Raw genomic sequence first — 72089 nt, 5'->3', positions numbered from 1 at the left:
TGTTGGCAATTTGATCTCTGGTTCCTCTGCCTTTTCTAAAACCAGCTTGAACATCTGGAAGTTCGTGGTTCATATATTGCTGAAGTCTGGCTTGGAGAATTTTGAGCATTACTTTACTAGCATGTGAGATGAGTGCAACTGTTTGGTAGTTTGAGCATTCTTTGGCATTGTCTTTCTTTAGGATTAGAATGAAAACAGACCTTTTCCAGTCCTGTGGCCACTGCTGAGTTTTCCAAATTTGCTGGCATACTGAGTGAAGCACATTCACAGTATCATCTTTTAGGATTTGAAATAACTCAACTGGAATTCCATCACCTCCACTAGCTTTGTTCATAGTGATGTTTCCTAAGGCCCACTTGACTTCACATTCCATGATGTATGGCTCCAGGTGAGTGACCACACCATTGTGATTATCTGGGCAGTGAAGAATTTTTCTGTACAGTTCTGTGTATTCTTGCCACCTCTTCTTAATATCTTCTGCTTCTGTAAGGTCTATACCTTTTCTGTCCTTTATTGAGCCCATCTTTGCATGAAATGTTCTCTTAGTATCTCTAATTTTCTTGAAGAGATCGCTAGTCTTTCTCATTCTACTGTTTTCCTCTATTTCTTTGCATTGATCACTGAGGAAGGCTTTCTTATCTCTCCTTGCTATTCTTTGGAACTCTGCATTCAAATGGGTGTATCTTTCCTTTTCTCCCTTGCTTTTCACTTCTCTACTTTTCACAGCTATTTGTAAGGCCTCCCCAGACAGAAAATTTGCTTTTTTGGATTTCTTTTTCTTGGGGATGGTCTTGCTCTCTGTCTACTCTACAGTGTCACAAACTTCTGTCCATAGTTCATCAGGCACTCTGTCTATCAGATGTCGTCCCTTAAATCTATTTCTCACTTCCACTGTATAATCATAAGGGATTTGATTTAGGTCATACCTGAATGGTCTAGTGGTTTTGCTCACTTTCTTCAATTTAAGTCTGAATTTGGCATTAAGGAGTTCATGATCTGAGCCACAGTCAGCGTCTGGTCTTGTTTTTGCTGGCTGTATAGAGCTTCTCCATCTTGGCTTCAAAGAATATGATCAGTCTGATTTTGGTGTTGACCATCTGGTGGTGTCCATGTGTAGAGTCTTCTCTTGGGTTGTTGGAAGAGGGTATTTACTATGACCAGCGTGTTCTCTTTACAACATAGAGAATATGGAAACCACCTCTGTACAAGGTCTGTTCAATTCATTGAAAGGAATATTGCATTTAGAAACAACTCTTTGCTCATTTATTGCCATGTTATTTCAAATCAAATCATTGAATTTATCCTCTATGCTTTGTATTATTTACAATTATAGAAATCACAACACTTGGCATGATAAATGTTTAATACATGTCCATTCAATTTTGAAATATTTTTCCTAGACTTGGGCTTCCTTGGTGGCTCAGAGGTGAAGAATCCACCTGCCAATGCAGGAGACATGGGTTCAATCCCTAAGTTTGGAAGATACTCCGGAGAAAGTAATGGCAAACTCCTCCAGTATTTTTGCCTGAGAAATCCCATGGATGGAAAATTATGGCAAACTAAAGCCCATGGAGTCATGAAGTGTATAACATGACTTAACAAATATAACAAACAAAAAACTTTTTGTACAATTTACGTTGTTTGTATTTCTTCCACTTGAATATAGATATGCATATTATAAACATGGATATATAATATATGCATATATATAATGTGCACATATTACATTGCATGTAGTATATATATATATATGTAGTATTTATGCTTACACATATAGAATATATATGTTAGAAGCTATATCCATTTTTAATTTTTTTTTTAATCGGAAGATAATTGTTCTGCAATGTACTGGTTTCTGCCATTAAACAGTGTAAATGAGTCATAATTATATATATGTGTGTGTTTGTTTGTTTTACTCACTAAGTCATGTCCAAATCTGCAACCCCATGGACTGTAGCCCATGGTTTCTCTGTCCATGGAATTTCCCAGCAAGAATACTGGAGTGAGTTGCCTCTTGAGTCTCTATTCCTTCCCACCCTTTAAGATCATCACAAGATGCCAGGTTGGGCTCCCTGTGTCTTATAGCAGGCATATCATTTTACTCAAACATTTATCTAAGTGAACTTCTCCTCTTTTTGATGATCTAATAAAATGTGTTTGTCAGTCATATCCAACTCTTTGTGACTCCATGTACTGTCATCCACCAGGCTCCTCTGTGGGATTTCCCAGGCAAGAATAGTGGAGTGGGTTGCCATTCCCTTCTCCAAAGGATCTTCCCATCCCATGGTCAAACCCAGGTCTGCTACATTGCAGGTGGATTCTTTACCATCTGAGCCACCAGGGAAACTGGGGAGGTTGCCATGCCCTCCTCCAGGATATCTTCCTGACTCAGGGATCGAACCCATGTCTCATGTCTCCTAAACTGGCAGGCAGGTTCTTTACCACTAGCACCACTTCAATATACCCATAAAATTAAAAAAAAAAAAAAAGAATTATTATTCATTGAAAATTTATTGCATGTCAAGTGTACTATGAAATAGCTTATATGTTGTGTGTATATTATTTCATTTAATCTTTAGAGTAATTCAGGGAGGCAACTAGCATGTATGAGAAAACTGAGGTCCCCTTGAGTAGCTTGATAATTTTGGTAACTTTTCCAAAGTTGCAGACTCATCATATCCGAAAGTCTAAAAGCATATTGTCTGACTTCAAAGTCTATAACCTGAACCAAAAGGCAGTACTATTTTGATGGGATAGACTGCCCACAGGAAGTGCAGTCTTAAGCCATTTCTAAGATTAACATGCATACATACTTAGATAGGTGCCATAATAGAACAGACTTTTTAATGCTGGCTGCACTTCTGAATTATCAGGAAAACCCAGACTCCCACTTACCTAAATGAAAGCAGAATGTTAAGATTATGAGTCCAAGAATCAACATTTTTTAATTAATAATCCATTTTATGTTTTTGAATTTTATTTTTAATTGGATGATAATTGCTTTAAAATATTATGCTGATTTCTGCAATACAATAACATGGATTAGCCACATGCATGTAAAAATGCCCTTTCTCTCTTGAACCTCCTTCCTAGCCAGGGCCCTACCCACCTGTCTAGACTGCCACAGAGCACTGGGTTGAGCCCCCGTGTGATATAGCAGCTTTCCACTGGCTATCTATTTTACATATGGTAATGAATATGCTCAGTGCTACTATCCCCATTTGTCCCACTCGCTCCTTCCCCTGGAGGAGGAAATGGCAACCCACTCCAGTATTCTTGCCTGGGAAATGCCATGGACAGAGGAGCCTGTGGGCTACAGTCCATGGGGTTGCAAAGAGTTGGACACGACTGAGTGCACGCACATATTACGCTCCTCTCCCCACTGTGTTCACAAGTCTCTTCTCGCTGTCTGCATCTCTATGATGTGAAAGTGTTAGTCGCTCAGCCCTACCCTGCAAATAGTGTCAACAGTACCATTTTTTTTCTAGATTCCAAATATATGTGCATTTCAGTGATGGAGAATGAGACAAGGTTGTCAACTACTGTCATAAATCACAGTGCATCACAAAGCACTTCCTTACAGACAAATGTGGCATTTCATTCTCAACTTCTAATAATAAGATATCAAAGTTTCACTTTACAAACTGTTTATATGACATCATTTATGTAATTAAGATCTGTGAGCAGGTATATTTGCAAACTCTGACTAAATCCAGTTTGGTGAAAATAGCTTCTTAAAATTTCTGTATTTCTCCATAAAAAACAAGCCATAGGAATGTCGCTGATAGATGGTGATTAAAGCAGTGTTGTGTTATATCCGTTGTTAGATCATTATTAATTTAGAAAGGACTTATAGGCAATATATTAATTGCACATGCTCAGTCACTCAGTTGTATCCAACTCTGCAACCCCATGGACTGTAGCCACCAGGCTTCTCTGTCCATGGAATTTTCCAGGCAAGAATACTGAAGTGAGTCACCAGTTCCTTCTCCAGGGGATCTGCCTGAATCAGGGACAGAACTCACATCTCTTGCATTTCCTGCCTTCTCAGGCACATTCTCTACTGCTGAGCACCCTGGAAGCCCCCAAATATTAATTAATTAGACAGTAAATAAATTAAATAAAAATTCTTATTCCAGAAATTCTTGGGTACAACTTCCAGAAATAAATGGATGTAAAGCACTTAGAGTGCGTTTATTTTTAATAAAATTGATATAATGAAATCTATTTAATTGTCAACTTTATACATTTACTCCTTTGGTTATATTTAGTAGATTTTACACTATGTTCTGTGGAAACATCTTGTGTAAATGCTGCTCCAGAATTTCTATATGGCAGGGTTTTCCATTGCTGGCTGTGTTTGGATGTAGAGTGGGACCAGGTGACTTTTCTTGAAGGTGCTTCAGAATCACAGGCTCATGGTCTCCAGATAGATTGTAGGTTAATCTGTAGGTTATTTTGCTACAATAGGTTCTGTAATCAATCTGCACTGATTTTTGCCTAAGGAAAGCATGTCCATGAAAGATATGTTTATTTGATCTTATTTAAAAATAACTGACTTCCAGTTCTAATGAGATAGAGGAACCTAGAGCCTATTATACAAAGTTAAATAAGTCAGAAAGAGAAAAACAAATACCATATGTCAGCACATACATATAGAATCTAGAAAGATAGTAATGACGATCCTACTTGCAGGCAGCAAAGGAGATGCAGACATAAAGAACAGACTTTTGAACACAGTGGTAGAAAGAGAGGGTGGGATTATGTGAGTAATAGCATTGCAACATATATGTTACCATATGTAAAGTAGATAGCCAGTGGGAGTTTGCTGTATGACACAGGGAACTCAGAGCTGTTCTCTGTGATGACCAAGAGGGGTGGGGTGGGGAGGGAGATGGGAGAGGGGTTTAAGAGGAGGGGTACAATAGTAAACATGTTTATGTATGGTAGAAGCCATCACAATATTGTAAAGTAATTATCCTCCACTTAAAAGTTTTTTTTTTTTTTTAAAGTAATTTCAGTGATGTCACTTTCTTTAGGGTAACTAGGATGGGTTTGACTGAAGAACTAGCCAAAGTTGTTGATGCCAAAGACTCTTTCCCAGAATCATAACAAAGGTTAAGTATTCAGAAACAGAGAGTGCCATGGGATTCCAGCTTGAGCATTTTCCTATGAAAATCAGTGGATAAATGTTCTTTAATCCATTTCAAAACATCAGATCTGGAGAGTGGATGAGGGTCATCAGCAAAAGATGGAGTCAGAGACCAAATCTAAAAGGAGGCTGGAGTGAACTGGAAAGAATGTGTCTAAAATAAGAAGGATCACGGAAAATATTCCAGAAAAATCCTAGATGGCTTAGAATTACTGAGATGATCTAAAACTTTCTTGCTATTTCATTAAATGAAATTTGAAAATCAAATTAAATAAGCATAGTATTCAGAGAAATTGTTCCCTATGGGAGAAGAAAAGGGGGAGAGATGAAAAAGAAGCACATATTTAGATGCAATGACATTGCTAATGTCTGATTTGTTAGAGGAGATGGTGGGTTCCTAGTTGTTCATTTCACTATCATGCTTCATCACCTATATATATGTTATATACATTCTATATGTATCAAATATCAATATTTAATAATTAAACTTGAAAATTAAGAAATATAAACTCAAAACTTGGGAAATGCTGTAACCCTTTTTGTACAATGTCAACAGAAATAAGAACAGAGTCTGGAGCACTTTTACCATATGGGAACAGTTGCTGTGCACTTTCTCTTCATTTGCTCATGTAGCTTTCCTAGCAGAAGTTGGGGATGAGAACAAGCAAAGGAAAAGCAATATATTTAATGACAAGTTGAACTTTCAGCTCTGTGGGAAAGAAATTGCAAGATATTGAAAAGATTATTCAAAAATAAAAGTTGAAAATCATCTGTTATGGCCCTTCATGCCCGACTGTTTGGAAAATCATATTCTTGTTATTCATTTTATATTTATTCAACATCTGTCACAATCCCATTGCACATAATCATTCAAACAAAACCTGGTTATTCTGATACTGGATTCTATATTTCTCAGGTTTAAACAACTATCCAGTGCTGTTTAAAAGGAGTACAAGGAGAAATTAGCATTTGGACAGCCCATCTCATGTTTGACTACTTCTGGACAAATTTAATTGACAACACTTGTTTAGTTTTGTGTGACTTTCAAATCACACTGTGCTAAAGCTGATGTGGAAAGCGCACATACTCAGCTCCCCAACGCAATCACATATGCATGGACAGACGACACACGCAGGTGATAAAGAAGAGAACAGCGTAACACTTGGTCAGCAGTATAGATCCCATCACAAGGCTTTCTACATCTCTGGGGAACAGGAATTCACAAGATGCTAGAGGAGAATTGCACAGAGAAAATGAAAACCAAAGGTAGAAATAACATCTCTGGTTTAACAGAAACATTGTCAGTGACTACAATGCCTACTGTCAAAAGCAGAGGTGGAGAATCAATCTCCTCTCCGTCCTTCCAACCAGGAGCATCACTGTTAAAACTTGAGAATAAAGTGTCTGGCTGCCAGCTGTGCTTACTGAGGTGGCTTCATCCTTCATGTGATTTGACCACACGGATGAAAGAGACTCATTTCCACCTTAACACATGTCCTACAGGGTAGGTATTACTCTGAGCCACTGCCTTGTCAGGCATATCTTCTTCATGGTGACAGCTACCAGTTGTTGAGAGCATAGCTTGCAGCTAAAACACTGATAAAAGCTCCTTGTTATCTCGCTCTTTTTGGCTAAGGGAATAAGAATTCGTAAAACTGAGTAAAGTATAAAAATGATGCTCTTGATCGGCATAGGTAACTCCTATTGCTTGAGACATTATGTTAATGTTTTCCTTATCGGATATCTACAACTCTGGCTCAAAATCAATGATGGGAAATTTTAACCCACTTTACCAAAGGTAATGTCTGGAGACAATTTTGATTGTCGTGATTAGGAGGGATGTGCTACTGGCGTGCAGAGACCAAGGATGCCACTACATACCCTCAGTCAGTTCAGTTCAGTTCATTTCAGTTGCTCAGTCGTGTCTGACTCTTTGTGACCCCATGAATCGCAGCACACCAGGCCTCCCTGTCCATCACCATCTCCCAGAGTTCACTCAGACTCACATCCATTGAGTCCGTGATGCCATCCAGCCATCTCATCCTTGGTCGTCCCCTTCTCCTCCTGCCTGCAATCCTCCCAGCATCAGAGTCTTTTCCAATAAGTCAACTCTCCGCATGAGTTGGCCAAAGTACTGGAGTTTCAGCTTTAGCATCATTCCTTCCAAAGAAATCCCAGGGCTGATCTCCTTCAGAATGGACTGGTTGGATCTCCTTGCAGTCCAAGGGACCCTCAAGAGTCTTCTCCAACACCACATTTCAAATGCATCAATTCTTTGGCACTCAGCCTTCTTCACAGTCCAACTCTCACATCCATACATGACCACAGGAAAAACCATAGCCTTGACTAGACGGACCTTAGTTGGCAAAGTAATGTCTCTGCTTTTGAATATGCTATCTAAGTTAATCATAACTTTTCTTCCAAGGAGTAAGCGTCTTTTAATTTCATGGCTGCAATCACCACCTGCAGTGATTTTGGAGCCCCCAAAAATAAAATCTGACACTGTTTCCACTGTTTCCCCATCTATTTCCCATGAAGTGATGGGACCAGATGCCATGATCTTCGTTTTCTGAATGTTGAGTTTTAAGCCAACTTTTTCGCTCTCCTCTTTCACTTTCATCAAGAGGCTTTTTAGCTCCTCTTCACTTTCTGCCATAAGGGTGGTGTCATCTGCATATCTGAGGTTATTGATATTTCTCCCGGCAATCTTGATTCCAGCTTGTGTTTCTTCCAGTCCAGCGTTTCTCATGATATACTCTGTGTATAAGTTAAATAAGCAGGGTGACAATATACAGCCTTGACGTACTCCTTTTCCTATTTGGAACCAGTCTGTTGTTCCATGTCCAGTTCTAACTGTTGCTTCCTGAACTGCATACAGATTTCTCAGGAGGCAGGTCAGGTGGTCTGGTATTCCCATCTCTTGAAGAATTTTCCACAGTTGATTGTGATCCACACAGTCAAAGGCTTTGGCATAGTCAAGAAAGCAGAAATAGATGTTTTTCTAGAACTCTCTTGATTTTTCCATGATCCAGCAGATGTTGGCAATTTGATCTCTGGTTCCTCTGCAATTAAAGGCACCCCCAAGAAATAAAGAACTCGTCCAAAATGAGTTCTAGAAACTCTAGTGCTATCTAGAAACTCTCATTTGTAAGCTTCATATATCTGGGAAGTTAGTCCCTAAGGAGTCCTCTACTCACTTATCAACTATTGGAAACCACTAACAGAATGTTTTTACATAGACACAGCTCATTCTTAGTATACCATAACTCCACAAGTTAACGTCACTCTGAGGGTCACTGCTTCAAATCTTGCTTCACAGATTTAGTTTTGAATGAACCCATGATACCAGTAAAGATAAGAACTCTTCTTTAATAAAAAGTGAAAGTGTCGGTCTCTCAGCTGTGTCCAACTCTTTGGGACCCTGTGGATTGTAGTCCGTCTGACTCCTCTGTCCATGAGATTCTCCAGGCAAGAATACTGGAGTGGGTTGCCCTGCCCTTCTCCAGGGAATTTTCCAGACCCAGTAATTGAACCATGATCTCCTGCATTGCAGGCAGATTCTTTATCATCTGAGCCACTAAGGAAGCCAGAAAGCCAGTAAATTGCCAGACAGTGTGTGTGGATGTGTTTATTATTATTATCTTTGACACCTTGACTTTCTGACAGTCCATTATTTTGAATTAAGATTTTTCCCTTACTGGAAACTACTCAATAATGCTCTAAAAATTTCAAGACAAGTGATTCTGGAAAGTTTGTAGGCCATGGCCCCTAAATCTGCACGTCTCTTTCCTTAACTTAGCCCCACATCTCCTATGCACATGCATTTGCCTGTCCCCCGGCAACTTTCCACATGCCTGGGATTGTGTATACTCTTCCTAACTGCATATCCCCTTCACCCTCTACTTATCCTAAAACATATGACTGCCATCCATAACTTTTCCTTCCCTCATACCAATTCATCTTCAAAATAGTCCATTGCTCCCAGCTCCCACAATTCTACCTATTTTTGGCCGATTTCATCACAACTAATTCTCCACCTCCAGTCTGGTCCACTTCCCCTAATACTGTGGCCTAATAATCTCTCTACAGTTGAGTATTATAAGTAGATCCCTACTGACAACACCACCTCCCATACTCGTCAGCTTTCTGATTTACTTGTTTTCAGTTCCTGAGATGCCTTATGCTTGCTTTTGGCCTCCCTTGTTATTTTTAGTGTTACCTTTTGCTGGTTCATGCCTGCACTCCAGTCCTGGATTGTCTCTCCTCATTCCATATATTAAAAATAGGTAATTCTTTACTTGCAAATAATTGTAAACTTTCTTCAATGCCTCTAAATTCCTGCCTTTGGAGGCATCTATTAATATAAATTCACAAATAGATTCAACTTCTTATTTAATAAAATCAGCTAATGTTATAGAATCCAGTAATACCAAGTGTTGGGAAGACTGTGAAACAAGGTGAAGTATCATATACTGCTTGTGAGATTATATTGATTGAATAACTAGAGAGAACAATATAGAATTTTCTAGCAATGTAAGGATGCAGATGCTGAGCCAAAGCAATTCATCTCCTTGGCATATACCTCTACAGATATTCTTATATGCTTATTCCTGGAGATACATGAAAACTGTTCATAGTATCATTATGCGCAAAACCTCTGTGGTGTATTCGTACAGTTCAATACACTGTACCTCACTTTACTCAAAGAATGAAATTTCAAACTCTTAAGTGAATCTTCAGTATTAAAAATTGAACATAAATTAATGCTCAAAAATAAAATAATGAATAAAGCTCACTTCACAGAATATTAACTACAATGAGTTAAAAGTACACAAAATTTTGTAGTATAACTAATACATTGATACATATATATCTATTGTTTGGGAATTCTCATATATGGAGTGAAATTATAAATGAAAGCAAGTGATTTATGAATACACAAGCCAGGATATTTATGTTTATGTGGAAAGCATGATAAAATCATAAAGGACAAGCTGAGAGTTTGAAAGTCTCTGGAATGTTCTACATCTTAAGTTGTGTGATATAAATATGAAGAGTTTATTTTATTCTTTTTTAAAATAGCACATATAAAATTATATGTGCATTTTATATATGTTATAGTTCCTAATAAAATTATAAACAAAAACTTGAAAGCATTTTAATCATGCCAAGAATTAAATAGATCCTTATAAACTATATGATGATTTAAAGAAGTCATGGGTCCAGTCTTGGGCAGATCTAGCTTAGATGACAGGAAAAGCATAAAACTGTTGGAAATGATTTTGCTTCTAACTTTTTTTAATAAAATGATCTTCGTAGAGAGGCTAAGAGAAAATCTGGTGCTATAGAAAAACTAAATTAATAATAGGTGAAGAGGTTTATGAGATACACCTCAGTATATCTAATGAATTCAAATACCACAATTCATGAAAATTAGATATCAAGGAACTGAAAAAAATCTTACCAAGATAAGTCATTATCTTTTTGTTCATGCTTTTATTATACCTCTTACATAAATTGAAAAATCAAATGCAAAATAATGTTCAGTTTGTCCCATGAACCATTAATTGGCCAAGAATAAGAAGCTTACATTGTCACAGTAAGAATTCAAAAAGTGTGTTGAATGAATAAATTTTTTTGAAAGTGTGGAGTGACCTAAAACATAAAAGAAAGCAAGAGAAGTATTAACAAAACTAGGAACAAATAAATGTATTTCTGATATGTTTTAACATTAGAAAATCTGATTTCTTTTCTCTTTTTTTTTAGTATAAATTTATTTATTTTAATTGGAGGTTAACTACTTTACAATATTGTATTGGTTTTGCCATACATCAACATGAATCCACCACAGGTATACGCGTGTTCCCCATCCTGAACCCCCCTCCCTCCTCCCTCCCCGTACCATCCCTCTGGGTTGTCTCAGTGCACCGGCCCCAAGCATCCAGTATCATGCATGGAACCTGGACTGGCAATTCGTTTCATATATGATATTACACATGTTTCAATGCCATTCTCCCAAATCATCCCACCCTCTCCCTCTCCCACAGATAATTTAAGAATCTTGAAATTACTTCCTGATAAAACACAAATAAAAATTTAAAGTACTTTTCATGTAAACAGTTTAAAAAAATACTATGATCCTCAACAGGCAACAGCTATTGCATAAGGACAGTTTGTACTGAAAGTCAATTTAGCTGGGCTTTCAAATGGGGAAATAACCCTAAAGAGACTAGTGTGTATGTGCTCAGTTATGTCTGACTCTTGGTGACCTGCTAGGCTGTCACATGGGCTACAGTCCATGGGGTTTCCCAGGCAAGAACCTTGGAGCGGCTTGCCAGTTCCTACTCCAGGTGACATTTTGTACCCAGGGATCAAAACCGTGTATCCTGCACTGGCCGGCTGATTCTTGACTAATACGCCAGCTGGGAAGCCTGGTAACACTAGAGGCAGGCTGTAATCCTTTATGCCTACTGTTCCTCTATGCATAATTCTTACTTTAAAAATGGGTGTATTCACTTAGTTATATGTTTGCATGCATTATCACACTCACTGTGACAGCTTGTAACTTTAATAATGACAATAATAATAACTAAAATTTCTTTTTTCAAAATTTTCATGGGTCAGATACAGAGCTAATAGATTGGAAAAACATCTGGTTTGTAAGCACCTACTGTTATATGCCTATTTTACAGATGAATGAATTTGACGACTTCCCAGGTGGCTCTAGTGGTAAAGAATCCACCTGCCAATGCAGGATATATAAGAGATTTGGATTCTATCCCTGGATCCAAAAGGTCTCCTGGAGGAGGGCACACCAGTGACCCACTTGACTGTTCTTGCCTGGAGAATCCCATGGACAGAGGAGCCTAGCAGGCTACAGGCCACAGGATTTCAAAGAGTTGGGCACGACTAAGGTGATTTAGCACATACGCACTGTAATAATTCCCACTTTACAGATGAGTAAATTTAGTGACACTAATTGTCTTGCTCACAAATATACAGCTAAGAAGTGTCCTAATCTGAATTTGAACCCAGGCAGCTGGCAGTGGAGTATGTGTTCTAAACCCACACATACACACGCATCAGATCTCATATTATTGGAATAATCAGTTCCAACACAAGAAATGCAAAGTAATAGAAATAAATGAAAATGTCCACAAATCAACTTGAAAGTCTCAGTCCCTCACTGAAGAATGAGGGCAACTAATTTTTCACTAAAATCTTGTATTTGTTATGTGCTCATAAAGAGGAGATGTGTTGGTATAGTCCTGAAAAGAGGCAAACATCATCCTTGGCTGAATTAATCTGAAAAAAGAATTGTTTCCCAAAATAAAAAGCCCACTTGTCATGATATTCTATACACATCTGGAATATCATGTCCAGTTGTGGATGATGCATTTTTATAATTTAATACCTGGCTCGAAAGAATAGGATATAAACATGTCTAAAAAGCATATCACAGGAGGTATAACTCTAATAATTCAGACAACTTTGTGAAAGAGTTTTGATGAGACCTGACAATTTTCTCCATATATCACAGGGCCACATGGAAAAAGGAGGACTTAGACATTCCTTGCAATTCTTTGTGCATAACTGTACCCATCATTTTGAAATTACAGTAAATTGAATTTACTCTCATATGTTGAAGAAGAGTCCCTTCAGACCTCTTCAAACTGCATAAACCAGCTAAGGAGATACTCTTTTTATGAGTTGAAGTCAAAGTTGGATGAATATCAAGACTAATACAATGGTCATTTCTGCAATGAGTGGGAAGTTGAACTCAATGAACTCTAAAGTATCTTCAGTTTCTCAGATTAAATCTTATGAGAAAGGAAAAGATAATCACTTTTCTTCCTGATTTTATTCTGCACTAGCTAGATACAAATATAATTTAATTTAAAATAATTTACAACCCTTCTAATCCTAAAACCATCTTTCATACAGTATGAGCCACATGGAATATGGGCAGAACAGCCTGTGTTTTTTGTTCTGAAGGAATAAAAAATTTTAAAGGAATACATATGTATATCTATTTGTGCACATTCTCTACGAACAAGACAGTATTTATAGCCTGAGTATTAGATCTCTAAAAACAGTTTACACAGATTACACATTTACATTTAGCAGTTAGGACTCAGTGGTGAATTACTCATTTGTTTTTGCATTTTACATAATGCGTTACCAATTTCACCCATTAGTGAGAAAAGAAACTGCAAAATGATTGAAGGTCTATGAGGGTATCACACAGAGGAGTCAGAATCTGGGTTTCATGGACTTTAATTAGTCGAGCCATGTACCTCCTTCTGGGAAATGCTTATCTTCAGGAATTTTCTGTGACAATTCATCATGAAAGCAAATATGATATGCTTATCTCTTTCAAAGCCCAGATTTCACAATCCTCTCTTTCTGCTCAAGCCTCTTCCTAAAAAATCAACAATGAGTAGATTGGGTGTGGGTGGGGAGAATCCATTATGTTAGGAACCCAAAAGACTGACCAGTATAAACTCAAGCATTTATACAAAACAGTTTTGGACTTCTTGGGTATGACTAAGACGGAAATTACACAGCTGACCTATTTACATCACAATGATATAGAGCAACTCAAATTAATTCTGTTGATTATTTGCTATTCACTGTACATTGAGCTAGTTCCTGGGGGAGGTGGGGTGTAAAGCCAAGGCAGTGCCCTGGAAAACTTCACTGATTGTTTGGAAATCAAACAGAGAAACATTATGCAGATGTGGAATATAAACTACTCAGAGTTAGGACCGTCATGTGTCTTCATTAAACAGCACAGCACCTGGAATGTGGAGAGTCTTGATTCTTCGTATAAATTATCTCAAATAATTCTCACTTAACCCTGCCAACAGTAGTATTATCCCCATTGTACACAGAAGGAAAATAAATCTGAGAAAATACAATTGACAAAAGTAGAACCGAAACTCAGGTTAGCTGAATAATCTTTGTAATAAAAAGTGCATTACTAAAAGATAATTCAAATAGTATATATACACAGCAAAACTTTGATGCAGTTCTATAATCAGTCAATACTTTAATGGGGGAATTAATGCATAACAAAATAGTTAATAAGAATGGTTAAAAAATGAAGGTGTCAATATAACTTCATTAAAATTTTAAACACAAATATTTCAGGCATTATTTTGTGGCTCAGTTTTGATTTCCTTTTAGTTTCACATACAGTATGTTACAATTTATTTGTTTCCTCTTTCAAGGTCAAGACTAGTGCCAACTGAAAATAATCCTGTACGAATCATGAAGATTTCTGATGGAGGGACAGAACATCTTCCTTTGGGAAGTTTCAAGTTTTCCCAGATTTGCTGTAATACAGCTGTTCCTGCTAACTCAGAATTCCCTCTTTCAGTTCATGGTTCTTTGAGAGTTCTCCTAATTTCTGATTTCTTAATTCTTACAGTATAAATATCTTCTAGAAGAAACTACCCTTCCAGGTTTGATTTACAGCCATTCTATGTCAAGAAAAGGCATGTGTGTACATTTTGCTGTGGACCAGAAGTCAAGCCTGCCCTGAGCACTCCTGGTTTCTGTCTGCTCTTGAATTTCGGCCTCTTGCTTCATCTTGTCTTGGCATTCCTAGTTTTATTGCCATTTACTATTGCACACTGATGTAATTATTCATGAATTTTCTTCCTTCCCAAGACATGAAGTGAACTGAGTTGTTCTAATCATAGCTGGCTATTTTCTATAGAAGATAACTTTTAAGCATTATCATGGCAGATACCAAACAAAAATGAGAATAGACGAGTCTCTTTTGAAATGCTAGTCCCAAAAGGGATTAGCCCAGGGATTCCCAACGGGGCAATCAAAACTGAAACATGCTTGTCTTGCAGGGAGATGACTTCTGAGCCACCTTGAGATGTTGCAGCACAAGGCAGCAATTAAAAAAAATCTAACTTTTGATGGGCTTCCGTACTTTACACACAGATCTAACGGTAGAACCATGGATTTTGAAGTAAATGTGATACTTAGTATTTCACAGTGTACACTACGTTATTTGAACTGCATAGTCAGAGTAGATCTTTGCTGTCGATTCATGGCCCATGGTTTAATAGGAGGAATAATATATCTGAACACTGTCTCGCTGACTGTTTTAATTAAGAAACAGTGAAATTCATAAGCTCCTTTAGCAATGATTCAAAGTGTAATTATAAAAATGCTACTTCAGAAATTGAGGAAGATGTGGTATGGCCCTGAAGACTGTCATCAAGACAAGCCTTATAAAGCCTTATAAAGCATGCAGGTAGAAGAAATTAATAGCAAGGGGCACTGCAGTACTACTGCATTTGATTCAGCAATATGTAGAATTTATTTTAGCATAAAAATGATGAATTTTGTTACCTCTTTTGGTAGTGAGACTGGCATTGGAAAGAGTCATGTATAGGGTTTGGGCTTGTATTAGGGGCCATAACCCCAGAGGCTTTACAATAGAGGATGTAGTTGGTAAACACAGTCATTATACACCATAACTTATAGGACTTTAATATTTACAAAAGATTAAAGTAAACCACAAGTAAATAATCATTAAAACTGTAGAGTTTCAAATCCTTACTGAATCCTTAAATTCTGAGTTAGTAGTATATTGCAATCTGTCATAATATGTTTAGCACTAATCTCACATGCTATTAAAGTAATGCTCAAAATTCTCCAAGCCAGGCTTCAGCAATGAAGTTCAGTGAACCGTGAACTTCCTGATGTTCAAGCTGGTTTTAGAAAAGGCAGAGGAACCAGAGATGGAATTGCCAACATCTGCTGGATCATGGAAAAAGCAAGACAGTTCCAGAAATACATCTATTTTTGCTTTCTTGACTATGCCAAAGCCTTTGACTGTGTGGATCACAATCAACTGTGGGAAATTTTGAAAGAGATGGGAATACCAGACCACCTGATCTGCCTCTTGAGAAATCTGTATGCAGGTCAGGAAGCAACAGTTAGAACTGGACATGGAACAACAGACTGGTTCCAAATAGGAAAAGGAGTACGTCAAGGCTGTATATTGACACCCTGCTAAGTCAACTTCTATGCAGAGTACATCATGAGAAATGCTGGACTGGAAGAAACACAAGCTGGAATCAAGATTGCTGGGAGAAATATCAGTCACCTCAGATATGCAGATGACACCACCTTTATGGCAGAAAGTAAAGAGGAGCTAAAAAGCCTCTTGATGAAAGTGAAAGAGGAGAGTGAAAAAGTTGGCTTAAAACTCAACATTCAGAAAACGAAGATCATGGCATCCAGTCCCATCACTTCATTTCAAATAGATAGGGAAACAGTGGAAACGGTGTCAGACTTTACTTTTTTGGGCTCCAAAATCACTGCAGATGGTGACTGCAGCCATGAAATTAAAAGATGCTTACTTCTTGGAAGAAAAGTTATGACCAACCTAGATAGCATATTCAAAAGCAGAGACTTTACTTTGCCGACTAAGGTCTGTCTAGTCAAGGCTATGGTTTCTCCTGTGGTCATGTATGGATGTGAGAGTTGGACTGTGAAGAAGGCTGAGTGCCAAAGAATTGATGCATTTGAAATGTGGTGTTGGAAAAAACTCTTGAGGGTCCCTTGGACTGCAAGGAGATCCAACCAGTCTCTTCTGAAGTAGATCCACTCTGGGATTTCCTTGGAAGGAATGATGCTAAAGCTGAAACTCCAGTACTTTGGTCACCTCATGCGAAGAGTTGACTCATTGGAAAAGACTCTGATGCTGGGAGGGATTGGGGGCAGGAGGAGAAGGGGACGACCGAGGATGAGATGGCTGGATGGCACCACGGACTCGATGGACGTGAGTCTGAGTGAACTCCGGGAGTTGGTGATGGACAGGGAGGCCTGGTGTGCTGCGATTCATGAGGTCGCAAAGTCAGACATGACGGAGTGACTGAACTGAACTGAACTTAATTGTGTAATGAGAATATTGGGATCATGGCAAATAATGTGAACTGTTATTTTGCAAAGGTTTCAAACACATATATTTTAAAGCCGTGTGTGTAATATAAGTGAATGCAATGTTAAATTTTTTAGGGAAAGACATACATTGATAGATTCATTCTAGATATTAGAATTCAGGAAGCTATTTTCTCACTGAATTAACTGAGTAAATTATTTTTCATATGCTGCAAAGCATATTTGTTGTTGAAGTTATTTTAAATTTCTTACATATTATTTATAATAAAAACATGTAACATACCCCCATTCAAAACAGAATGTTTCTTGTTTCACATTATGTACAATAAATTAAGAAATATATACAGGTTTTGAACTTTTATGATTTTCATTCATAGCATTTATCAAAAATTCTGAAGTAAACATTTAGTCATTACACATTGTCTTTATTATTAGGAGAATAATCCAACTGCTTCCTCTGTTCTTTGTTTTTGAAAAGTGTGAGTTCCTAATGATGTTATAAGACTCAAAATTAACAAATACAAAAGCCTACTAACTGTGATCAGAGTTTAATGGTATAATAAAACTCCTCTCTCTCCACCCATACATGTACACACAGTTTTTAAATAATGCTATCAGTCATACATGTACATGTATATATCTTATACATATAATGTACATACACAGATACATATAAGATATATGTACGCCTGAGGTCCTTTGTTGTTAACCTGGGACTAACACCGCTTTGTTTTCTGGCTATGCCCCAGTACAAAATAAAAAGCTTAAAGTTAAAAATAATAAAATAATGTTCCCTTTTTGACATTTATTTATCTGCATAACAGCTATGGATTAGTGGTATGTGGCCAGAATTTATGGTAATTGACATCATATTTAATTTTCAGATAATATTAATAATTCCCATCTCTTGTGCTTAACCTACATAATTATAATACTCCTCACTGCTACCCCTCAAGACTCTGATGATTAGGTTCACAGTTTCTAGCACCAATCAAAGGCTCTGTGTAGGAGTATAGTGAAAGAGAATGGCTATTCCAAAGGCTTCTTCCAGATCTCGTTGATAAATTGGCACTTAATCTCCCACTCAGCAATCTTTGAAGGAAAAAAATTAATAAAACTCCCAGGCAGCACTAATGATACTAGTTATCATTCCATTTGGAATATGGGATATAGAACCAAATGTAATTAATAATAAATTTCAATCAGCTAGCCAATCACTAGCTAATATTGGAAATGTTACAACTCATTTTGTTTTCGTTGTTCAGTCGCCAAGTCATGCCTGACTCTTTGCGGCTCTGTGGACAACAGGGAGCTAGGGCCCCCGAGCTTCATCATCTCCCAGAGTCTGCCCAGATTCATGTACGTTGAATCAGTGATGCCATCCAACCATCTCATCCTCTGTCACCCTCTTCTACTTCTGCCCTTGATCCTTCCCAGCATCAGGATCTTTCCTAATGAGCCAGCTGTTCACATCATAGACACAGTATTGGAGCTTCAGCTTAGAAACTACTAATAGTGGAATCACTCACACTCTGATAGTAAAGTACAGAGGAAGCAAGTGAGTCAGTGGGTGAGAGAGGAAGAACAGGGGCCTTTGAGAGGGTAAAGGAATAGGAGGTGGGAAATGGGTTACTTGTCTATTTCTACAATTTTGAAATGGCCAGTCTCCTTCTCTTCAAAATTTCTTGAATGAAGCTGACTATCCTCATAAATGCTTATCCATTATTAGTAGAGTCGTGGACATGTCATGCTGGGAGGCTTAATTTGATTGGCATAATACTGGTCATCTGTGGAGGAATTACCCTACCTTTAAGTTTGCTTCAATGCTTCTCTGGCGGCTCAGTGGTAAAGAATCCATCTGCCAATGCAGGAGACTTCAGGAGACGCTGGTTCAACTGTTGGGTTGGGAAGACACCCTGGAGAAGGAAATAGCAACCCACTCCAGTATTCTTGCCTGGGAAATCCCATGGACAGAGAAAACTGGAGGACTACAGTCCATAAGATTGCCAAAGAGTTGGACACAACTTAGGGAATATACAACATCTATAACAACAAGTATTAGTTGAACATCCCAGTCTTTAAGTGGATATTTACAAATGTAGAGGAGCCTGGCGGGCTACAGTCCTCCGGGTAGCTAAGAGGCAAACATGACTGAGCATGCACATGCTAGACATGGTGCTTAAAAATACTGTAACACTCCATAGATGTGCTACACAAGACACTGAATGAGTGCGAGTTTAAGCAAGGGAAGGATGAAGAGAGAAAAGGCAACTGCTCAAGGTCCCAGAGACAAAGGGAGGCATTGTCCATTTTTTCCATCTGTCATTTGCTGATTAACAAAATTATGGCAAGATCACCAGAAAGCATAAAGCATTTAAGCATGTCACTTTATCCAGAGACAAAAGTCTTGGTACCTGAAGTGGGAAAAGATTAAATTTAATATCAAGGACAAAGGATTGGGCTCTAGGAGGAATCCGTTCAGTTCAGTCTCAGTACTGTCTGGCACTCTATGACCCCATGGACTGCAGCACTCCAGGCCCCCCTGTCCATCACCAACTCCCGGAGCTTGCTCAAAATCATGTCCATTGAGTCAGTGATGCCATCCAACCATCTCATCCTCTGTCATCCCCTTCTCCTACTGCCTTCAGTCTTTCCCAGTATCAGGGTATTTTCCAGTGAGTCGGTTCTTTGCATCAGGTGGCCAAAATATTGGAGTTTCAGCTTCAGCATCAGTCCTTCCAATGAATATTCAGGACTGATTTCCTTTAGGATGGACTGGTTGGATCTCTTTGCAGTCCAAGGGACTCTCAAGAGTCTTCTCCAACACCACAGTTCAAAAGCACCAATTCTTCGGTGCTCAGCTTTCTTTAGAGTCCAACTCTCACACCCATGCATGACTACTGGAAAAACCATAGCTTTGACTAGATGGACCTTTGTTGACAAAGTAATGTCTCCGCTTTTTAATATGCTTGTCTAGGTTGGTCATAGCTTTTCTTCCAAGGACCAAGCATCTTTTAATTTCATTGCTGCAGTCACTATCTGCAGTGATTTTGGAGCCCAATAAAATAAAGTCTGTCAATGTGTCCATTATTTCCCCATCTATTTGCCATGAAGTGATGGGACCAGATACCATGATCTAATGTTGAGTTTTAAGCCAACATTTTCACTCTCCTCTTTCACTTTCATCAAGAAGCTCTTCAGTAACCTCTTCACTAGGAGGGACAGAGCCTTGATAACCAGAAGACCAGGTTAAGGGTCAAAATATAAAAGCTGGGCAAGTTCCCCATCATCACTGCATCATGTCAGGATGACAGAGGCTGAGTATCCCATACCCAAAACAGGCAAATTCCAGGTAAAGTGAGTGAAATCAAAGCACCCACAATTAATGACATGCTGCTCACACCTCTATGAGATCAAAGTCCCAACATCATAGATGTCCTGCTAGACTAACAAACAGCAGATTTTTTTTTTTAATTTCAATAAGATTACATGAATGAGAAAGCAAGCACATGCAGAGAGACAGCTACAAATTCATTAGATTCTTATGTCTATGTATTAATAGTAGCCATTCACGTATTTTTGAAAATGAATTGGGGTCTGGGAGAAACATAACTGGTCTGAACACTTCAGTTGTTCCTAGTTAAATGATTTAGAAGTAAAGGCCGAAATAACAGCAAAATTTCCCATTTCAAGCTAAAAACAACAACATAAGCAAAGCAACTTTGTAACTGATACCCCAAAAAAATGAACAAAAGAAAAATATGATCTCAACCATGTGGAATTATGTTGTATTGCATCACAGATACCAGGAAAGACATTGGGATTACCTCCTATTGAGGACTGATTATACTTGCTACTTTCCGTGCATTATTCCTCTACCAGACTGTGTACAGCAGTCCATTTTTGTTTCTTTATTTTACTCATCAAACTAGTGACTACATTAGCTACCTTGGTTTATTTCCCATATGATCAATATTATTCTTAAGGCTATAATGCAGCTGGACAAGGAAAACTTGACAATATAAACCTGAAAAGAAAATATAAATCTAAGGAGAAATTCAAAGCAAAGGATTTGCGGATTTGGGACAGAGCATGTCCACTAGTACAACACTAGAACTTTCTTTCTCAAATGATTTTATGTGAAGTTTTTTGCAATAAATCTCTGGAAATGTTGGAGTGGCTAGGAGACTGGAGAATGATACAATTGTGTTAATTAAAGCTCTATGTATGACTCTGTGTTTTAACTGACAGAAATGCCACAAAATAATGAAAATTAGCCTAATGAAAATCCTGTCAATAAATTTTCACCATACTCTATGAAATAGGCATTACTATAATCTCAGTTTTCTAAATGTATTAATTGAACCTTAATGTGCTTAATTAATCAGATGAGGACAAATAGTATGTCACAGAGTTAAGCTCTGTTGTCAGAGAGAGCAGATTTCCTGTCCATTTTCTTATGTAATCTCGGAATTATTGTCCAGGTGTAAAACACAATGAGGACTTCCCTGGAGGCTCAGTTGTAAAGAATCTTGCCAATGCAAAGGACATGGTTGGATTCCTGGGTCAGGAAGATACCCTGGAGGAGGAAATGGCAACCCACTCCAGTATTCTTGCCTGGGAAATCCCATGATCAGAGGAGCCTGGCAGGCTACTATCGATGGGGCTGCAAAAGAGTTGGACACAGCAAATAAACAACAAATATTAGAGATTCAAGAGTGTTGTTTACAAGGACTGTCACCCTGAGGGAGACACTTACCATCTCTGGTCCTCTGTAAGAAAATACAGTCGCTGGATTGGATAATTAATTGCTGAGGTTTATGGGAGAGCGCAGAGGTGTGTCAAATAACTCTATCAGTGTGTCAAATACCAAATACCAGTGTCAAATACCCCTAAGATGTCATAGGTGAATTCCTGTTCAAAAGTAAGAAGACAAACCACATGTGATTTGAGCCTCCCTAATCCAGCCCTCCGCAAAACTGCATCAAGAAAGTGTGGTAAATAAAGTAGGTCACATTATATCCCACATTGAAAGCAAAGTCGATCACAATGAATGAGACAGAAACCCAAGTTGTTCAAAGTTCCATTGACAATATGAGCTGAAGAAATACTTCTATCCCCAGTTGCTTGGAAATGCTATTACCAAAATCAGAGCAATTTTCAAAAAAATGCTGCTTTATAGAAGAAACATGATTAAACTAGGAATCAATCTGGCTTCAGCTCTGTAAGAAACTGAGACAGTGACCTTGGGCAAATTATCAAAATTTCTGGGCCTCAATATGCTCATTTTCAAAATAAAGGAGTTGCAGGTAAACCTACCATTTCTCCCTTTTCTAAAATATGTTCTTATATCAATAGGTGAACACCCATATGGCAGGAGAATATAAGTGAAACCGTGTTCTATGCGCAGTCGTGTCCAACTCTGCTGCCCCATGGACTGTAGCCTGCCAGGCTCCTCTGTCCTGGGAATTTTCCAGGCAAGAATACTGGAGCAGATTGCCATTTCCTACTCCAGGGGATCGTCCCAACCCAGGGATTGAACCCCCATCTCTTTCTTCTCCTGCATTGGCAGGCAGATTCTTTACCACTAGCGCCACCTAGGAAGCCCTGAAACTGTGTGCTGGGTGTCATTAAGAAGAATATCTAATTGCTATTTTTTGAAAGCTTTGCGTATATCCAAAGAATGAAAACATCTGTCTTGTAAATTTAAGCTATTATGCAATATCACAGCTTAAGAACTGGTTCCAAGTGTTAAAACTCATCTTTAATTGTAAAACATAAAATACTTTTAATACAAAATTTTAAAAATTAGCAAACTCTAGGTTTTAGATGCTGTATTTTATTTTTAATATCACAGATAAATTTTGTGGTGTGCCGCAGTCCATGGGGTCACAAAGAGAAGGACACGACTGAGCAACTGAACTGAACTGAATAAATTTTTGACAAATGCACCTGAAATCAATGGATTTATCTAAGAACCCAAAGTGAATCAGAAATACTTACAATTTAAGTTTATAATCCAGTTAGAGAGAAATATCATTGTTCAGGGACAGAGTACCAAAAAGCATTTTATGGAAACAAATTGCCTCATAGGTTCTGGCAGAGATTTTGTTTCTGAGAACGTGGTTTCTCAAGGTTTTTCTCCTATTGTCTCAATTTTTAAGGGAGTTTTATGTTTAATATTCCTTGAATAGTATCTTGAGCTATTTGGATAATGGGTGCTATATAAATCTCATAAACAAATGGCAAATGTTAGAAAATATTAAATGGGAGTACATTAAAATGAAGTTTCATTATACTGTGTTTGACTTTGACAGTATTCATAAACCATATCATGTTTAGATTAAATTCATTTTCAATGTAAAACCAGTTCACCACATGTTTTGGAAATGATTTTAAAAATCCAAACTTCTCTCTTAGAGTGATCACAATTTTCCTAAATATTTCAGCTTTAAGCTGCAGCTGAAAAAATTTCAGTTGCAATAACCCAAATTATTCTTTAAAGACTTAGATTATTTACACTGAATGTGCATAAATCTTCTATCACCAGGGTATTAGAAATGACGTTTTAATTTCCTAAAGTTCATGGGTTCAAGCACAAAATATGAAAAAGGATGATTTATGAAGTTGGTGGGACTAGATAAAAGCAACAAAGAGGCTGTATGGAAAACGTATGACTCTGAGAGCTGTTTTCAGATTGGTGTCAATAAATTATAGAGACCATCTAAGGTCAGTAAACATATATGATGAGCGCCAAAGAACAAAGTCATGATTTTAAATTCCTGAGACTCAAAAATTGAAATTTTTAATGCAGGTTAACAGGTAACCTGTAGTTTGATCAGAGACTCTGTGTGTGTGTGTGTGTGTGAGAACACACATTTTTGGTGGCAGGCATGCTATATTTAACATTCAAGCTTCCTGGTACAGGTAACGTTAGTATAGCAGGGAAGGAGGAAAATGAATTAGATATATTTGCTCAAGGGCAAAAACTAACTTTAACCAAAAATCGTAAAATTAAACACAAATCTATCGTACTAAAAAAGAATACCAAGCAAAAGAAATTTTACACTTTCAGCTACATCTTGGCTAAATTAAAGGCAACATTTTTTAAAGTCATTCTATAAAGGGCTTATAGTTTTGCAGATTAAACTCTCATAATGACTTGAAACTGTCTTACCTTGTTCAAGATAATTTAATAATGTCCTTTTGGGGTTGCAATGTCACAGAAATCAAGTTGTAACATTATTTAGTGTTTCCTACCTTTTTGCTGAATATTTTTTCTCTTAGGGTAAAATCGATAGTAGACTGGGAATGAAAATAAATCTATGAAATTGCTTTAACACTTAAGAAAATTGAAACTTACTTGAAAAATATGAGGATATAAGCATATAAACATGTACATCCATACACATTTATCAGAAACTCCCTATGAACCTATTCGTGTCTCTATGCTGGGCATCCAGTAAGGTGCTTGGCATCCAGTAAGGTGCTTGGCAGTTAATGCGAGTGTTTTTGAATAAATGTATATTGTAGATTATAGTTAAGACTCTACTTGCCCTTGTAGGTCAGAGAAGACTGATCAGTAATGTAGATTTAAAGGTCTTCCAGAGGCTTTCCTAGTGGTTCAGTGGTAAAGAATCCATCTGTCAATGCAGACGTGGGTTCAATCCCTGGTCTAGGAAGATCCCACATGTAACTAAACTCCATGAGCCACAACTATCTAGCCCGTGCTCTGGAGTCCAGGAACAACCCACTGCAATGAAGAGTGGTCCCCTCTCGATGCAACTAGAGGAAGATCTTCACAGCAACAAAGACTCAGCACAACCAAAAGCAAATAAATTAATTAAAAAATAAAGATCATCATGATACAAATTAATCTGACATGTGGTAGAAGGTACACATACAGAGGGGTATACGGAGGATATTGTATAACATGAGCAAAGATGGAGGAGAATAAAAAACCATATGTGTGAAGGGAAGTGATGCCAAGTCCTTGACTAGAAGAGTGTCTTCAGTTCTTACTTTATGCCTATATAGGGTCATATACAGAGAAGGCAATGGCACCTCACTCCAGTACTCTTGCCTGGAAAATTCCATGGACGGAGGAGCCTGGTAGGCTGCAGCCCATGCTAAGGGTCGGACACGACTGAGCAACTTCACTTTCACTTTTCACTTTCATGCATTGGAGAAGGAAATGGCAACCCACTCCAGTGTTCTTGCCTGGAGAATCCCAGGGATGGGGGAGCCTGGTGGGCTGCCGTTTACTGGGTCACACAGAGTTGGACACGACTGAAGCGACTTAGCAGCAGCAGGGTCATATACGGCTTCCCAGGTGGCTCGGTTGTAAAGAATCCACCTGCCCATACAGGAGACTCAGGTTCAGTTCCCGGGTCAGGAAAATCCCCTGGAGAAAGACATGTCAACCCAGTCCAGTATTCTTGCCTGGAAAACCCTATAGACAGAGGAGCCTGGTGGGCTACAGTCCACGGGGTCCCAACGGGTCCCCACGGCTGAGCACACATGCACACAGAGTCATCTAAGATAGAGAAACGTTTCAGTTTGACTATCTGAAAAGATTAATTAGTTATTCTAGTGCAATCAAATGGACTCTTCTTTATATGCAGAGGTTAAGTGGCGTATAGAAGATACAGAATTTGGTGTTTGGAATGTTTTTGTAAGATATATTTTTATCATTATTGTTGCTATACAAAACAAAGCAAACCTTTAGAGTTAAGTGTGCCTCTATCTTATTAAATATTTCCAGATCTTTTGTTTATGGTGAACACTGTTGATGGTCTACTCAACAAACTTTCCACTTTCCCATTATTAAACTTTTCCTAATTGTATTCAAGCATACAAACTCACCCCCCACATATATATTTAGACAATGTGGGTTAGTTGATCCATACCTCTATAGGAGCCAGAATAGCTTGAAGTTCCTTTACTTCCATAAGGTTATGTTATAATGATTTTTTCTTTTTTTTCTTTTTTTTTTGTCCATCAAAAAAGAAACATTTTCATCCCCTGAGTGACCAAGTATGTAGCAGAGAGGCCAGAAAGTGCTGCTTTAGTTTAAAAGTCACAAAGAAGATCAAAGGTCACTAGGTTAAGCCAAAAGTTAAGCTTGAGCCATCTCTGAACTTCCAATATATCTATCACTATATTATATTGTACTCTTAAGTTTGTATCTGGTTCTCTGTTGCCTATGGCAGAAACCATCCTCATTCTAATGCAGAACTTTAAAACAATCCAATTAGAAGACTAAGCACAGATTATGGTTTTGTTCATATGTTATTCTGTGGCAATCTCTCATTAAACATTTATGTGCAGATTTTTTTAACAGTACAGATTGAACTTTTAGTATTCTAAAATCTTTCTATAATATGACATAATTTCTTGTTAGCCTAAGACAAACTCAATTAACTCTGAGCATTTCTGTTATTTCAGATAAACCCAACGGCATGTCCTTAGAGGAAGCTAATTGGCTTCCCAGTACAATGCATATTACACTAATTATAATATATCTTCTGAACATGACAGAATACATGTGCCTTAAATTAACTTCAATTGAATTTAGGGAGACTGGGGTGATACCTCCATATTTATATTCTTTTTTTAAAATAGGCTTACTTCTCCCCAACTCTAGCTATTTATCCAGTCAAAGGAAAATGCTTTTCTATAAAGTAATCAAAGTGTCAAGAAGAAACTACGGTATCTGTAGAGTGTAAGAGGGTCATAGAATAAAATTTTATTTATGCATATTTCAAGCCATGAGAAAAATAAATTACTAGTTGGCTTTACTTTTGAAAAATACCTTTTCAAACGTTTATTGAAACATTTGAAGGACTTTTATGGACTTCTAGCTTTATAATAAATAAGCTGCACATTTTGCTCGCATACACTGAACATCATTTAAAGTGAAAGCAGAACGAAGGATATATATGATGTCATTTGAAAACACAGAGCCAGATTCTCCTATTTGTAGTTGCTTGAGGGTTGCCTTTGTGCTACAAGAATGATTTCATTTACTTACCCTGTGTGTTCTCTCCCACACCCACAAATGTCCCATATCAGCTCTCTGCTTTAAAGAAGCAAAATTATATTTGATGGTGTCATAAGAAGACCAACTGTCTTTTGCTGTTATGAATTTCGTCATCAAGAACTCTCCTGTGTAGGCCAATAAGATGGACTCCAACTGGAGATAGAAGGAATCGAAATCAAGCTATTCTTTCCAGATGCGTCAACTTGAGGAAAGACAGCATGACTTGCCAAAACCACAGAGCTACTTATTGTAACATTAATTCTGAGGCCCCAAATATTAGACTAGTTCAATCTATCGCTGTTACCCTAAACATCCAAATATATGAGAGAGCTAAAGCACTGATCTTAAAATCATGATTATCTTTAGTTCAGTTCAGTTTAGTTCAGTCGCTCAGTTGTGTCCGACTCTTTGTGACCCCATGAATCACAGCAGGCCAGGCCCCCCTGTAGTGTATATAGTCTTGGCTTAGTGGGTGAAAAACTGGCCTGCGATGCAGGAGACACAGGAGACATGGTTTAATCCTTCTGTTGGGAGGAGGAAATGGCAATCCATTCCAGTATTCTTGCCTGAAAAATCCCACAGAGGAACCTGGTGGGCTCTAGTCCTTGGAGTCCCAAAGAGTCAGACACAACTGGGAGACAAAGTACTCATAATATAATCTGAATTATAATAGACATAGATGCTATTTCCATAATCTCCTTCAATCTTTATCAATTAGTGTGTGCTCAGTGTCTAAGTTATGTTCAACTCTTTGCGACACCATGGACTGTATCCCACCAGGCTCCTTCTATGGGATTCTCCAGGAAAGAATACTAGAATGTTGCAATTTCCTTCTTCAGTGGGTCTTTGGGTCTCAAGGATCAAACCCACACCTCCTGCATTGGCAAGCAGATTCTTTACCACTGAGCCACCAGGGAAACCCCTTATCAATTAGTACTTGATATTCATATTATGGCAACTTTAGAAATAATGAAACTGGCTTAGAAATTAACATCAAATGTAACATATGAGAAATATGTACAAGAACTTACATTTGGATTCTGAAATTACTAAACTCAGGACTAAACTTAAACTTGTTCAGTAGATAACTTTCTCCATAAGCTTGGAAGAACAAATGATGATCTCCAATTTAACACATACATTCCCAGGTGATGCTAGAGGTAGAGAACTTTCATGCCAGTGCAGGAGGATGTGCAAGACAATGGATTACTTCCCTAGTTTGGGAAGATTCCCCCGGAAGAAGCATGGCAGTCCTCTCCAGTTTTCTTGCCTGGATATTCGTATGGACAGAAGAGCATGGTGGACTCCATTCCTTGGGCTCACACAGAGTCGGACATGACTGAAGCAACTTAGTATGCAAGTGCACACACACACACACACACACACACACACGTATACACATAACCATTTTCCCTGGTTAAATATCCATATTCTCAACCATTGTTTTTTTGTTTGTTTGTTTTACTCAGATAGTCTCTATTTTATTACTTCTTAGATTTTTTTTCTTTCTCCTTTCCTTTCATACATTCACTGGTGCAGACATTGCAGTTTTGGGGAGTATTAATCAAGCTACATATGTCTCAGTTTCTGAACATGACATCTTTGGAGATTTCAGGTCAAAAGTAAATGGTTAAGGAGAGGATGACTGAAGTGGGAAACCAAAGTTGGGCACCCTCCCCCTTTTTTGCACAAAAAATTTGAAACTTGGACACTGAGACTGAGTTTCTCATTAATTTCTATTAAGAGGTTGAACTAGGAAGTAATGGAAAGTCACATGATTTCATTCCAAAGTGGAGAATGCTCTTGTTCAGAGAGAGAGAGAGAAATGAAGGATAGTTGCAACTCGAGAAGCAGAGTATAGAAGCTATACATTTAGAGAGATAGACAGAATAGCAATTTGTGGTCAGATGATGACTTTCTGGGGGGCACTTCAATCTATCATGCAGTACATATAGCAACCATCACGCTTTCTTTATGTGCACAAACTCCAAATAGCATTGAAAAAACAGATATAAAAAACAAAATCATATGACTAAAATCAAAGAAAAGATTCCTGAGAAAAATGTATTTTTTTATTCTCAAAAATGGTAACATTGCCTTTAGGAATATTATAAAAAAATATATATATACCCACTGGAATGTAGAGTTCCAAAGAATAGCAAGGAGAGATAAGAAAGACTTCCTCAGTGATCAATGCAAAGTAATAGAGGAAAACAACAGAATGGGAAAGACTAAAGATCTTTTCAGGAAAATTAGAGATACCAAGGGAACATTTCATTCAATGATGGGCTCGATAAAGGAGAGAAATGGTATGGACCTAAGAGAAGCAGAAGATATTAAGAAGAGGTGTCAGGAATACACAGAAGAACTGTACAAAAAAGATCTTCACCACCCATATAATGATGATGGTGTGATCACTCACCTACAACCATACATCCTGGAATGCAAAGTCAAGTGGGCCTTAGGAAGTATCACAACAAACAAAAATACTGGAGGTGATGGAATTCAGTTGAGCTCTTTCAAATCCTAAAAGATGATGCTGTGAAAGTGCTGTATTCAATATGCCAGCAAATTTGGAAAACTCAGCAGTGGCCACAGGACTGGAAAAGGTCAGTTTTCATTCTAATCCCAAAGAAAGGCAATGGCAAAGAATGCTCAAACTACCACACAATTGCACTCATCTCACATGCTAGTAAAGTAATGCTCAAAATTCTCCAAGCCAGTCTTCAACAGTATGTGAACTGTGAAATTCCTGATGTTCAAGCTGGTTTTAGAAAAGGCAGAGGGACTGGAGATCAAATTGACAATATTTCTTGGATCATATAAAAAGCAGGAGAATTCCAGAAAAACATCTATTTCTGCTTTATTGACTATGCCGAAGCCTTTGACTGTGTGGATCACAACAAAATGAGGGACATTCTTAAAGAGATGGGAATACCATATCACCTTACCTGCTTACTGAGAAATCTGTATGCAGGTCAGGAAGCAACAGTTAAAACTGGACATGGAACAACAGACTGCTTTCAAATCGGGAAAGGAGTACATCAAGGCTGTATATTGTCACTCCACTTATTTAACTTGTTTGCAGAGTACATCATGTGAAATGCTGGGTTGGATGAAGCACAAGCTGGAATCAAGATTGCTGGGAGAAATAAAAAATACCTCATATACACAGATGACACCACCCTTATGGCAAAGGGTGAACTAAAGCAAAAAAGAATTAAAGAGCCTCTTGATGAAAGTAAAACAGGAGAGTGAAAAAGTTGGCTTAAAGCTCAACATTCAGGAAACTAAGATCATGGCATCTGGTCCCATCATTTCATGGCAAATAGACGGGGAAACAGTGGCAGACTTTATTTTTGGGGGCTCCAAAATCACTGCAGATGGTGACTGCAGACATGAAATTAAAAGATGTTTGCCCCTTGGAAGAAAATTATGACCAACCTAGACAGCATATTAAAAAGCAGAGACATTACTTTGCCAGCAAAGGTCCATCTAGTCAAAGCTATGGTTTTTGTACAGTAGTCATGTATGCATGTGAGAGCTGGACCATAAAGAAAGCAGAGTGCCAAAGAATTGATGCCTTTGAACTGTGGTGTTGGAGCAGACTCTCGAGAGTCTCTTGGATGACAAGGAGATCCAACCAGTGACTCTTAAAGGAAATTAGTCCTGAATATTCACTGGAAGGCCTGATACTGAAGCTGAAGCTCCACTAATTTGGCAACCTGATGTGAAGAACTGACTCATTTGAAAAGATCCTGATGCTGGGAAAGATTGAAGGTGGGAGGAGAAGAGGATGACAGAGGATGAAATGGTTGGATAGCCTGGTTGGAGAGTAAACCTTAGAAGTTGGTGATGGACAAGGAGGCCTGGTGTGCTGCAGTCCATTGGGTCATAAAAAGTTAGACACAACTGAGTGACTGAGCTGAACTGAACTCATCATTCATGAGTTAGAATGAATGAGTTAGATCTAACTCTGTTAGATCAGAGTTTGGTGTACTTGATTTATTCAATTATCAATTAGAGAATGCTCACTGTGAGGAAGTATTATTAAAAAGCATTGACTCTACACAAGTGAAAAAGATATGAAAATCCCAGCTGTATTTTATAGCATATTTATATTAAAGTCTATGTTGAAATGAAAAGAGTCAGAGTAACCAAAATGTCTTGAAAAGGAAGAAGAAGCCTGGAGCATTCTTGTTGCCCAATTTCATAATTTACTCAAATATCCAATAAATTAGACAAAGTGGTATAGTCATAGGACAGACTTATAGATCAAAGGAATAGAACTGAGAGTCCAGAAAAAAAAAAAAATCATGGCAGTTAAGCTTAATTGATTTTTGGACAATAATACCATGACATTGCAATGAGATAAGAATAGTCGTGTCAAAAAATGATGCTGGAGGAAGTGAATATCCATATGGACATAAAGTTGGATCTTTATATCATATTGTTTACAAAAATTAACTCAACTCAATACGGCTATTACACAAAAAAGACCAAGAAAAAATAAATAAATTGTGCTACTTCAAAATTAAACTAGTTTGTGCTTCAAAGCACAAAATCAACAAAGTTAAAAATACAATCCAGATAATAGGTGAAAATATAAATCTGACAATGGACTTTTATCAAAAATATAAAGAACTGATACTTACACAACAGAAGAGTAAATAACCCACTTAAAAATTGGACAATATATTTGAATAGCCATTTCTCTAAATAAGATATAGAACTGGTCTACCAGAACAACAGCAAAAAACTATGTTCTTTGCTATTAGTCACATTGTTGTTGCTTAGTTGCTTAGTTGACTCTTTTTAATTCCCATTGACTGGAGCCCACTAGGCTCCTCTGTCCATAGGGATTCTTCAGGCAAGAATACTGGAGTGAGTTGCCTTTCTCTAGGGGAACTTCCCAATCCAGGGATCAAACCCTGGTCTCCTGCATTGCGGGAAGATTCCTTACCATCTGAACCACCAGCAAAGCCTTCTATTAGTCACTAGGGAAATGCAAATCAAAATCAGTTTGCATTCCCTAGAATGGATAAAATAAATGAGAGAGACAATAGCATATATTGTGGAAAATGAGGAGAAATTTGAACACTTATACATTGATGGTAGAATTTTAAAATCGTACAGAAACTTTGGAATAATTTGGCAATTCCTTAAAATTTTTATACATAGAGCTTCCATATATCCCAGGAATTTATGTTACCAATAAAAATAAAACATATGTTCATGCAAAAACATGCACATATGAATGTAAAAGTATTTTTCACAGCAACCTAGATTTGGAAAAGATAAAATGTCTATCAAATATAAATGGACAATCAGAATATAATATATCCAGATAATATGACAATAGTTGGTTTTCCCTGGTGGCTCAGATGGTAAAGAATCTGCCTCCAATGCAGGTAGACCCAGGTTCGCTCCCTGGGTTGGGAAGATCCCCTGGAGAAGGAAATGGCAACCCCCTCCAGTATTATTGCCTAGAGAACTCCATGGACAGAGGAGACTGGCGGACCACAGTTCATGGGGTCACAAAGAGTCAGACACGACTGAGCAACTAACACTTTCTTCACTTTCATAAATAGAGTATAAAATGTCCATATAATAGGATAATATTTGGAAATGAAGAAGGAATGGCTTACTGACACATGCTAAAACACAGATGAAATTTGAAAATATGATGCTGGGACTTTCCTGGGGATCCAATGGTTAAGACTCGTGCTGTAAATGCAGGGGGCATGGGGTTCAATCTCTGGTCAGGGAACCGGGATCCCACATGCTGCATGGCACAGCCAAACAATTTTTTTAATTTAAAAAATAAAGTTATAAAAGTTAAAACATTATGCTAAATGACAGAAACCAGTCACAGAAGTCCACATATTGTAAAGTTATGAAATGTCTAATAGGCAGATAGCAAATTCTTCTTCCAGGGTCCTGGGGTGGGGGGATAGAGAATTGCTATTAATGGACACAGGGTTTCATTTTGGGTTATGAAGTCTTCTGAAATTAGATAATGATGATTGTTGCAGAACTCCATGGATATACTGAAAGAAACACCTGAATTGCACTTTTTTTTAAAGGGGTGGATTTTATGGTTTATGAATTATATTTCAATAAGGCTATATAAAAAGTAAAAATAATGAAACACCTAGTAAGTTATAGATCTGGACCATGAACCTACACGAGCTGTGTCAGAACCGTGTACCCCAACCAATATTTAACCTTCATGTGGAACATGAGTTTCACATATCACATCTGCAAGTATTGATCCTTTCAGTGGCTCTATGGGTAGACAGGTAGCAATGACCTTCTTAATATGGAAAATAAGGTGAAATGGCTTTAAGTAAATGACAGTAAAGAAGACCAAACTCATGAGTGTGTTAGCGACAAAATGAAAACCAAGTCTTTGCTTTTTAAATCTAAAAAAGTTTTCTTCATCTCATTACTTCATGTCGCTGTTAAATAGATTAGCTCTGAATATATTTTTGCAGTGGTTTTTGTTCCTATGTTCAGTTCAGTTCAGTTCAGTCTCAGTCGGGTTCAACTCTTTGCGACCCCATGAATCGCAGCACGCAGATCTCCCTGTCCATCACCAACTCCCGGAGTTCACTCAAACTCACGTCCATTGAGTTCATGATGCCATCCAGCCATCTCATCCTCTGTTGTCTCCTTTTCCTCCTGCCCCCAATCCCTCCCAGCATCAGAGTCTTTTCCAATGAGTCAACTCTTGGCACGAGATGGCCAAAGTTCTGGAGTTTCAGCTTTAGCATCATTCCTTCCAAAGAAATCCCAGGGCTGAAATCTTTCAGAATGTTCATATGTTAAGAATCTTAATATCTTGAAATTTATTTAAATAAATGATGGATTCTCTTTTGCCTTCTGAAATCTGTGCAAATGCTGAATGTTGAAATAAATTTACAGACATCTGAATAGATGTGCTAAGATTCATCACAAATTTATATTTATCACATTTATATGTTAATGATGATGGCAATATAAACTAAGCCAACTCAATTTCAAATCTTTGGTCTTTGAATGGAAGGTTCCTAACAATTACACTTATTTAAACATGAAGTCAATAAAGAAATCAGTATGTAGCTTGAACATATAAAATATGTTCCATGCAAATGTATTAAACCAATGTAGAAGTGTAGCCATGACCGAATTACATATTTTTCTAAATACTGATTTGCTGGCAAACCAGTATCTTTTGTATAGGGAATTTTTAGTTCATATGGGAACCATTCATTATTTTAGCAAACATCCAAAGCACAAACAAATCAATGGACTACACACACCAACCTATATATTATACTTATAATTCAATAAAATAGTTGTGTGCAACTATTTTTTCCACACATGCGACAATCTAATTTTGTCAGGCTCTTACAAATATTATTGTTGATTTTTTCCCAAATGGCACTAAATTTGGAGAAATAAGATTATAATTTAGGATTTCTCCCCTTCATTGTACTAAATATGTATAATGGATGTTGCAAGACGTTACAACCCCATCAATTTCTGGTAGGTTAGTTGCTGATATGCAAATACCACCTTCATTAGCTTTTAACCCTAAAGAATGGATATTTCAATATCAAAAGAAAGCCAGCAATTTGAATGGGCCAAAAGGAATACCATTTCCTGGGTCATATAAGAGCAGCTTGTGAGAAATAGTAATTACTGCTTTACACCACTTGGTGTTTTTTGAGAGATGATTAATTTCTTTTGGTTTTCACAAGAATGGAAGCTCTCACTGTTACTTGAAACCAGTCTGGAGACTTTTCAGGGATGACTAACCTTATATTTGATTGGAAATTTGCATTGTTCATTAGTGGAGATTTTTACTATCATATTTTTATCACAGTTTTAAAGTTTGACTTCATATTCAGGATGAAATTTCATCTAAAGTGCATCAGAACTCAGGCAGGCTGGCAGCTTCAATGGGAAAGGCCAACTGCCAAGTAGACCCCATGTAGCTCCTCTTCCTGGGAAGAAAGACTCCACTTTGACATCGTGAGGGATAATTTCTGATGTCTCCCTGCCTATTAAATACAGCGAAACTTAGAGGCCACCTTTCTGTACATCTATTTTACAGGGGCCAACCTGCTATAAAAAATGGCATTAACCTTTCATTTCAAGTCCTTTCTCTGTCTCAGCCTAGGCTGCTGGATTGCTCACTCAGTATAAAACCATGCAGCGTGTTATTGTGGTGTCATCAGCATGAATAATGGATTCCACGCTCACAGAGATAAACCTCAGAAAGAAGAGTTAACAATTCGGCCATCATTGTTCAGGTGACATCTGAAGCACTTGAAAATGACTAGTCTGAAAATCTATGACAGTACTTTTTAAAATGTCACAGATTTTGGATGCTCCGAGATGCCAAACATATCACAGGAATGAATTAATAAAATGACCCTGGTCCTTACTGTTGACTTTTCTGTTTCCCTGATGCTGACACTGAAGGGGATGGAGGTGGTTGGTAGTGTGAGGGCCATATGGAGCTGGCAGCTCCAGCATTAGCTGCTCTTGGGTGATTGAACCGTAAGCTAGAGGTACAACAGTGAAATTCCAAGGTAAGTTATGTTTCTCAGAAATGTCACATCTGCCTGTCACATGCGCCTCTGCTGTCTCCCTACAATCATTTGTGTCCTCCCAGAATCCTACTATCATCTTTGCATTTGTGAGGAAGAAACATTTACCTTTTGGAAAGAAATGTTCTAGGGACACGTCCCCTTTAAATTGAATTAGCCGAACTATTAATATGATTGCTTCATGATTCAGCATTGGTGGTTTCATGACGTTCACATGAGAGAAACTTGTTATGTTATATATGCCATAGATATAGAAAGAACACTAGCTCTTACTTAAAATTAATTAAATTTGTTCTCAATTAAGACAATATTTAAGTGGTCAGAGAAGTTTATTAACTTAATTATGGCCTGACTTTCAGTGGCAATAGAAAGACTCTTTACCTACTATGAATAATTTATTCAACAGAAGTATGAAACAGACTAACTGAAATTTAGCATCCTGTGTTGGATAGCTTCATTTTGCCCCTTCCTAATCAATTTCCTTCATTTTCTAGCATGATCTCTTCCTTGGAAGGCTAACTTGCAGGGGTTACATTAAGTTTCCTTATCCTCTAACATTTGATAGAGAAAAGTAAGAAAGTAAAGACAGAATATTTATCCTATGAGATCCCTTCTTGTGAGGTTACCTCAACCTGGCCATGTTCCTCTACTAAATGGTGACTATTCTTAAAGAGTTGACTACACAATTATCTCCTTTTAGGTTTTGCCAACCGGTCTCTCTCTCTGATCCTTTAAGACTGAGTGGTAACACACTGTTTACTATAAACTCTGGATTACTGCACTATTCCTTCTGATTTCCCTGTACCTGCACCTTTATAAATTGGCCATGTTGTAAATAAACCCTGTTTTATCCTATTCCCATGGTTCATCTGTTTCCTGTTGGGACATGACTGATCCCACAGCATAATTTATGATCAAATGGAGACTCGTTTTTTTCTGTACAATTTCAACATAGATATTTACTCAAATATCTAGATCTAGTTGCCTGAATATGAAAATCCAAAATATCCACTGAAATGCTTCCCTGTGTATTCTTTTTCTTTTATTTTTAGTGAATAGTCAAAGTCTGTGGTTACACAAAATGGAAAAACGCAGCCATGGGAAGTCTTTGCAATCATCATCTAGTATTATTCTTATCATGCAGAGATATCCTTCCTAGGCTGAGAACAAGATCAGACAGACATCTTAACTAACTGAATTGAGAGGAAACTTTCTATTCATAGTCCAACAAAACATGTATTCAAGGTCCTGACTTTTTCAGTTATTTTTACCAAGTAATCACCAAATGCATTTTGACCTACTGCAAATAAAATTAAAAATACCTTTTGATCCCTTCTTAGTTTACAATTTATTTTTAAACTTTTCTCATTAAACTACTTTTATGAGAAGTTTCATATAATAGAAATAAACATAAGAAGACTGGTTCCAGAAATTAACTCCCTCTTGATTTGGTAACATCTCACTTGTGGTTCATTTTCATCATCATGTGCAGATTTCTTCTTTCATTACTGCCCTTATAACTTGAAGGTAAACCTTTCTTTATCCATCTCTACACACTCCCTTAGTTTTCTGATCCAATCTTATTGCTTAATTTTTTATATGCAAATGATTTTTAAATGTATCTCTAGCATGAATCTCTCCCTGAACTTATGACTAATATATCTAATATAGAGCTCCATGTGGGCATCTCATAACATCTCACACTTAACACTTCCCAAACAAATCTGCTGATCTTAGCTCTGCACACTCCACTCACAGTCTTCTCTGTCTCCTTCTGGAGACAGAGTATAAAGTTGGAACTTTTGTTGACTGCACTCTTTCTTCCATATTCCATATCAAATCCATCAGTATATCCTGTTAATTTATGCAAAAAACATGTGAAGGATCCAACTTCTTCCCCCACTTCCATTGTGGTCTCTCTGGTCCAGCCCGCCATCACCTGTTTTTCATGCTGCACGGGGCTTCTAACTGGATTCCTGCTCTCAGATCCCCACCTTTAGATGACGTCTATCATCTCCATTGCATCCAAGGTGATCAAGTTAAAACTGACATCACATGCTGTCCTCTTGTTTATAATCACCCAATGACAGCTCTCTCGATGCATTTCTTAGGACGGCCAAAACCAAGTACCTCAAACTAGGTGCCTTAAAACAACAGACATTTATTCTCACACAGTCATGGCAGCTAAAGTTGGAGACAGGTTGTCAGCAGAGCTGTGTTCTCTTTGAGGACAGTAGAAAAGACTCCGTCATTGCTTCTCTCCTGGCTTCTGGGGGTTATTGGTAACCCTCAGCACTTTTTGGCTTACAACTGCATTGTTTCAGTCTTTACATCCACCACCACTCAGCTTTCCTTCCTCTGTCTACTCTGACATGAGTCCTTCTTATTCCTTTTACGAAGACACTAGTCATTGGGTTTAGGGACCACTCTAATGCAGTATGAGCTCATTGTAACTTGATTACTGTGCAAAGACCCTACTTTCAAAAAAGATCACATTCGCAGGTTCCAGGTAGAAATGAATTTGAGGCGGGGGTGTTTTTCAGCCAGTATACTCCTCCATTCCATTTAGAGCAGTGGTACTTAATTGGTGAAATTTTGTTCGCTAGAGCACATGTGGCAACATGTGGAGACTTTCCTGGGGTCCACAGCTGGCATTAGCTTAGAGGTTAGAGGCCTGGGACTTTGTTAAACATCACAGTGTGAGATATTTATGCCAATTTATTTTGGTTCTAAACAAAGGTCAATAAATGAATATTACGGGAAATATGATATACAATCATTGTTTAATACTGAAATTACTAGAGAAATTAACTTTCTAGAAAATAAGATTTTTCTCTTAAAAAAATTACACTTTCACTTGTTATTTGTTAACTAATTGCTAAATAACATTTGCATCTTTCTAATTTAATTTTCTTTGTGTTTCGTTAAAAAGAAGACTGCTGCTGCTAAGTCACCTCAGTCCTGTCCGACTCTGTGTGACCCCATGGACGGCAGCCCACCAGGCTCCTACAGACCCCAAAATGGAGTCTCTTATGTTAAAGCCCATGTCATCAAAAGGAGACTTAATTACAGTTAGCTCTGTAAACTAGTTTCAAATGAAATTTTAAACCAATCAGGAATCACCTGATCACCGCTAGTTATCTGCCTGATAGACCCCTGCCATCCATTAAAGGAAAGTAAGCTTGCAATAACTAACACCCTTTTCACCAAGAAAAATTTACTTGTTCCTATCCGCTTCTGTCTATGAACATATTTCATTTTGTACAGTTCCTCAGAGCTCCCTTCTATCTGTTAGACTGGATGCTGCCCTACTGAGTTGAGTTTTGTCCAAATAAACATTCAAATTTTTTAGCATGTCTTAGTTTATCTTCCAGCAAAATCTCAACTCCAGTGGTAGTTAAGTTAGACGAGCAAAGTATGGACTATTTTGAAGTAGGTTTACCTAACTGGTAACATCTCTAATAGCTTTCTTCCAGGACTATATTCAGATAGTGCACATAATTCCTAAGAGAGAATGCTATATGGATTGCAGTATGCAATTTACGTGTTAATTCTTACCCTCTCCGTCTTACTTCATCGTTCCTCCTTGCATATACCACAGCCTTTACAGATATTTTTGAATAAAATATGTGAAATGACAAAACGGTATTTAACCTATGAGTCAAACTAGGTCCTTATAAAGATTAAAGACATTATATGCCTAATTTAATCATTTTATTATTACTCATTATTATTAATCATATGGTTATTAATTTAGTTCCATTAATTTCCCATATATATTTAAATGTTTATTTTGTTCTGAAAGCAAATAATTTCTAAATTCATTTCCTTTTATTTCTAGTAGGTCACTGAATATTGCACTGTTTATGAAATTAAAATATCCTGAAATTTTGGCTCAGTCCTTATTTGGGGTAGAATTTGGAAAAGGGCAATAAACACATGAAAAAAATAAAACCTGACAGACTTGATTTATAAGGTCAGATTAATATAATTACAGAGTAGATATTGTAGGGATTAAAAAATAATCCTAAAGGGAAACTGTCATGAAAAAACATGCAGAACAACTACACCTGTGCAAGACAATGAACTGCATCACAGAGAAAGAGAAACAATGGATATATTTCTTAAAAAAGTTTAACACTGAACCACAAAGAAACCCAGAACATGTAGAATAAATATCAGAAATTATAATATAAGAGCCATGGGATATTGTGCAAGGGAAACAGGAGAGGTCAAAATATCTGTTATTTACAATTGAATGAAAATAAGAAACCATTTTGGTTTTGGTTAAAGGTTAAGACTACTTCATAAATTCTATTTTTTAATTATACACAAAAATATATATTGGAAAGCATTCTAAGCAGAAGTACAGTTATTAAATTCTGAAGAGAGAGGATATTTAAATTTCTATTAGCTTTACGTTAGATAAATATCAGAGCACACAGCTGCTGCTTTTAGACAGCAAGAGAGACTAGAAGTCACTTTTTATTTTCTATTCTGTTGGTATTTTGACAAAGTCTAAAATTAAAAAAAAAAAAAAAAAACAGAAATGACCTGTTCAGCAGGTGAATAGAAGATTTCATTGGAATGATTAAAGCAAGGGCTTGCTCCTCTTGGATAAATGATCTAACAGAAATGTACAGCTTTTCTAAAAGTGATTCAAAAGAGGTGTAAATCCCATCTTACTCAATTTCTCTTAAGCTATTCAGTAAAATCTTTCCCTCTTTCTTAATCTCAAGTCCTCTTAACTGGTCTTAATTAGGTTGTCTCAAACAAAGTACAAATAAGAAAAAAAAAAAAAAAATGGCATATGATGTACTTACGGTAAGAAGGACCAAATGAATCCCTTAGCTTGATTCATCCTCTTTCTTCCTGTCTTTGAGGCCCAGAAAGCGAGTGCTTTTGCAGTTTGTGTCACCACAGCTACGACCATGACACGCGATAATTTATGGTGTGAATTTTTGCTTGTCAGGTCTCGGTGGGCTGTGAACTATGGCAGGAACTTGGTTACCCTGAAGACATCTTCTGAGCAATCCTCTGACATTTGGAAAGAAAGGGAGACTGAAATAATCTGTGCTTGAGTTTGTCCTGTGAAATTTCCAATTAAAATAGCCTTTGCCTGCTGTATTTTTTCTTTCAAATAGAAAAATATACACTTCTGTGGACCTTTAAAAAAATCGAACTGGAGGAATTATTATTTGAAATGTGAAATTAAATACTTGCTCCAGCTAAATGATCAAGATCAGTGAAATCACGGTGATCTATGAATCTTAAAGCAAATATTTAGTTTGCAGGCTGACCTAGTTTCATCACAAATGAAGCAATGGGTTAAAAGACCTCTCCTGTTCCCTGGGTCTTGTGGGAACAGCATACGTAACTATAAAGTAAAGTTGTTTTATGTCCCTCACATTGCTGAACACTTGTTAGACTTCAGGTGTATATTGTTAATTCTATTTCTCCACCTCGTTTATAGTTACTGCTCTTAATGTTCTTAAATACAGCTTAGAAATAGACTTCCTTTAGAGTAAATCTTTACATTTCTTAGCAGTTATAAATACGCACGGTTTCTATAAATGTCTCTTCTCTCTTCACGTATTAGAGCAGATTAGATGTGCTCACCTTTACACACGAAATGAGGAACATGTTCACATTTCTAGTAGGATTAGAGAGACAGCATTTGGTAAACCAACAAAGATATTATTTCAAAATGCTCATCCCTAACTGAAAATTAATCGTGACACTGAAAATCTAGTTACCTTTCGTGGAATTTAATGAAGATGTGGACATAGGTAGAATTGCCAAGTATTAGCGCTGATTTTGGCTGAAGGCTAATTTCCTGTTTATAAACTTATGCAAACATTAGATTTCAGTGTATATGAAATTCTTTGAGTTTCAAATTTGGCACAAAAATTTATTCTCTCATTCTCAGGTTTCTCTCTCTGCTGGACTATTTTTTAAAGTGATAAAAGGTACAATGATTAGATTACTTCTTAAAGCTTGATAGTGGTCCAGACAGCTCAGTTTGCACAATGGTGACTAATAATAGAAACAGAGAAAATGTTAACTTAGGATGTTTTTTTAGTTCTTGGAACAAAGTTCATAAAACCTTGGGCTAAAATATTTTAATTCCTATTGATTAAGTAAGTTATTTAAGCTTTGTTTGAGTTTCTTAATGCAAATTCATTGTTCAAATAATAATTTATGAAGTGCACATAACTTTATTGAACTTAGTTTGTAGGCTTTAACAAAATTAAAATATAGAAGTACAATTAGCTATAATGACTATATACATTGTGATTCTAGTGTATTGATTTTATAAAGGTTATTATAAAATATATTGGTTGACATATTTAACAGGCATGTTTAGATTACATTTCTTAGGATTAATATCATCATCTCTATCAAGATAAACATTCTTCCTAAATTGTATATCAGATCTGAAGTTTAGGTAATTAGATATATAATATAATGCATATATAACATAGCATTATACGCATCTATAGGCTTCCCGGATGGCTCACTGGGTAAAGAATCTGCCTGCAGTGTAGGAGACACAGAAGACTCAGGTTCGATCCCTGGGTTGGGAAGATCCCCTGGAGGGAGAAATAGCACCCTGCTTCAGTATTCTTGAAAAAGCCCAGGGAGAAAAGACTGGCTTGCTACAATCCATGCAGGCTCAAAGAGTTGGCTATTACTGAGCAGAAGGAGAAGATATTAAGAAGAGGTGGCAAGAATACACAGAAGAACTGTACAAAAAAGATCTTTATGACCCAGATAATCATGATGGTGTGATCACTTACCTAGAGACAGACATCCTGGAATGTGAAGTCAAGTGGGCCTTAGGAAGCATCACTATGAACAAAGCTAGAGGAGGTGAGGGAATTCCAGTTGAGCTATTTCAAATCCTAAAAGACGATGCTGTGAAAGTGCTGCAATCAATATGCCAGCAAATTTGGAAAACTCAGCAGTAGCTACAGGATTGAAAAAGGTCAGTTTTCATTCTAATCGCAAAGAAAGGCAATCCCAAAGAATGTTCAAACTACTGTACAATTGCACTCATCTCACAGGCTAGCAAAGTAATGTTCAAAATTCTCCAAGCCAGGTTTCAACAGTATGTAAACTGTAAACTTACAGATGTTCAAGCTGGATTTAGAAAAGGCAGTGGAACCAGAGATCAAATTGCCAACATTCCCTGGATCATCAAAAAAGCAAGAGAGTTCCAGAAAAACATCTCCAATTGCTTTGTTGACTACACCAAAACTTTTGACTGTGTGGATCACAACAAACTGTGGAAAATTACTAAAGAAATGGGAATATCAGACCACCTTATCTGCCTCCTGAGAAATCTGTATGCAGGTCAAGAAGCAACAGTTAGAACTGGACATGGAACTACAGACTGGTTCCAAATCAGGAAAGGAATACGTTAAGGCTGTATATTGTCACCCTGCTTATTTAAGTTATATGCAGAGTGTCATGCAATATGTTGTGCTGGACAAAGCACAAGTTGGAATCGAGATTGCTCAGAGAAATGTCAATAACCTCAGATATGCAGATGACACCAACCTTATGGCAGAAAGTGAAGAAGAACTAAAGAGCCTCTTGATGTAAGTGAAAGAGGAGAGTGAAGAAGTTGGCTTAAAGGTCAACATTCAGAAAATTAAGATCATGACATCCAGTCCCATCTCTTCAAGCTAACAGATGGGGAAACAATGGAAACAGTGGCTGACTGTATTTCTGGCCTCCAAAGTCACTGCAGGTGGTGACTGCATCCATTAAATTAAAAGACGCTTGATCCTTGGAAGAAAAGCTATGGCCAACGTAGACAGCATATTAAAAAGCAGAGACATTACTTTGCCAACAAAGGTCCATCTAGTCAAAGCTATGTTTTTTCCTAGTGGTCATGTATGGATGTGAGAGTTTGACTATAAAGAAAACTGAGCACTGAAGAATTGATGATTTTGTGAACTGCGGTGTTGGAGAAGACTCTTGAGAGAACCTTGGACAGCAAGGAGATCCAACCAGGCCATCCTGAGGGAAATCAATCCTGAATATTCATTGGAAGGACTGATGCTGAAGCTGAAACTCCAATACTTTGGCCACCTGATGCAAAGAACTGACTCATTTGAAAAGATCCTGATGCCTGGAAACATTGAAGGTGGGAGGAGAAGGGGATGACAGAGGATGAGATGGTTGGATGGCATCACTGACGCGATGGACATTAGTTTAAGCAAGCCCTGGGATTTGGTGATAGACAAGGAGTGCTGCAGTCCTTGGAGTCGCAGAGAGTCAGACACGACTGAGTGACTAACCTGAACTGATTCCTGTCATTTAACACAGGAAGTCAAGCCCTGTGTTCAGCAGCAGCTCCATCCAGGCTTGCCATTAGGAAGGAGAGGAGGCTGGTCACAACTTTTCTCAGGTGAGAAAAGCATCATCTCTTCAAACTGAAAGTTCTAGACTCTTTTCTGCACCCAGTGTTAAAACTGCAAATGTTTCCCTTCCCCTGAGGGCCTGAGAATTATGAGTGAAACTTTCATGTCTCGGTTTCAATTTTATCTCAGACTAAATAGGGGCTTCCATTCATTTATTCAATCAAGAATCCACTGCATGTTAACTGTATCTGCATGCCAGACATTATGTTCCATGTTGGAAATACCAGTTACCTGATTAGCTGGCTGAATGTCTAAAGAACCACCTTTGTGCATGCATACTCACACACACACACACACACACACACACACACACATCAGTTCACAGAACAGATCCCATATCTAGTCTATTTATACTCTGGCCTTGCTTTCAAACACTAGTGGGGGGATTTCACTGGTGCTTGGGAGGTTAAGAATCCACCTTCTAAGCAGGGCCTTTCTTGCTTAGTCACTCAGTCTCATCCGACTCTTTGTGACCCCATGAAATGTAGCCTGTCAGGCTCTCTGTCCATGGGATTTCCCAGGCAAGAATACTGGAGTGGGTTGCCATTTCCCCCTCCAGAGGACTAATGCAGGGCACGTGTGTTCAGTTCCTGGTTGGAGAGCTGAGATCTCACATGCAGAGGAGCAACTGTGCTGTCTTGCCCCAACTACTGAACCCCTGCGCTCTGGAGCCCGTGAGCCACAGCTAGAGAAGCCCCTGTGTGCTGCAACTAGAGAAAGTCCACGTGTCTCAATGAAGACTCTTGCAGGCCAAAAAAAAAAAAAATTTTAAAATATTGAATTGGCCAAAACGTTTGTTCGGATTTTTCCGATAACATCTTATGGAAAGCCAAACAAACATTTTGGCCAACCTAGTATTTGCAGCCACATGCTAAACTTTTGACATCCCTGCTGTTTCTTCTTCTTCCTTTTGGCAGTTCTCTGAAGTCCTTCTCTGAAGTTTCTCCAGACGGCTTCCATCCCCTGAAGGCTCAGAACGTGTTAGGACCTCTTTCCTCTGGCAGACCCTGCCTGCACCAAGGCAGGGTGTTTAGCACACTGTTCTGTAGCACTCTGTTTATCTGTCTGTCTGCCCCCTAGACAGTGAGCGACTTGAGAGCAGGGCTTCCCCTCTGATCACGGGCGTATCACAAAGGCCTGTCTCGGAGTTTGGCAGAAAATGTATTGGAAAAAAGAAGAGAAATGAAGTGCAACGAAATGAATTGAAATAGACATCCTTGACAAGAGCCCATGGAGTCTCCTTGTCAGCCTCCTAGGGAGGAATTCCAGCTTCTTCAGAATGCACATGTTAGGAGTAGGGGGTGAGAGGTGTCACTGTCTAAATATTAGCCTCAAACGCATTCCAATAGTGTAAATCCCTTTTTTAAAAGGGATAGTACTACCAATACAGTATTGTAAAGTAAAATAAAGTAAAAATAAGAATTAAAATAAATAAATAAATAAAAGGGATAGTACTAAAAGCATAGTACTTTGTCAGTAAAGGTATTATACAAATGGCAAAAAAAAAGCAAAACAAAAATATATCACCCACAATCACTACTAAACGCCTGGTATCTGAAATTTGGGCTGAGGCCATTTCCCAGTAGAGGTTCAAACTGAGCCACTGCCAGTCTCCTGAGGCTGTTATTCAGTGATCTAGGTTATATAGAATAAAGGGGAGAATCTACTGCCTGGAGGCCAAGACGGTGCTCTTTTAACCTGGTATCTATCAAGACAGGAAGAAGATAACACCACCTTACATCATTTACAGTGAGCCTGGAGCAGCAGGAAGCAGGGGGGTTGAGAGTGCACAGCTCACATTGCTTCCTTGAGGCTTTCTCAGCCTCAGAAACAATGCATATCTCTCTGAGGATTAGCTGGCTGAAGGGCAAAAGAATCACACAGGCGCAAACTCCCCACCACCATCACCACACACACACACACACACACACACACACACACATGCAAAGGGAGCAAAGCCAAGAGAGGAAAAGAGATAGAAAGTCCTCTATTCTAAAACTGAAAACAAATTTAAACTTCTTAACTTAATAAGGTAACACTGCTGCTGCTAAGTCGCTTCAGTCGTGTCCGACTCTGTGCGACCTCATAGACGGCAGCCCACCAGGCTCCCCTGTCCCTGGGATTCTCCAGGCAAGAACACTGGAGTGGGTTGCCATTTCCTTCTCCAATGCATGAAAGTGAAAAGTGAAAGTGAAGTTGCTCAGTCATGTCCGACTCTTAGCGACCCCATGGACTGTATCCTACCAGGCTCCTCCATCCATGGAATTTTCCAGGCAAGAGCACTGGAGTGGGTTGCCGTTGCCTTCTCTGAAGGTAACACTAACTGAATTCATTTCAATTTGATGTACAAAAAATGGTGGATAGGAGTGAAAATGCTAATTTAAAGAAAAACTTTTTAAAGCAGTGAAAAGAAAGAAAGTAAAGTCGCTTGGTCATGTCTGACTCTTTGTGACCCCACGGACTGTAGCCTACAAGGCTCCTGTGTCCATGGGATTCTCCAGACGAGAGTACTTGAGTGGAGTGCCATTGCCTTCTCCAGAGGATCTTCCCGATCCAGGGATTGAAGCCGGGTCTCGCGCATTGTAGGCAAACGCTTTACCGTCTGAGCCACCAGGGAAGTCTTACCTATAAATCATCCTTAACATAACCACCCAGATTCAAAACAATTTGTATTACTGCATGTTATCTATTTCTCCATGCTTACATAATCATACATTTAGTATATATTATTTTAAACATCAGGTCAATAGTTTTTCATTTTATTTTAATAATTAAATCCATTTTTATCGTGCCCATGTGACTTGCTATATGCATCCTAGGGAAACTGCTGCGTCTTATTTGAGGCTGTATTAGATAATCAGGGCTTCCCTGATGGCTCAGCTGGTAAAGAACCCTCTCACAACACAGGAGACACAGGAGACATGGGTTTGATCCCTGAGTCTGGAAGATCCTCTGGGGGAGGAAATGGCAAAACCAATCCAGTATTCTTGCCTGGAAAATCCCATGGACAGAGGAGCCTGGCAGGCTGCAGTCCAAAGAATCACAAGGAAGTGGACACAACTGAGCATGCATGCAAACTATATACTAGATAAGCATCCACATACCATATATTTGCCTGCTTAGGAGAAAGTGGAGGAGTAGAGTTCCTTCCTCACCAGATATGACCATTGTTCGGGGCCTTGTTTTACACCAGCATGCTGCTGATTCAAAGTCTTGTTTGTGGTTATCTTCTCAAGGATGATGAATGTGCAAGTCAGGTTTACCAACAAGTAGTAATGCCTTTTCATTTTTAAACAATACGTTTATTTAATAAATCTAAAGTGTTGTTTTGGTTGCTTATATTTTATGAGTTTTTAAATTAGGGCTGACTCATTGCTTCGTATACTCTGCCCATGTATTTTTCAGTGAACTGATGTAACAGATTGAGTAAAATCTTTGCACAGAATCAATGTTTGGCCTTTTTAAAGTAGTGGGTTGGTACAAAAGTAATTGTGACCTCAGACCATGAATTTTAAATTATTATAACTAGGCTCAAACACATCTTTATTAATCAACATAGTAATCTTTACAATCAACACATTTTTTTTGCCAAAGAGGAATACGTTTGCTTTATTCATGTGTGTACAAATCCTTCAGGAAAATTGCTTCAGGGATTTTACAAACTCTTGGAAGGCATTTTCTGCCTCCTGCTGGTTGTGGAAGTGTTTTCCCAGCCAAACGCTGTCAAGATGCTTGAAGAAATAGTAGCTGATTGGCTAGCGGTCAGATGAATATATGACGGATGAAGCAAAACTTCACAGGCCAATTCGTTCAACTTTTGAAGCACTGGTTGTACGACATGTGGTTGGGCACTACTGAGAAAAATCGGGCCCTTTCTGTTGGCCAATGCCAGCTGCAGCCACTGCAGTGTTCAGGCTTCTCATCGATTTGCTGAGCACACTTCTCAGATGTAATGATTTTGCCAGGATTCAGAAAGCTGTGGTGGATCGGACCAGCAGGAGACCACCAAACAGTGGCCGTGACCTTTTTTTTTCCATGGAAGTGCTTCGAGCCTCTTCTCAGTCCAACCACTGAGCTGGTCGTTGCTGGTTGTCCTAGGATCCACATTTTGTCATATATCACAACCTGATGGAGAAATGGTTCACTGTTGTGTACAGTAAGAGACGACATTTCAGAATGGCAATTTTGTTTGATTTTCAGCCAGCTGATAAGATACCCACTTATCAAGATTTTTCACCTTTTCAATTTGCTCCAAATGCTGAGTGACCACAGAATGGTTGACATTGAGTTCTTGGGCCACTTCTCATGTAGCTATAAAAGCATCAGCTTCGACGATGGCTCTTGATTGTTCATTGTCAATTTCTGATGGCTGGTCACTATTCTCCTCGTCTTCAAGGCAAAATTTTCAAAACTTCTTGAAACACCACTGCCCTCTATAGAAGCGCCAGGGCTAAATGCATTGTTGATACTGTGCGTTGTCTCCACTGCTTTATGACTCATTTTGAACTCAAATTTTTAAAAAAATCACTCGAACTCGCTTTTTCTCTAACATTGTTTCCACAGTCTAAAATAAATATAAAATAAACAGCAAGTGATATTATTCAGTTCAGCTCAGTTCAGTTGCTCAGTAGTGTCCGACTCTTTGTGACCCCATGAATCACAGCACGCCAGGCCTCCCTGTCCATCACTAACTCCCGGAGTTCACTCCGACTTATGTCCATCGAGTGAATGATGCCATCCAGCCATCTCATTCTCTGTCATCCCCTTCTTCTCCTGTCCCCAATCCCTCCCAGCATCAGAGTCGTTTCCAATGAGCCAACTCTTTGCATGGCCAAAGTACTGGAGTTTCAGCTTCAGCATCATTCCCTCCAAAGAAATCCCAGGGCTGATCTCCTTCAGAATGGACTGGTTGGATCTCCTTGCAGTCCAAGGGACTCTCAAGAGTCTTCTCCAACACCACAGTTCAAAACCATCAATTCTTCAGCACTCAGCCTTCTTCACAGTCCAACTATCACATCCATACATGACCACAGGAAAAACCATAGCCTTGACTAGACGGACCTTTATTGGCAAATTAATATCTCTGCTTTTGAATATGCTATCGAGGTTAGTCATAACTTTTCTTCCAAGGAGTAAGCGTGTTTTGATTTCATGGCTGCAATCACCATCTGCAGTGATTTTGGAGCTCAAACAAATAAAGTCTGACACTGTTTTCCCTGTTTGTCCATCAATTTCCCATAAAGTGATGGGACCGGATGCGATGATCTTCATTTTCTGAATGTTGAGCTTGAAGCCAACTTTTCCACTCTCCTCTTTCACTTTCATCAAGAGGCTTTTTAGTTCTACTTCACTTTCTGCCATAAGGGTGGTGTCATCTGCATATCTGAGGTGATTGATATTTGTCCTGGAAATCTTGATTCCAGCTTGTGTTTCTTCCAGTCCAGCGTTTTTCATGATGTACTCTGCATAGAAGTTGACTTAGCAGGGTGCCAGTATACAGCCTTGACGTACTCCTTTTCCTATTTGGAACCAGTCTGTTGTTCCATGTCCAGTTCTAACTGTTGCTTTCTGACCTGCATACAGATTTCTCAACAGGCAGATTAGGTGATTTGGTATTCCCGTCTCTTTCAGAATTTTTCACAGTTTATTGTGATCCACACAGTCAAAGGCTTTGGCATAGTCAAGAAAGCAGAAATAGATGTTTTTCTGGAACTCTCTTGCTTTTCCCATGATCCAGCGGATGTTGGCAATTCCATCTCTGGTTCCTCTGCCTTTTCTAAAACCAGTTTGAACATACAGAAGTTCGTGTTTCATACATTGCTGAAGCCTGGCTTGGAGAATTTTGAGCATTACTTTACTAGCATATGTTGCTAAGTTGCTAAGTTGTTTCTTGCCTTTTCTCCTTTGTCTTTCACTTCTCTTCATTTCACAGCTATTTGTAAGGCAACCATTTTGCCTTTTTGTATATCTTTTTCTTGAGGATGGCCTTGATCACTGCCTCCTGAACTATGTCACAAACCTCTGTCCATAGTTCTTCAGGCACTGTCTTTCAGATCTAATCCCTTGAATCTACTTGTCACTTCCAGTTTATAATCATAAGAGATTTTATTTAGGTCATACCTGAATGTTCTAGTGATTTTCCCTATGTTCTTCACTTTAAGTCTGAATTTGGAAATAAGAAGTTAATGATCTGAGCCACAGTCAGGTCCTGGTCTTGTTTTTGCTGACTGTATAGAGCTTCACCATCTTTGGCTGCAAAGAATGTAATTGATCTGATGTCGGTATTGACCATTTGGTGATGTCTTTGTGTAGAGTCTTCTCTTGTCTTGTTGGAAGAGGGTGTTTGCTATGACCAGTGCATTGTCTTGGCAAAACTATTTGCCTTTGCCCTGCTTTATTCTGTACTCCAAGGACAAATTTGCATGTTACGCCAGGTGTTTCTTGACTTCCTACTTTTGCATTCCAGTCCCCTATGATGAAAAGGACATCTTTTTTGGGTGTTAGTTCTAAAAGGTCTTGCAGGTCTTCATAGAACTGTTCAACTTCAGCTTCTTCAGCATTACTGGTTGGGGCATAGACTTGGATTACCATGATATTGAATGGTTTGCCTCGGAAATGAACAGAGATCATTTTGTCATTTTTGAGATTGCATCCAAGTACTGCATTTCAGACTCTTTTGTTGTCCATGATGGCTACTCCATTTCTTCTGAGGGATTCCTGCCTGCAGTAGTAGATGTAATGGTCATCTGAGTTAAATTCACCCATTCCAGTCCATTTTAGTTGGCTGATTCCTAGAATGTTGGTGTTCACTCTTGCCATCTCTTGTCTGACCACTTCCAATTTGCCTTGATTCATGGACCTGACATTCCAGGTTCCTATGCAATATTGCTCTTTACAGCATTGGATCTTGCTTCTATCACCAGTCACATCCACAGCTGGGTATTGTTTTTCCTTTAAATCCATCCCTTCATTCTTTCTGGAGTTATTTCTCCACTGATCTCCAGTAGCATATTGGGCACCTACTGACCTGGGGAGTTCCTCTTTCAGTATCCTATCATTTTGCCTTTCATACTGTTCATGGGGTTCTCAAGGCGAGAACACTGAAGTGGTTTGCCATTCCCTCCTCCAGTGGACCACATTCTGTCAGACCTCTCCACCATGACCCGCCTGTCCTGGGTTGCCCCACAGGCATGGCTTCGTTTCATTGAGTTAGACAAGGCTGTGGTCCTAGTGTGATTAGATTGCCTAGTTTTCTGTGATTATGGTTTCAGTGTGTCTGCCCTCTGATGCCCTCTTGCAACACCTACCATCTTACTTGGGTTTCTTTGACCTTGGGCATGGGGTATCTCTTCACAGCTGCTCCAGCAAAGCATACCTGCTGCTTCTTACCTTGGATGAGGGGTATCTCCTCACTGCTGCCCTTCCTGACCTTCAATGTGGGATAGGTCCTCTAAGCCCTCCTGCGCACGTGCAGCCACTGCTCCTTGGACATGGGGTGGCTCCTCCCGGCCGCTGTCCCTGGCCTCGGGTGCAGGGTAGCTCCTATCGGCATTCCTGGGCCATCACAACCTGGCACTCTCGGCTGCCACCCCTGACCTTGCACGTGGGGTAACTCCTCTTGGCCACCGCCCTTCGGGCATGGGGTCCTCCCGGCTTCTGCCCCTGACCTCAGAAGTGGGGTAACTCCTTTCGGCTGTGCTTAGTGCGCTGGTCGCAACCACCTGTGCTTAGTAGGTAATGTCATTAGCAATACATAAATAAAGCAAGGAATGCACATTAAATGATATATAGCATAACCACATTTATTTAAGAATGTATTCCATTATGAAACAGCAAAGTTCAACAATATAAAACTGCAATTACTTTTGCATCATCCATGATATTAAGTTTATGAAAGTGAAAGTGAAAGTGAAAATGAAGTCGCTCAGTCGTGTCTGACTCTTTGCAACCCCATGGACTGTAGCCTACCAGGCTCCTCCGTCCATGGGCTTTTCCAGGCAAGAGTACTGGAGTGGGTTGCCATTTCCTTCTCCAGGGGATCTTCCTGACCCAGGGATCGAACCCGGGTCTTCCGCATTCCAGGCAGATGCTTTAACCTCTGAGCCACCAGGGAAGCCCATTAAGTTTATAACACTTTTAAATATGTATATATTAAATATCTTCAAATTTTCTTTGGGGATACAGCCATCATTACATAGCAGAGAAAGTTAAATTTCTACTAGGTTTTGATAGATCCTATTCTGTTTTGGCCACTCTTGTTTTCCACCACACCTTGTGGTTTGGTTGTAATTTACTTAGAAGGATAGTACAATAAATGGATTAATATTCTTCCTTTATAATTTTTTTGAAATCAAGATTGCTATTCCATTATCTTGACATCATTTTTCAACATAATCTTTTTTGATTCACCTGATTTTGAAGCTCACCTTTTATACATAGTGAGACTTTATATGCCAATCTATTTATGGCTTTTCATTGATATGTGCTTTTATTTTGTGCAAGTATTATATTATTTTGAAAATTGTTGCTTTTAAGTGTGGCCAAGATCATGGAAAAAGCAAGAGAATTCCAGGAAAACATCTATTTCTGCTTTATTGACTATGCCAAAGCCTTTGACTGTGTGGATCACAATAAACTGGAAAATTCTTCATGAGATGGGAATACCAGACAACCTGACCTGCCTCTTGAGAAACCTATATGCAGGTCAGGAGGCAACAGTTAGAACTGGACATGGAACAACAGACTGGTTCCAAATGGGAAAAGGATTACCTCAAGGCTGTATATTGTCACCCTGCTTTTTTAACTTCTACGCAGAGTAAATCATGAGAAACGCTGGACTGGAAGAAGCACAAGCTGGAATCAAGATTGCCAGGAGAAATATCAATCACCTCAGATATGCAGATGACACCACCATTATGACAGAAAGTGAAGAAGAACTAAAAAGCCTCTTGATGAAAGTGAAAGAGGAGAGTGAAACAGCTGGCTTAAAGCTCAACATTCAGAAAACGAAGATCATGGCATCTGGGAAATCACTTCATGGAAAATAGATGGGAAACAGTAGAAACAGTGTCAGACTTAATGTTTTGGGCTCCAAATCACTGCATATGGTGATTGCAGCCATGAAATTAAAAGACACTTACTCTTTGGAAGTAAAGTTATGACCAACCTAGATAGCATATTCAAAAGCAGAGATATTAATTTGCCAACTAAGGTCCGTCTAGTCAAAGCTATGGTTTTTCCAGTGGTCACGTATAGATGTGAGAGTTGGACTGTGAAGAAAGCTGAGCTCTGAAGAATTGATGCATTTGAACTGTGGTGTTGGAGAAGACTCTTGAGAGTCCCTTGGACTGTAAGGAGATCCAACCAGTCCATCCTAAAGCAGATCAGTTCTGGTTGTTCATTGGAAGGACTTATGCTAAAGCTGAAACTCCAGTACTTTGACCACCTCATGCAAAAAGTTGATTCAGTGGAAAAGACCCTGATGATGGGAGGGATTGGGGGCAGGAGGAGAAGGGGACGACAGAGGATGAGAAGGCTGGATGGCATCACCGACTCGATGGACATGAGTTTGAGTGAACTCCAGGAGTTGGTGATGGACAGGGAGGCCTGGCATGTTGCGATTCATGGGGTCTCAAAGTTCGAACACGACTGTGCAACTGAACTGAACTGAGCTGAGTATCATTGCATTGGGTGGTACAGCTTATTCTCCCTTAATATTCTTTTAAATAATATTACTGTCCTTTTAATTTGTGTTGTTACTTTGAAAACACACTATATTTTAAATTACCATCAATGGAAATAATCTCTAGATCTTCTGTAGCATGTGATCAATATCATAATTATAATAAACAAATCACAGAACATTTTAAAGTTGGATTCAGATTTTCAGATTTTTTTGTTTGTTTGTTTTAAGAATTAGTCTGGTTAAAAAAAAACAAAACAAAAAACAAAACAGAAATATGTGATTTTTTCAAGACATTCTCTTCCGGATTTACCTTAGAGATTTTTATATTTCAGAGTTTTTCCTTGGAAATGACATTCAAGCCAAAAATGTCTGTTTTATAGCTTGCAGTCAGATTTAGATATTAGACCCTCTAAGTACTGCCGATCTTGATAATTCACATAATTCAGCAGACCGAACAGCAAAGGAATATTATTTATCTTTATTAATATAAGGAGCTTCCCTGGTGGCTCAGACGGTAAAGCGTCTGCCTACAATGTGGGAGACCTGGGTTCAATCCCTGGGTTGGGAAGATCTCCTGGAGAAGGAAATGGCACCCCACTCCAGTATTCTTGCCTGGAAAATCCCATGGACAGAGGAGCCTGGTGGGCTGCAGTCCATGAGGTCCAAAGAGTTGGACATGACTGAGCAACTTCTTTCTTTCTTTATTAATATAACAAAATATTACACTGGTGTGTATTTGATTAAACTAGAGAATGTCGATATATTTATGTAAATTATTTTAAGTAAGACAGTAGAAATTATTTCTAATAACATGTTACCCAGGATATCCCAGGGTAATGATAAGGAATCTGCCTGCCAATTGCAGGAGACACAAGAGATATAGGTTCGATCCCTAGATTGGGAAGATCTCACAGAGGAGGAAACAGCAGCCCACTCCAGTAATCTTGCCTGAAAAATTCCATGGACGTAGGAGCCTGGCTATAGTCCAAGAGGTCACAAAGAGTTGGACACGACTGAGGGAAGTGAGCACAGCCCAGCCACACATGTTACACAAAGGTGAATAATATAAAGTTAACATCAATTTCATCTAAATATTAGGGTAGTTGTGCATGTTGAGATTGATTGAGGCAAAATTATACATATATTAGTTCCTTTAATAATTAATACAGGAGTGATCACATGCAAAAATTTATGCTAAAGCTTAAGAAATATCTAATATGACACATTTAAATGAATTTTTTGTAATCTCTGAAGAACAATTGAGACACAATATCTTTGAAAATAGATGTCTTAGCATTATCTACATTTTGTCTATAGACCAGTGAAGCACAACACAGAACCTACACTTTTTAGATATTTATCAAGGTCACGTTGGGTAAACAAGCCAAGACACAGAACCACTTCTCCTGAAAGAGTGGTTAAGATCATTAGATCTGCAGCTCACTGATTATGGACTCATGGAAATTCACAACTGAAAGGGATCTTTCGAGGACATCTAATTTAATCTCCACAGACAATGAGACAATTGTATCACAACAGAATGGTTTGATGTCTTAATGCTAACTAGATGCAGGACCACAACCAGGCTACTCTTCCTACGTGTTCAGTTTAATACCTTGTAATTTGAGTGGTTATTTTTTGCTTTTTAAGTCGTACTTGAATAAAGAAGAAAATCCTAGCAAATAAGCAAAATGAAGCTTGAAACTGAATTTATAATAAGGTTTATAATGATAAATAAGGTTTACAATGATGTAGCTTAATTACATACTTGATACAATTCGGTTTCACCCTTACTTTATGATTCTAATACTATGATAAAGTTAAATACAATTATAAATCAACTGCAAACTACACTAAAACTTTAAATAGGAATCTTAGTTTAACATAATTTTTTTTTTCTTATACTAAATCAACTCTCATCAACTAAAGGCAGTAGTCAGTTTTGCTTACCTTTAATGCCATCTACGAGAATAAGTGACTTCTACAGACACTTCCATCTGTATAAACTGCTTGAACAGCTTTAACCATAAAGCATGCTTTGGTGAACATGAGTTTCAACTTCATTTCAATTCCATTCAAAGGGAGTCATTTATGTGTTTATGTAGTCTTGGTAAATTCATTTCTATTTGTCTGCAATAATTTAGACAGGTTCTAAAATTTCAGACAGGCTCAAATTTTGGGGCCTGAAGTTTCCACACTGTAGGAAGCCCATTAAAAATTTCACCACAAAATTTCAGACAGGTTCAAATTTTGGGGCCTGAAGTCTCCACAGTGTAGGAAGCCCATTAAAAAACTGGACATTAAAAAAAATTAAATATAAAATTGAGACTATTAGAATGAGAAAAGAAGTGACAACCACTTAGACATCTTTAAAATGTGGACAAATGTCTTAAACATAAAAAATTGAGAAAATAGCATGTTCATCAGTAAGTCCTCAATGATTAAAGATATATAAAATGAATTTAAAGTCAAATCACACATAATTAGAATCAAAAGTGTTTAAAGCCACTGCAATTTCTTCATTGGTGATCATATGTAAGAGCTTTTGTCCCTGGACTCCTGCATCTTCAGGCCATTTTGTGGCATTGCTGGAAATTTTACATTCTGTTTTACCTGGAACTACTGCTGCTGCTGCTAAGTTGCTTCAGTATTGTCCAACTCTGTGCGACTCAACAGATGGCAGCCTGCAAGGCTCTACTGTCCCTGGGATTCGCCAGGCAAGAGCACTGGAGTGGGTTGCCATTTCCTCCTCCAATGCATGAAAGTGAAAAGTGAAAGTGAAGTCACTCAGTCATGTCTGACTCAGTGGCCCCATGGACTGCAGCCTACCATGCTCCCCTGTCCATGGGATTTTCCAGGCAAGAGTACTGGAGTGGGTTGCCATTGCCTTCTCTGACCTGGAACTACTAGATTTTAACAACTCAAAATGAGGCAATATTCAAAGATGGGATCTAACTTGTTGAAATGAGTAAAGTATGTGACTTTACACACAGTCCGAGTCTCTATTTTTAGTATTGCAACAGAGAAACTCTAATGAATTTTATAGGATTTCTATAAAAAAGGAAAATGTGTATCTTACATTGCTAATTTTATATGTTGCACTATCAATTCTGCTGATAGCAGAGATATTACCTTTTATCAAATGCTAAGAACTAAATTTTTAGCATTCAAGTTTATAAACAGAAAGTTGAAAGGCTTTTCCATAGACTAGCTTCTTGGTGTCTTAATTTCTTAGCTTCTTGGCCTTAAACCTTTTTTCTCCTTGACTATAGGCATACCTTATTTTATGGGGCTTCAGTTTAAAATGCTTCTCAGATATTGCATTTTTTGCTAATTGAAGTTTTGTGGCAACCTTGTTTTTTCCCATGTTTTTTTCCAACAGCATTTGTTTTTTGTGTCTCTGTGGCACATTTTGGTAAATATCACAATATTTTAAAATTTTGATCATTATTATGTTTGTCGTGGTGATCTGTGATCAGTGATCTTTGACTTTACTGTGGTAATTGTTTGAGGCATCACTCTACCATACTCATATAAGCCTGCAAACTTAAATGATAAACCTGTGTGTTCTGACTGCTCCAGTGGCCAGCCATCTTCCTCCCCATCTGACTCCCCCATCTTCTCTATTCTCTGAGACACAAAGATGCTGAGATTATGCCAGTGAATATCCAGGAAGGAAGAGGCACATATCTTTCAATTTAAATCTAAAGCAAGAAATGATTAAATTAGTGAGGAAGGCATATCAAAAGTCAAAATAGACTGAAAGCTGAACCACTCGTGTTTGTTAGCCAAGGTGTGAGGGCAAAGAACAAATGCTTGAAGGAAATCAAAAGTTCTAATCTAATGAACTTGCAAGTGATAAGAAATAAAAATAGTCAGTCTTCTTGCTCACGTGAAGTGGTCTGGATAGAACATCAAACCAGATTCAATGTTCCCTTAAGCCAAAGCCTATCCCGGAGCAAAGGCCTAACTCTCTTAAATCTATGAAGGCTGAGAAAGGTGAGGAAGCTGCAGAAGGCAAGTCTGAACCTAGCAGAGGTTGGCTCATGAGGCTTCAGGAGAGAATCTGTCTCAATAACCCTCAAGTGTAAGGTGAAGCTCCAAGTGCTGATATAAAAACTGCAGCATTGTCCAGAAGACCTAGCTAAGATAGTTAATGATGGTGGCTACACTAAACTAATTTTCTTTTCTTTTTAAATTTTTTTTTAATTTTTTTACTTTACAATACTGTATTGGTTTTGCCATACATTGACATAAATCCACCATGAAAGAGCCTTCTACTGGAAGAAGACATCATCTCGGAATTTGATAGCTAGAGAGAAGTCAGTGCCTGGCTGCAAAGGACAGGCTGCCTCTCTTGGTAGGGGCTAATGCAACTGGCGACTTTAAGTTGAAAGCAATGCTCATTTTCCATTCCCCAAATCCTACAGTCCCTAACAATTGTGCAAAATGTACTTTCAAAATCCTGCTGCTCATTGTCAATGCACTTGGTCACTCTGATGGAGATATATTAATGCAAAGAGATGAATGTTGTTTTTCATGCCTTCTAGCACAACATCCATTTGGCAGCCCAAGGATCAAGGGGTCATTTTGATGTTCAAGTTTTATTATTTAAGAAATGCATTCGTAAGCCTATAGCTGCCTTAGAAAGTGATTCCTCTGATGGATCTAGGTAAAGTAAATAGAAAATCTTCTGGAAATGATTCAACATTTTAGATGTCATTAAAGAATTTCATGATTCACAGGAAGAGATCAAAATATTAATATTAGAAAGAGTGTGGAAGAAATTGATTCCAACTCTCATGGATAATTTCAAGGGGTTCAAGACTTCAGTGGAGGAAGTGAGTGTAGATATGATAAAAAAATAACAAAAGAACTAGAATTAGAAGTGGAGCCCGACGTTTTGACTGAATTGTTACAATCTCAAAATAAAATTTTAATGGCTTAGTAGTTGCTTATAGATGAGGAAAGAAAGTGATTTCTTGAGATGGAATCTACTGGTAAAGATGCTACAAAGATGGTTGAAATGATAGCAAAGGGTTTGAAATATTACATAAACTTAGTTGATAAAGCAACAGTTTGAGAGAAATTACTCCAATTTTGAAAGAAGTTCTACTGTTGGTGAAGTGTTATCTAACAGCATTGCACACTGTAGAGAAATTATTCACCAAAGGAAGAGTCAATCCAATTGGCAAACATCTTTATTGTCTTATTTTAAGAAACTGCCACAGTCACCCCAGCCTTCAGCAACCACAGCTCTGATCAGTGAGCAGCCATCAGCATCAATGCAACATCCTCCACCAACACAAAGATTACCAACGGCTAAAGGCTCATGTGATGTTTAGCATTTTTTTTTTAGCAATAAAGCATTTTTAAATTGCTATGGACTTTTCTAGATACCATGCTGTTGCACATTTAATAGAATACAGTGTAAGGCAGACATAACTTTTATATGCACTGCAAAGCCAAGAGACATTTGTGTGTCGAGCTTTATTGAGATATTCACTATATCATAGTGGTTTGGAACTGAACTTGCCATGTCTCCAAGGTATTCCTGTCTTCTTATCTTTCTGATGATAAGCAGTGTGGGCAATATTTATATTATGATAAGACTTTCTGTCTGGATGTAGAGAAAGATGACATAATGGCCCAAATCTTGCAACAGGATGCCTGGCTATGACTTAATCATGTGGACGTACCTATAAATATCTGTATGTGTATGTATACTATTTAAAGGTTGAATTCAGCCCCCGCAAAATTCATATGTTGAAGCCCTAGTTCTCCATGCTTCAGAATGTGACTGTCCTTGGGGATAGGGCCTTTAAAGAGGTAATTAAGTTTAAAAAGTTCCTTAGTGTGGGCCCTAATTCAACCTGGCTTGTGTTCTTATTAGGCATCAGGAGACAGAGAGAGAAACACCAGACACATGTCCACATAAAAGAAGGATCACTTGAGGACACAAGAAGGTGGGCAAGGAATGAAGTCTCAGAAGATATCAAATCTGCCGACATCTTGAACTTCGATCTAGACGTCAAAACTGACAAAATACGTCTGTTGTTTAAACCACCCAGTCTGCAGGCCTAGCAAATTAATACTCTGTGTCTATACACACCAAAAATACCATCGCCACTCCATTTGCTACCTGATTAAAATGAAAGAGAGGAAGGAAATGGCATTAGGGAGAGACAGTGGTATTAACACACCTTATATTAGTAAATGTTGCAAAAATATATGACACTGTATACAGGTTCCCTTGCTACACCAAAGTGGAGGATTCTTATGAAAACTTCCCTAAGCCTAGATGGCATAAAGCAAAGAAGATTCTTTACTGCTGGGCCACCAGGCAAGCCCCAAGTATGCCCTGACTCTCTACACAAAGATATTTTTATGATGCCAAATCAAAGTTTCAGCTTACTAAATGACCTAGAGTTATGTTCAATAAAATAATTCAATTTCAAATTTCCACTGAAAATAATGTGTTTTGTATTTATAACTGCTAAAAGAACTTAAAACGCTTGCACTGGAGGGTATGGATGTGTTTTGTACACTTAACATTAGAATATGCAATCTTTGTGGTAGTCAGATATGAAAATTGCTATGCATATAGATTAATACCAACATAAAAAAAACCACAAAAGAAAATCACAACATTGCAAAGTAGCACTGAAACTGAAGGATAGTGTTAGGTTATAGGGCTTCCCTGGTGGCTCAGATGGTAAAGAATCAGCATGCAATGTGGGAGACCTGGGTTCTATCCCTGTGTTGGGATGATCCCCTGAAGAAGACAACATCCAAGCGAGTATTCTGGCCTGGAGAATTCCATGGACAGAGGAGCCTGGCAGGCTACAGTCCATGGGGTCGCAGAGTCAGACACAACTGTGCGACTTTCATCTATACATATATATATATATATGTCATATGATTATAATGTAGTCATCAAGATGATCCAAAACATAATGATTAGGTCATTTGTCACCCCACTCCAGTACTCTCGCCTGGAAAATCCCATGGACGGTGGAGCCTGGTAGGCTACAGTCAATGGGGTCACAAAGAGTCGGACACGACTGAGCAACTTCACTTTCACTTTTCACTTTCATGCATTGGAGAAGGAAATGGCAACCCACTCCAGTGTTCCTGCCTGGAGAATCCCAGGTACAGGGGAGCCTGGTGGGCTGCCATCTATGGGGTTGCACAGAGTCGGACACAACTGAAGTGACTTAGCAGTAGCAGCAAACTGAAATTAAAAGCAAACACTTCGTTGGTCTGAAGGTAGTGAGTTATCTCAATTGATTGTTCACAGTTAGTTACAAATTGAACTCCTCATTCTACTTTACTTTCCCCCCCTTTTCACGACAGCACTTGACTAGTCTTAAAAATAAAAAAAGCAAACATTTATAGAGGGGAATTTGTGGGCACTGGACCTATTGGCCACAGCTTGACAAACATTGCTCTGGATTTTACTGCTTTCTTATGTTCTGTGAAAGAAAGAAAGAAAAGTCGCTCTGTAGTGTCTGACTCTTGGCAACCTCACGGACCATAGCCCACCAGGCTTCTCTGTCCATTGGATTCTCCAGGCAAGAATACTGGAGTGGGTTGTCATTTCTTTCTCCAGGGGATCTTCCCAACCCAGGGATCAAACCTGGATCTCCCACACTGCAGGCAGACCCTTTACCATCTGAGCCACCAGGGAGGCCTAGCTAATTTTCAGTGTTCCTTATAGCTGATATAAATTTAAAGTTATTTTGTTTATGTACTGTTTATGAAAAGTCAGGACAGTTGAAGGACCATGAGAGCATTTTTACTTAACTTTTCTTTAAGTTACTAACTCATCAGCTTTTCTGGAGAGAGAGAGCAGGACAACTATAATTACAAGCTGTAAACACTTTTAAATGTGTTGTTTTCAGAATATATATTCATTCTATAATTCTAAGACGAATCAAGTTGGCTTAAAACTAACAATGTTAAGCAAGATGGGCATACACCAGAGAGGACATCCATCTATAAGAGACATAAGTAATGGTGCTCTAAAAAAAAAAAATGTGCTCATCATTGCCCTCGAGAATTGCACTTGAAAAGACATATAGCCAAACTAATTTCCAGCCAAGAAGAACTATGGGAGTAGAGTGGCTACTACAAACATCTATAATTTTGCAGAATAGATCGAAAAATATGCTTCGAACATAGTAAATATAATATGTGTATCTGTTATATAAAATAAACAATTCTTGCTGTAGCCTGGATAGCTGTGATTGGTGAGTCAACTCTTTTGTGACTACTAGTTACACCATTATTGTAACAACATTTTTACTTAAAAAAAAAAAAAAAAAGAAACTATGTGAATAAAATCTTAACATTTGGGGGTCTGTTGTTTCATGTTTTTCCTTTCAATGAAGTTTTTTATATTAGGGCATTTTATGTGACAACTCCCAAAATGTGTTATTAAGAATTTAAGTGAAATAACACATTTCTCTTTGTTGAAACTAAATAAATAAAACTAATAAATAAAATGATAAAAATAAATAATCCAAATAACTGTAATTTTTAACTCTGACTCTTAAAAACTATTCCTTTGGTAATCTATATATTGATACAAATTTGTTTATAAATTCAATCAATATACATTGCTGCTGCTGCTGCTAAGTCGCTTTAGTCATGTCCAACTCTGTGGGATCCCACAGACGGCAGCCCACCAGGCTCCTCCATCCCCGGGATTCTCCAGGCAAGAACATTGGAGTGGGTTGCCATCTCCTTCAAAGAATGCATGCATGCTAAGCCGCTTCAGTCCTGTCCGACTCTATGCGACCCTACGGACAGCAGCCCACCAGGCTCCTCTGTCCACAGGATTCACTAGGCAAGAATGCTGGAGTGGGTTGCCATTTCCTTCTCCCAATATACATTAATGTACATATATTTATTGTTATTATTTAGCTTCAAAGTCATGTTTGACTGGTAGCTGTCTTCATCCCCCCTGCTTTTCCTTAAGAATTTTATCAGAAAAAAAAAAGACAGGACTATTTTATAAAGCAAAATATAATTCATAACAAAGTATTATCCCAGTGGAATAGGGCCCAAGAATAGAGCATACTAGATTACTTTTAAACTTGTTCTAGTTTGTTATAACTATATGACCTGGGAACATGAGACAACACAAACTCACTTCTTGGAACATCTTCTTGGGAATATAAATCCATCCTCAATGATGATACCTGCAGAGCTTCTCAGAGCACTTTGTTGAGGATTTTGTAGCATCCTATCAACTTTGAAGGAAACAGCTCTGCAGTCTATAAGTGATGCCTTCCGTGCATACTAGACAGATTAGCTGTGTTTTCTCATCTGTCAACTGTGGATGATGATATTTGCTATGCGTCCTTTAGACTGATGCTCTGAGAAGAACATGAATTGAAATCTGCTGATAACAGCAACCTGTGTTTAAATGTTTACACAAGGTATTACCTTTTGCAAAGCTCTTCTTTTAAAATTCTTATCCAAGGACAAGAATTACACATGTGAATTTATCACATGTATCTTGAGAAAAAGAACAAAGACCTGTTAACAATGCTGATTGTTTGAAACTGGAAGTGATTCTTGTGCTTGTCAGAGTTTATAACCATTCACTAAGGGACAGACTAACCATACCTGTACGTGAACATGCAGCTGTCAAGCTTCTACACGTTGCTATTCTGTCGAGGGACTGCTATCTGATTATATACTCATGGCCATTTACTTCCCTTCTAAGTGTGCTGGATGCTACAGAGGGATTCCCTACACCTTAAATTATAAAGCAAAAGATTCTCTCCATGTGACTGTGACTTTAACATGTACACTTCCCTACAATGGCGATTCTCTTGGCTCCTCAGAAGCAAAATGACAGTGAAGGACAATCAACTAACGCTTGTGTGGTCAATCAAGAATTTCATGAGAGCAATGTGGACTTCCGTGATTTCCTCTTAACCCATGTTTTCAGCCCTCCTTCTCTCCCCAAGGTAAATAAGCAAATGGAACACTTCTACAATGATGAGGTCCATTTAGCTTAATTACATTTACACAATTTTTAATTGAAGCATTCAATATTTTCTGTTTGACATAACATATTTGAAGGCAAGACTGTAGTTATTCATTTCTTAACCTTGCTTCACACAGGCACAAGCACACAAAAAATTTTTCACATTTCCTTTCAATACCTGTGTTATAATAGCTCATTATTTGTGCTACGGTGAGGGAGGTGAATGCAACCCACACTCTAATACTAGAGCTTATATAGTCTTAATAATGTTTGGAGGGACTGAGAAGCAAAGACATCGTTCAGAAGGAGGTTTTGTTAGAAGATGGTTTTCAGAGGAATATACGCAGCTGAGATTGCAAGGAAAATATTTAAAAGGATTAAAAATACAGAAAAAACGTCTTTTGTTGAGACAGGAACTTCTTGTAGAGGACAGATAAACATAAAATGCCAGGAATTCAGTCAACCTCAGAGAGTAGCATTCACATGGAGGGATAAGGGATCCCTAAGAGAGAGGGACAGACCACAATAAACTGCTCATTTTATTAGCGGAGCCAGTGTCGGCTGGAGTATAACCCAGTACACATAGCTAGCTCACCGCCATTACCAAATATCGTATTTGTGACAGGCATGGACTGGGATCAAATAAGATGCCTCTATAAGCATATCTGAACACTGACAGAGACAAGGAGACTGTGCAAGCCACAGAAAGGCTCAGACACCCTTCTCCTCGCTAACCAGAGGGAGTGCCGCATCTCATAAAACCAGCTGCATTTTTAATTCTCATTTATTATTTCCATTTACTGTTAAAATACCATGTGCACCCACATGAAGCAAGTCAGCCAGAGAAAGACACATAACCTATGACTCCATTTACATGTAGCGTACAGAAAGCAAAAACAAAAATAAACAAGCAAATCAGACCAAACAAAATCAAACACACAGATACAAAGAGCAGAGCAGAAGTTGCCAGAGGGGACATGGGTAAGGGATCAGACAGGTAAAGGGGATCAACTGTTTGGTGACAGACGGAAGTTAAAGTTTAGGCAGTGAGCACACAGTAGTATGTACATAAGTTGAAATATAAGGTTGTATGCACAAGACTTATACAGTGTTACTAATCAGTGTCACCTCTGCTAGGGAAAAAAAAAAAACATGGCATCAGTTTATCTCTATTCTAACATGACTCAATCCAGAGCAAACTCCTGCTTCCCTGAAGCCTTCCCAAGGCTCCTAACACAAGTCCAGATCATATGGCAAGCCCGTTCTAACTCTCTCATGAAGATGTGCCATTGGTCCCATGGTGTGTGGCCTCTGTGTTACAGTGAGTAATACAGCCACTGTATTACTTTGACTGTGGCTGTGTTCCTGGTAGATTTGGCTGGTGAGCATGAATATAATCAAAACACTAATGACAACAGTGGGCCACAGTTGAAATGATGGAGGAATCTAGGAGGACCTCTAAATCCCCCATGGCCACTGAGTGGTGAAACCATCCCCTGCAATTGGGGGTGAAGATGGTGCAACACATTTGAACATATGACTGGAAAAGGAGGAAGAAAAAATGATTTTAAAAAAAATTTAATTTCATGAGTTATATTCAAAGGGAGATACCCAAAATGTATTTGAAAGTTAGTAAACAAAAATAGTTCAATGAAATGAAGAATCAAACCTCAGCTCCATAATTCCATGAGAAGAGCAAATTTATTCCCATTCGTCAGAAGTTCCTTGGTATTAATGAAAGGGCTTAAGAAACCAAGGACTATTTATTTAAATGATGCACAGTAAAAATAAGGAGCGTGAATACGACAGATGGCTAGGGAGTTAAAACTCTACAAGATAAATAACTTGTTTTCATTTAAAGCTCAGTGATTTTCAACAGTTTTTAATGATGGCCCCTGCAATTTTACCTATATTCTTTCCAGAAAGACATGGAACCTAGAGTCTTGGAATAACAAGAGAAAGATAAACATCATGTTTATCAGAATGGATAGGGAAGAGTATACACAAAGTAGGAAGCTGCCGGAAAAAATATGTAAAACTGCACTCTCTTCCTGAAAACATGACAGAAGTTGAAGACGCTAATTGCTAAGGGACAGAATAGTTCTGCATCCTTCGTGTTTTGGAATTTTTTATGAAGATTCGACAAACAATTTAAGCAAATTGTTTACGTCAGTTCCTGTTTTGATTCTACCAGAGATTAATATCTGAATTTGCCCTCCCCAAGAAGTGAACAGAAGTTAACGAAAGCTTTCTACATGGGGACATTTTCAGGCGGCACTTCAGGCTGACTCTAGCTGATGAGTGCTCTGTTACCCACTTAGGGCATTTTTTATAACACCTCTAATTCCCTCATCTCTCCTCTCTAGCAATCACATGGATAAGTTATATATACAGTGGCTTTAAATTGGGGGGGCACACAATCAAGGGATCTAGACCCGTGGGGGTAACGTGATCTGGGGAAAGGATGTCATTGAGCCTCCAATAATGTGTAAAAATGCCAAAATCTTAGTGCAAGGCACCCTCTATTTCATGCTCTTAGAGTCTACAGTTTCCACCTAGAGGACTCAGATAGCAAAACTCCAGCTCCTGATTCACTGTGTTTAAATGTTCATTAGCCAGGGGGGCATAAATTGGGCAGATTGCAATGAACATACATGCGCTACCATGTATAAAACAAATAACTAAAAAGAACCTTTTCTAAAGCTCAGACGGAAAGCAAAGGTGAAAAGTTCATTCGCTTTGTTGGAGGAGAATGCCAATAGGTTTCAACTACTGTGCGACATTTAGGTAAAGGACATAAACAACAGTCTAGGGGGAAATAAAATTCCCTTATTTGCAAAACTAGTTTTTGTTTGTCCTTCTTTGATACAGTTCAAAATAAAATAGCACCTAAGATACTACTAAATGTGTTCTGCCTAGTGACAGAAACACATTCTTTTAACCTCCAAAATGTCATCCACATTGATGAATTAACAGACCTGTTCTGTAAGTCTTTTTACTTCCTGCAGCAACACTTCCTGTTACATACTAGTGATGCACAGAGGCACAGTGAAGCTTTTCTAATCTCTTTCTTAAGAGTGTGGGTATGAATGTGAACATATCTGGATTTTTGGCAGAGTTTGCACCAGGTTTTTACTGAGTGAGGTCATTCTGGCTGTTAATTCAAAGCAAGGAAAATCTAGACTATTTTGGTTTTGGGTGTGGCAGGCAAAGAGGAAACAATGTCTTTCAAGCGTTTGTAATGCATCTTAGCAGGCAAGACATTTAAGAAGATTCATAAGCAGTTCTTGGTTGTATGACATAGAACTGAATCACAAAACATATGCTGAAAGCCCAAAATGTACCAGCCAATGTGTCTTACACTTATGGAACCATATGGTAGATATACTTCTTCCAATTTAAAAAATATACTACACTCCCATTGTAGCAAGAACAATGATGGCAATTATAATAATTATGACTGGGGTCCCACTGTACCTACAGCACTACTCTGATTGTTCGTTGAGTGTCTCTACAGGTTTCTTCTTCCTGAGTACCAACAGAGATAGAGAAGGGTAAGTTTGTTCCTTATCAATCATATGAATGAGAGATGCTCTGTCACTGTTTAAGAAATGCTAGCTCCCAGTTGAAAATTTATGAATTCTTTACTTTCAGCATCCTCAAAGGTTAATTCTGCACTCTTTTCTATCCCATAATGTCACTTTTCTCTTTCTTAATAGTTATTAAACATAATTTTTGTAAAAATGCTCAAGCAGTATTGAGAGTCTTTAAACAATGGCAGGTGGTTTTATATATCCCAGTGTTTCAATTAAATTTTTACTCATTTAATTCTTACTTTTTTCCATTCAGGGTAGATAATGAAAGTTTTAAACTTTTATTTTTTTGTGTGTGATTAGTTTAAAATCACAAAGCTGGCAGAGACTTCTCTAGTGGTCCGATGGTTAAGATTCTCCCCTTCCAATGCAAAAAGAATGGATTCAGTCCCTGTTTGATGAACTAAGATCCCACATGCTATCATCCCCTCCCTCGAAAAAAAATTTTTACAAAGCTGAGTTAAAGGCTGAGACCAGAAATAGTGCCTATTGTTTTTCCATGTCACCACAGGGCTTCCTTTATAGGAGAAATGGGATGAGGAAGCAAAGAAGGGTGGTCCAGGATGAGCATCCTTGATGGTACAGGCTATTAATTTGGAATGAAAGGAAAAGGTTTTTAAACTAAAATGGAAGCATGGTTCCTTTGATCTAGTCCATGTTGAAAAGGAGCTCAGATCTTTTACACTGTCTAAGGAAGATAGTTTTCACAGATCAGCCTCTGAAGCTTATATTAGTTTTTGTATGTGGATCAATAAAATACCTTAATACTATGTGTAGCATATTTACATAAATTTTCAAGTCGGCAAGGATCTTTTTTTAATTTACTGCTTTGTCCCCAACATTGAAAGCCTGTTGATATACTATATCAATGATTAATGCCTTGGTTGATGATAAAAGAAAGATGGACCATTTACATAAATCAAAATTTGCATCTAGAAAGTTATTATAAATTAAGGTTTCCCTTGGTTTTTAATTATTTGACAGTGTTCATCCATAACCACTACTTAATTTCCTTTATCAAATCAGCATATGTACGAGAAAGAGTCCAACTGATATTTACTATCTAACCAGAAAGAAATGTCAGAAATGCAAAAAGAATTAAGTGTAAATGGGTAGTAGACATTATATTTTCAGAGCATTGGTTTCATATAGACCTTTCTACTAAATGCAGTGATGACAATGTAAATTGTTTTCTCCATATCCTTCTGCCCAGTTATCTAGGGCAGGAGTTTGAAATAAAATGCTGGCACCACTCTGGCCTCTTATCTTTTCCTTCTTCTCCCATCACAATTCTCTGTCAGGTATGTATTAAATATTGAGCCAGGGAAAGAGGAAATGACATCCTTAAACTCCCATGCACCGCTAAGTACAACTATAATTCACATGTAAAAGGATGTTTTCTAAATGTTCATACTTTTTGTGTGTGTTTCCTAAGATTTTACCATCCACTCCTTCATCCAAACTTAATTTTTCTTCTCATTTCCAATCTCTTTCAATGTCATTTGTTGTATATTTTAATGTCAGATTAATTTTTCCCAAATCCTGAATTTTCATGGCTATTCCTTGCCCACAAATTTTCAATGGTTTTCCCTGACTTAAACAAATGTTAAGGTCTAATGTTAAACATCAAAATTCTCCCTAATTTAGCTCAACATTATTCCTGGAATTACAGGAACACTGGGAGGGCCCTAGTGTTGTGTCAGTGACCCACATTCATTCTCATCTGTGTTTTGTTACCCCTCATTTATCCTACGCTCTTTCCATTCAAACTATCTCAATATTTTAGAACCTGGTTTAAGCCAAATTATTTTCATTATAGTCTTTTGAATCATTTCAGACTATAGCCTTTCTAACCACTCCCAAACACTCCAAATTAGCTCTCTGTTTTGTAAATCTTTATGCCCATATGTTGATACTACTAGAAAATTCTGCAGTGTTTTAACTTTGTGTTAGTACATCTCACCTGTCCAAATAAATTGTCCACTGTTTAAAGGAAAAGAATTCTTCTTAACATTTTAATTCTTCATAGCATTTATTCTCATGTTATACAGAGTGTCTCAGATGTTCAGGCAAAATTTGGTCTTTGAAATCTGGACTTTACTCTGAACCAGAATTCTTTTGTTTGTCTCTCTCTTTGTACTTTATTATTATTATTATTTTGACCAGGAGAATTAATCAATGAATGAAATCAGTATTTCTGAAATATTAACTTAATTACAGAATCAATAATAGTGTCAGGATAATAATGGTAAGGATTTAGGATAGAAACAGTGTAGATACCTGAGTGATAAGTATTTGAATCAAGTAAATGTAATGAGAACCTAAAGAACTAGGAATGTTTGAGGGATATTTTGCTGTAATATAGTTGAAAAAACAAATACCCTATATGTTACTGCAATTCCGAATATTAAGCTGGTTTTAGAAAAGGCAGAGGAAGCAGAGATCAAATTGCCAACATCCGCTGGAACATTAAAAAAGCAAGAGAGTTCCAGAAAAACATCTATTTCTGCTTTCTTGATTATGCTAAAGCCTTTGACTGTGTGGGTCACAATCAACTGTGGAAAATTCTGAAAGAGATGGGAATACCAGACTACCTGACCTGCCTCTTGAGAAACCTATATACAGGTCAGGAGGCAACAGTTAGAAGTGGACATGAAACAACAGACTGGTTCCAAATAGGAAAAGGAGTATGTCAAGGCTGTATAGTGTAACCCTGCTTATTTAACTTATATGCAGAGTACACCATGAGAAACACTGGACTGGAAGAAGCACAAACTGGAATCAAGATTGCAGGGAGAAATATCAATCACCTCAGATATGCAGATGGCACTGCCCTTATAGCAGAAAGTGAAGAGGAACTAAAAAGCCTCTTGATGAAAGTGAAAGAGGAGAGTGACAAAGTTGGCTTAAACTCAACATTCCGAAAACTAAGATCATGGCATCCGGTCCCATCACTTCATGGGAAATAGATAGGAAACAGTGGAAACAGTGTCAGACTTTATTTTTTTGCGCTCCAAAATCACTGCAAATGGTGACTGCAGCCATGAAATTAAAAGACTCTTACTCCTTGGAAGGAAAGTTATGACCAACCTAGATAGCACATTCAAAAGCAGAGACATTACTTTGCCAACTAAGGTCCATCTAGTCAAGGCTATGGTTTTTCCAGTGGTCATGTATGGATGTGAGAGTTGGACTGTGAAGAAAGCTGAGTGCTGAAGAATTGATGCATTTGAACTGTGGTGTTGGAGAAGACTCTTGAGAGTCCCTGGAACTGCAAGGAGATCCAACCAGTCCATCCTAAAGGAGACCAGTTCTGGATGTTCATTGGAAGGACTGATGCTAAGGCTGAAATTTCAATACTTTGGCCACCTCATGTGAAAAATTGATTCATTGGAAAAGATCTTGATGCTGGGAGGGACTGGGAGCAAGAGGAGAAGGGGACAACAGAGGATGAGATGGTTGGATGGCATCACTGACTCGATGCACATGAGTTTGGGTGAACTCCGGAAGTTGGTGATGTTTAGGGAAGCCTGGCATGCTGCGCTTCATGGGGTCGCAAAGAGTCGGACACGACTGAGCGGCTGAACTGAACTGGGATCATTTTCAAGTTTTTCAATCATATTTGAACTAATTTTGGTAATTTTTATCACTGAACCATTATTGTAACTCTCCAAAATAGCTATAATATGTGCAATTGACAGTGTAATTTTGAAAGTAAAATACTGTTTATGAAAAGCCTTTAAAAGTTTTTGACATAGAAGAAGCATGCTACATCTATTTGTGAAAGTGGTACCTTAAAGTCATAGGTGCAGATATTGATAAAGTTACTCTTTAGTATTTGAAGCTTCAGCAATACTTATAAGTAACCATATGATTTTTGATGTGTACTTCCTTTTTCCTTCCACTTGCCTGTACCCTGATTTCTCACTTTCGTATCACTCATTCTGATCTTTAATAGTAGTGGATAAAGGAATCAGTCACCTTCAATCTGCTCTTTTAGAGCTTGCAAAAGTTTTAATATTGTACAGATAATTGTACAATTGCACAAATAATCAAACTGATGTATTTTCACTGCAAACAAACTGAGATATAAGATAAAGTGTGCATGTGTGCTAAGTCACTACAGTTGTGTCTCACTCTGTGTGACCGTATGGACTGTAGCCTGGCAGGCTCCTCTGTCCATGGGATTTTTCAAGTAAGAGTGGGTTGCCATTTCCTACTCCAGGGGATCTTCCTGACCCAGGGTTTGAACACATGTCTCCTTTATGCCCTGTATTGGCAGGTGGATTCTTTAGCACTGTGCCGCCTGGGAAGTCCTAGATACACAGATAGATAAACACATATAGATAGATAGATATGAAAATGATGGATAGTTCCCAGATAATGCTCTATCAGATATTTTAATGAAAACCACTTACTTTTAAAAATATTTTCAGTAACAGACTTCCCATGAAGGAAAGATGGGTTGATCTAATTGAGTAAGTTACTGTGTGCAGTCAATACTTATATCATTGACAGATCAAATCCATAAATGAAAATGAGCAAAACAGAAAAGCTTTTATACACCCTACTCTGCAATTTTAAAGAAAGAAAAATTACACATTGAGGGTATTCAGCATCAAGAATATGAGATGGAAGGAATAGATATTCG

The sequence above is a fragment of the Capricornis sumatraensis genome, chromosome 2 (genome assembly GCF_032405125.1).
Source record: "Capricornis sumatraensis isolate serow.1 chromosome 2, serow.2, whole genome shotgun sequence".
NCBI classification, from domain to species: Eukaryota; Metazoa; Chordata; class Mammalia; order Artiodactyla; family Bovidae; genus Capricornis; species Capricornis sumatraensis.
This window is presented reverse-complemented; position numbering follows the sequence as displayed.